Source organism: Lontra canadensis, unplaced genomic scaffold (assembly GCF_010015895.1).
Source record: "Lontra canadensis isolate GAN:19392208 unplaced genomic scaffold, GSC_riverotter_1.0 scaffold70, whole genome shotgun sequence".
NCBI classification, from domain to species: Eukaryota; Metazoa; Chordata; class Mammalia; order Carnivora; family Mustelidae; genus Lontra; species Lontra canadensis.
In genome coordinates this window covers 1,069,976-1,142,064 of record NW_022631064.1, presented here as the reverse complement: position 1 = coordinate 1,142,064, position 72,089 = coordinate 1,069,976, and the positions used below count along the sequence as shown (strand labels likewise).

The window sequence follows — 72,089 nt, the reverse complement described above, 5'->3', positions numbered from 1 at the left end:
TCAGTGTATACATATATATTTCTAAAAGTGTAACTTTACATACCAGTGTATTTTGTTCCTAATATCTCAGTTCTTGCTGCTGAAAAGCTCTCTATATTACTCCATCTGTAAACACTAGTACCAAGATTTGAATATTTTGTTATTTGGAAATGTGGGAAATCCTGCAGAGGAAAAAAGATAAATAAGTGGCCAGAATCTTTGTTATGCATTTTTCAAAAGAAAGCGAATTATTAGTTGAGGGTAAAACTTGGGGTTCCCCCACGAGGGAGTGCATCCCGGCCAATGAGTCCGTGTAACCTCATCCCTGCTTTCTCCTCTTCAAAACTTGAAGAATGTTTGGCTTCTGGAGAGTGTCAGAAGCAGAAGTAACACATAGTCTTGACCAGCTTTTCCTGAGGGAGATTTTAATCACGTACTACACATGCGAATCCTTTTAAGGAAATCGCGAGGTGCTGGGGAATTTCCAATCCCCACCTCCGTGAACCTGCAGATCGAGCGAGACGCACATCTGTTTTTCAGTTGCACAGTATTTCGAATCAAAACAAACACGCCCTTCCACGGAGAAGGGTCTGGCGTCCTGGTCAAGGTTTCGGCTCGAGTCATCCTTTGTGATGCGGGGGACGTCTTCTCTTGGGCCCCATCTCCTGGCACGTCCCCACGCCCTGATCACCCGCGGCACCGAGTGCTGCAGTGACGAGGCACGGCCACTAGATGGCGGGAGGGGACCGAGTTGGAGCCCGGCGGTGGCTCCTCTTACCCTGCAGGGGGAGGAACACTTTTGTTTCTGTGCTTTTTCTTCCTGCCCCTTTGTTTGACTTCACCATTTTCCGTCCTCCTTTCTCTCCGCCGTAGTTCTGTGGCTTGCTTTTCAACACCTCCGTTCAAGGAAAGCCGGCCTGACTCGGTGTCGCGCGGCGCGGGCTTGGGAGCACCCGGGGCTCCCGCAATGACCCTGGCTCTCCCGCGCCTCCCGCCGCGCAGCCCGTGGCAAGCACCCGTTCCCGGGTCCTCCGCGCCGTTCTTTTCAAATGTCACCCAGCCCCTGGCCAGGTGTTCATGTCTCAGAATAGGCCTACGGCTCTGCATAACTTAGAGGTAGTGCTATTCATGCAGGTATTACTTTAAAAAAAAAAATGCTTCAGACCATATAAATCAGAATATTATAATCTTATGATGGGGGTTAAAAAAAAAAAAAGATTCTGTTGAGGGGATGCAGCCCTGTCCTGTCTCCATATTGTATTGGAATTGACCTTCACTATAGGGGCGTAGGAAGGGAATTGAGAAAGCAGACTGCTGTGCTAAGATTTTTTAAAAGACATTTTAAAGAGCACATGAGTTTTTGTTTGTTTTGAGCTTTATTTTAATAAATGACCTAATAATCTGAGAAGCCAAACCAAATGCTGACTCACCCGTCTGCCGACCTGGAGAGAGGCTGCCAGGACTTGGGCCCCCACAGTGGAGAGCAGTGGGGTGGCAGTGGGGATGGAGTCTCCCAGGTCTCTTTCGCCCCCATTAAAAATCTGTGTCTTCCTTGAAGCATTGGGGTAATTCCCATTAATGTCAATGGGATTTATGAGAATAAGAGCTGGGGAGACTTTGTGGCCAAAGGCCTGGTGGGGTCCTCCCTCCCCCAGTGGGACCTGCAAGGGCCTCAGAGTGGCATCAAGTTAGAAAGAACCGTAGTAGGTGGGCTTCAAAAGCACTTCCACTCTCCTGGCCTGGGGAAGGATCCCGCCCCGTGGCCACCCAGTCCTTAAAACCAGTGTAGTGATGAGAAGCTCCCTGGGTCTCCTCGGGCCGAAGTCATGGAAGTCGCTTTCCTGTTCTGCTAAGTTTTTAGCCACGTCTAGTTTCTTCCTGTATACAAGCGAGATGATAACGGTACCCTCCTCGTGGGGTTACTTTGAGGGTCGAGTGCAGGCATGAAAGTCAAGGGCTTAGTGCGGTGTCTGGCCCACATGTATCTTCAGCGAGGATGATTCGTATTCATTTGGGAATGTATTGGCCGTGAGGGAGACATTTCATCATAAAAACGCAAGAAGGTGTGAAAAGAAAATCCCTACCTTTTCCAACATGATCCCTCCCCCCACCATGCACACACGTACTTGGGGTGAATTAGGCAAGGTAGGCCAAATTCCTCATCTCGCCTCTTCTTTTCCTCTGTGGCAGCGGCGTGATTTATGGCTCTGGGGGGAGAGATGACCAAACTCAGTTGTTTCAGCTGACCTTCCCTGTGAGTTTTGAGGTTGAAGTGAAATCCAATGGGGTGTGAACTGAAACTCAAGAATATTTTCTGAAAGCCCAATGCACTGAACTCAGTGAAGGATTAAGCCAAACTAAAACCAAACCTTCCTCCCCCTTGCTCAGGGCTCCTGGAGCTCACAAAACACATGCCACTTTGGAGCCCCTTCAGGAAGCGTCTGCGGCACCTGGCTGGGAGCAATGGGCCATTGTCTTCCTGGCAGCAGCAAATCCCCTGCTCACCGCTGGAGCTGGCCCTGTGCCAGTGCCCTTAGCAGCTTGGCAGGCTTTTGTCCTGGGGCCTCAAGGAACTCCTTACGTTGGGAAAGTGATGCTTTGCCAGAATACTGACGGAGGCCCACTCCGGCTTTCTTCCCCATAGCTGGGAAGCAGGTTCTAGCTCTTTCCTAACCACTGATATATTCTCGCTGCTGCACACTGAAAGTTGGGGTCGGGGCATGGAGAGGCAGAAGCTTCTCTCTGAAACGGGAGTCATTTGTGTCTCTCTGAAAACGCCAGCGTGGTTTCTAGGAGATTCTGGAATGATGTTCTTAGCACAGAGCTAGAGTCTAAAAAGATGGAGGGGAAAGTTACTGGTCAGGGTTAGGGGTTAGAAGCATGAATTTTGGAGCTAGACAGACCCGAACTCCAGTCCCAGCTCACATTGTTCAGAGCCGAGTGACCTTGAGGAAGTCACTGAATTCCACCGAGGCTCTCTTTGTTCCATTTCTCTGTCCACGCTCCATCTTACCCTGCCTGGCCCAACGCGTTTTGTACTTTTGTACCTGTCAGAAAACCGCAGCAAAGAGAGGGGTTTATTATCAATCTAATCATCACAATTAATTGAGCAGATCGATCAAGACTTTATAGTAATTTTATTTAATCCTCAGAACGCTTCTATAAGGTAGGGCTGATTCGCATTTGACCAGTGAGGAAATGGAGATTTAGGGAGGTTGCCTTAGATTCAGAATGACCTTTCTAAATTAAAAGTCTGGTTATGTTGGTCCTTGGTTTAGAATCCTACCATGGATTTATCTTCAGGGTAAAATAAAATTCTTTTTTTTTTTTTTTTGAAGATTTTATTTATTTATTTGTCAGAGAGAGAGAGAGCATACAAGCAGGCAGAGTGGCAGGGAGAGGCAGAGAGAGAAGCAGGCTCCCTGCTGAGCAAGGAGGCCGATGTGGGACTTGATCCTAGGACCCTGGGATCATGACCTGAGCCGAAGGCAGTGGCTTAACCCGCTGAGCCACCCAGGTGCCCCGTAAAATAAAATTCTTAATGCGGACAACTCTTCACATTGTAATCTTTGTGATATGCTAGTTGGCCAGCGTCATCTTTCTAATTTCTGGACTTACAGGCCACCCTGTGAGTTCTCACACCTCCCAGGCTCTGCACACTCTTTTCCCTACCCCTCCTTAGCCTGACAAATCCTGACTATCCTTTACAATGCTACTCAGGTTCCTACCTACTCACAACTAACAACTTGGTGACAGGTATTCCTTGGCTCATAGCCAGTGATCAATAAATGTTGAGTGATTAATTAAAAATGTAAAAAGGTATAGAAAGGATAGGAAGGCAGATCTGTGCCCTAAAGAACTTTTTAAGAGCTATCTGTGAGTGGCAACTCCAAGTCTTAAAGAGAGGAAGTATTCTAATCTATCAAATATGTGATCTACATAATCATCATTAGCAGTGGCAACATGCATAACCCTTGAGTGTTTGTTATGGGCCAGTCTGTGTAAGCACTTTACTTGTATTATCTTGTTAATTTCCATAACAATCCAGTGATCAAGTGTCAGGAGTGCCCCCTCTTTCCAGAAGAGGAAGCAGAGTCACCGAGAGGTTAAGAAACTTGCACAAAGACATTGAGCTCCTAGTGGGAAAGGTACCCTTACAGTCTAACTTCATAGCTCATACTCCTCACCACCACTAGTGGACTCTGGGGAGTTCATAGGCATTGGTAGGGAGGGTCATGGGCAACTAATCCCGGAAGAGGGCTGTCTGTGTTCAGGAGCACCTGATCATTAACAGTTCTGAAAATCATTGGATGACAACTTGCTCATTTTATAACCAGCATTTCCCCAGATGATTGATCCCAGCCACTTTTAGGGGGAGAACCCCTGTTTACATGGGTCAGGTCACTAGAGTAACAAGGAATGCAGTTGAGAAAACCCTGTTCTCTAAGATGATGCCTTTGGTATCCCCAGCCTCTTTCCAGATCTTCCTACCACATTGACTCCATTTTGGTTTTCCCAAAACAATGCTTTCATCTCATCACTTCCCTTCTCAAAAACTGTTAGTAGGTTCCCCCACCCCCAAGATCAATTCCAAATTCTTGAGTCCTATGCCAAAGAGAACTGCTTTTGCTGCCCTCATCCTGGATTTGCTTCAATGCGGGATTTCTGCAGCAGAGACCAGGATGACCACCATCTCTGAATTAGCCGTTCACATTCCTTATTTTGGAAATTTTGATAGATTCCACAAAGTCGGTTTTTAAAGAGGCTAGAAACAATGATATTTGAAAACGTGTATCATATACTTTGTACCAGAGTCTTCCCAGAGACTATCTGGCTCAGTAGTTCTCAATCTCTCAGGTCAGGAACTCCTTTGTGAATGTAGGGGAAGGATTTGGTCCTCATGGTGGGAGTACACATAGAGACATGTTAAGTAAATGTAATTTTAGGAGGGTTCGCGGGTAACCTGTGGTTCATGAGGGGTCATCAGGTTGAAAAACTCTGAAAAAGTCCAGCCTTGGGAAACAGCCCCAAGACGTCACATAATTGTATGCACTCAGATACCCAGTAAGTGGTCAAGCTAGACTTTGTTCCCAGGTTTTCTGACTCTTTAAGACTATGTCTATTTTTAAGGTTTCTAATGAGGGAAACTTGATTAAATTTTACTGCACATCACAATAGGTCTGCATGGAAGGCTTATCTCGTGTTTCAATACAGGACTGGCTTTGGCAAAATCCATTAATTTCATACAACATGAGCCCGCACCAACAGTGACTGATACTTTAAAAAAAAAAAAAAGACATTAAATAATGATGACCACAGAATATGAAATAAAAGAGCAGGAAGCCAAAGCTCATTAAACAAAAAATGAAAACATAATAGTTGAGATAGAATGACAACATTCATAGCTAAAAGCTATTAAAATGACAAGGGAAACAAGAACATACCCCTAGATAAGTAAGAGGACAAAATGGACAAGATCAAGATGATCTCCAGGTTTTAGTCTTGAACCATTGGTCATTCGGACTGAGGCCAATAAAGTACCCAAGTGAAAGTTCAGCAGCAGAGAAATTATAATGGAGAATTGAGAAGGGTGAAAAACACATGGAACTTCCGTGTTCAAGAGTCAAATTTAAAAATGGATTTTTTTCAGTAATAAGTATGGGCAATAGCTGAATCCTAAATAATATAAAGATATTATATAATAATATATTTAACACATAAAACACACAAGGAAAAAGTAACAATTCTTTTTCATCATGCAAATATCTATTTAGCATGTTAAGGATGTTAATTTCATCCCCGTGTCCCTCTTGTTCTAATTAAAACTTATGAACATCATACTGACGTAGATAATCCATTCACATACACATATTCCTTTTCAGACCAAAAAGGAGTGGATGTAGACAATAAGAAAAATCTCAATTGATTGACAAGCCTACCAGAACTTTTAGATTTAAGTCAGAGACAAAGTAGTACATGTTACCTTTCAATTAGAGTGGTTCACAAATTTGGTTTGCCCAGCCCTCCCTGTCCTGGATTCAGCATGGTTCAGCATGGGAAGGACAGTTGGTCATTCTACTTCAAATAACCACCCCACTCCTAGAATAATGATGTCTCTATGATCTGTCTGTATAATTTCTCTATGATAACGACGAATTCATTGGATAAAGAAATAGAAACTGAAGCTGGCTATTTCACATTACAGACCAAGCTGGTTAGTTTTTACTTTAGAGATTGAGCTTTTTTCCTTATGTAGAAGAAGTTTTGTTAATTTAGTAAAAAAATCATCCATTATGTAGCAGCCATAATGGCTAACAGCTGAAATTTCTCATATATTTACATACCATAATATTCATGGCCCCATTAAACATAAGAATAGAAGAACAAACAAATATGAGGAATAAATTCATGTGGAGAAACTCTGAAAAACATTATTGAGCCATAGGACAAAAGGAAACCATTTAAATAGTCACAGCTCTCAGGAAAACACTTTTGTTCTGTAATGATCAGTGTTCTTTTGTCTTGGGTGAGAGGGTGTGGTGTTGAGATGAAAGTTTGGGAAAGAATGTTGGAATTCCTAGTTATATATATTTTAAGTGCCACTAATTTTCTGCTGAATAACTTTGGACAAATTATGTGATCCAAGTTTATCTCCCATAAATCTTTTGCAACACTGTAGTGAACTTTAGCTTATAGCAATATTATGACCCTAAATTAATAATAATAATCTTGCCTCCCTTGATGCTTTCTGGAAAATTTAATACATGTCAGGATGATTTCCGTGTCATTGTCTGGGTGACTAAGATCAGTAGAAGCTATCTGAGTTCATCCAGCTTGTATGCGGAGAGAGAAGGGCTAAAACTCAGAACTTCTGACTTCCAGTCTGGTGTACCCTTTCGTTTTCAACTCTCTCCATCATGGTCCAGATTTTTTGTGGCCTTTGAGAATCTGATAACAGCTGTATACGCACTCCTTAAAAACAACCACCACCACCACCACCCACGTTCATGGGTCCCCCCCCTCCGACACTCACAGGCCTGAGACAAGCACACAGATGGAAATGGAGGCTCACATGCCACATGACACAAGACATTTCCCCCAGCCCTGCTCTGCCCATCACAACATTGATGCCGTTATCCTCTTGAGCACTTCCAAGGAACCTAATGGAAAGCTGGGTTTGAATTTAGAGTTCTTGGGTTTCTTGTTGGAGTTTCTCACCAGGAAGTGGCAGCTGGGGAGGAAGCTAGTCCTTACCCCTCAGCTGCTAGTCCTTAGCTCTGCTCTTTCCATCCCTGGAGGAGTTGTCGGGGGCTTCCTTGGGCACCTGTGACATAAAATCCCACCCTGCAGATTCTACCTGGGTCTGCACTTTTGTCTACAACCCTCCTTTGACCAGAGTGGCATGAATTGCCCTCAGAAGGATGAATTTGGGGAAGAGACTTGGGCTCCTTAGGCTAGGAATTCCAGGGTTTTAGGAGCAGAACCTCGTGCCATGAAAGGAGGGGGTCAGCTTATGGTGGGCACGTTCCTTTGGCCTCTGGGATACCGAATCCTGTTGAGGAGGACACAGCCTGGGCAGGGCATTCTACGGTATTCTTTTTGCCTGATCCAAAGACAACACTACACGCACACTTACTCAAAACAACACTAAGTCATGTGATTCACCACCCCCTGGAGCTCTTCCATAGATCCCAGATTAGGAACATCTGATAACATTACTTAATAACAGTAAATCTCATTTGTCTTGCTCTTAATGGAGTATAAAATGCTTTCACACTCAAAAACTCAGAACCTCACTCATTTGATTCCTAATTTCTTTCATTGATTTAATTCACTCATCCATTTGTCAAACAACGTGCTAGGGGCTGGACTGTCAATGGGGAATTGCAGCAGTGGGTAAAAACAGATTCGTTCAAGGGGTTCAACACAGAGTTGCCGTAAGACCCAAGCAAGTCCCCTCCTGGGTATCCTCAGAAGAAATGAAACCCTATGTCCCCTTAAACACTTGTACATGAAACTTCATGTACAATTATTCATAATACCAAGAAGTAGAAACAGCCCAAATGGGCATCATCTGACGAAGGGATGTACAAAATGTGGTCTATCCACACAGCGGAATATTGTTCCCCAATAGAGAGGAATTCACATTCCAATGTGAATGGACTTGAAATAGATTCTCAGTGAAAGCAGCCAGATCCTGAAAGCCACAGGTAGTAGGATTCCATGTGTATGAAATGCCCAGAGTGGGTAAATCCACAGGGAGTGAAAGTGGATCAGTGGTTGGGGGGAGGAGGGTATAGGGGTGACTGCTCATGGGTAGAGCAGCTTCTTTCTGGGGTGATGAAAATGTTCTGAAATTAAAGTGGTGCTGGTCACTCGACTTCCTGAATACAATAAAACCCACTGCATGGCATAGGTTAAAAGGTCAAATTTTATGGTATGTGAGTATATCTTTTTAGGTTTTTTTGTTTGTTTGTTTGTTTTTTTTAAGATTTTGAGAAGCAAGCTCCCCACTAAGCCAGGAACCTGACATGGAGCTTGATCCCAGGACACTGGGATCAAGACCTGAGCTGAAGGCAGACGCACTTAACCAACTGAATCACCCAGGCTCCCCTGATTGTATGTTTTTTTAAAAGGGAGAAAGAAAAACCACAAGGATGAAAAGTACAGCATAGGAATGTAGCCATTGATATTAGAATAACTTTGTATGGTGACTTGGTGACTACACTTAGTGAGCACTGTGTAATGTACAACATTGTCGAATCACTGTTGTACACCTGAAACTAGCAACACATTGTATGTCAACTACAACTTAAAAAAAAAAAAAGTGGGAGAACAAAAACAAAACACATCTTGTTCTTGCTTTCATGGAGCCTAGAGTCGGGCTCCATGGAGGCCTCTGCCCCTGTGAGGGCCGGTTCCAAGATGGATGGCCAGGTGCTAAAGCTGACCTATCATTTCCTCTGTCCCACCGTACTGCCCCTCCCCAAACCTGGCCGGTCAGTGAAAGACTTGGCTGAAAAAGGATCAGATGCCTTCATTTCCCAGTGTTGGCTTCCCCAGTGATGCCCTCAGGCCTGTTTCCCTCACAGGCTCCCCCCCGCCAACATGCAGGCCCCTCTCCTGTCCCCGTCCCCCCCCCCACCCCACCATCTCATCCCTCGCTGCGTGTGTGCTTGGCAGAGGCCAGAAAAACAGCCAGCACATCCTGCCTAATTTAAGTGGTAATTTCCTTTGGGGGTTTCACTCAAGTACAGCCCTGGGAAAATCGTGGCAAAGAGCTTTCCAAGAGGAAATGTTACTCTGGACTTCCCGGAGAGTTTTAAAGACAGGGAACTTTCTCTTTTGCTTGATGAGAGCCTCTTAAGGCTAATTACAGAGACCAAAAGGGAGGTTGCCAGAGGGGCGTGGGGTGGGGACAGGCCAAATAGGTGAAGGGGATTAAGAGGCACAAACTTCCAGTTCTGAAATAAATAAGTCACGGGGATGAAAAGTACAGCACGGGGAATAGAGTCAATAATATTGTAATAACTTGGTGTTGTGCCAGATGGAGACGACACTTAAGAGCATTTTGGAAACGTACAGAATTGTTGAATCGCCACATTGTACACCTGAAACTAATGGAATATTGTATGTCAGCTGTACTTCCATCAAAAACCAAAGTGGGGGTGGAGGGGCTCTACTGGGGGTGTGGTGTGTGGAGGACACCAAGGGGCATTTCTGTTTTCTGCCCCTCTAAGGAGGTATGGAGGAGGAGGTGGTGGAAGAGATTTTTAAATGTCGAGCTTTGGGCAGAGGAGGGAGGCCTGGCAGGGACCTCAGAGATTTGAGACTTGGTCATTCTTGGAATTTTGTTTTCCTAACAGTAAAGGTTGTTGGTTCCTCGGTTAGCCATTCGTGTGGGATACAGTAGGAACAGAGTAGGATGAAAAACCCTTCTCACTATGGGGCTGAAGATCACCTTCCTGTCCCTGGAATTGCTGGTAAATTAAATCCCCCAGCCTCCACCCTCACCTACTGTATTAAAATCAAGGAGGCCGAGCTGGGGGTTCTCACACAAGAATGCGTATTTTTAATGACCTTCCTGGATGACTATTATGCAAACTGAAGTTTAAGAGCCTCTGGTGGGCACCGGGTCCTTGCTGCTGAAGATTTCAATTCTGGGTGGGCTGAGGGTTTCTCGAGAGGGTCCAAAGGAACTAAAAGCAAAAAATGAAAAAGCAGCACTTAAGAGCAGCAGGCTGAGAGGGACTGGGTAGAAAATGCAAAGTAATGGCCCATTCCATTAAGGGAAATTAGGAAACAAAGCAAAGCTGCCACGGAACCCTCCTGCCCAATCACACTGCACTCATTCCCTTGCCCCCGGGCATGAGTTTTTAGCAATGTGGTGGCCTATAAAATGATGTATTCTAAATTTTCCTATTCTACTGGAGAATTAAGAGCAAGCAAATGTAATCAGTTATGGCAGATTTGAGTCAGAGGCTTTATTTAGGTATTTTTAATTAACTTAGTACACAGCTTTGTTAAAGCAGCACTTTTCAACCTTTTGTAACTTCTGATCTTTCCCTCAAATTTCCAAGCAAGGTATTCTGGTCTTTCTTTCTTTCTTTCTTTCTTTCTTTCCTTTCTTTAAATGTTTCTCCTACATAACGTTATAACATTAATCATAATTTTTCAAACCCACACCTGTCCGCATCTAAGAATTCTTGCCATCTTGTCACTGTCTTTGATCCCCTGCCCCTCTACGAGATCCCTGATAGAACACCTGGGCAGCTTTTCTGACGAGGTCCCTGCTCCTGGACTCCCCTCCCACCTCACCTTGCTGCTTCCATGCTTCCTCTCAGCGCTGCTCACCACACCTGCTCTTCATTCTTGTCTGATTAGCAGCCCTCGTCCTTGCAGTTAAGACCTGGCTTATTGTCTGTACAGGGCAGGGCTGATGCTGAATGACACGCACGAGGCTAAGTCTAGTGTGTTGTCCTTGTCGCCTTTGCCAGAGCTGTCCCAGCTGCTCTCCTGCAAGTCCCCTTGGTGCCTCATGTGTGTCCCAGCGTGAGGAGCCCAAGGGAGGCATGTTACCAAGGTGAATCATGGTGAGGTCATGGAGATAGATCTGTACACCCCACGGACCAGCTGAAGTCAACACCACCCATTATTCTGAGCCCTGGAAGATGTGAAAATTAAGTAATAATTAATAAAAGCAATCCACACTTCAGATGGAGTCGGGAGACCAGAGAGGGCAGCTCTCTTGCCCTAGCAGTCATGGGTCAGTTGCAGACTCTAAGGGGGAAGAGAACCTTGCAAGTCTCCTGCTGCTTTAGCTGGGTGAGGAACCCAGCTGGAGGAAGAAAGATCTCTCTCCCCCCAGCAACAGCCCAGCCAATGAGAGATAGTCACAACTCAGCCAATGAAAAGCCACTACTCTTCGAACTCCCATCATCTACCGCTGGACTTTTTGTACATAAGAGCCCCCAACTAACCCCCCTTTGCCTTTATAGGAGAGTGTTTTTTTTTTTTTTTCTTCTTCTTTGATCTGGGGGGTTTGGCTTTGTTTTTGTCTTAGCTTGCTTGCTCTGAGTTGAAATCTTCTGCTGTCCCTAAACAAACCTATTTTTGCTGGTAAAATAGTTGCCAGTTTGTTTTTAAGGTTAACAAAGCAAATTCGAGGTGGGCAGTGTTAAAAAGCATAAATCGAACTGAGTGAGTTTGAAGATATTATTGGTTCTAGTAAGCCATTCGTGAGTTGGGCAGCGTCCCATCTAGCAAGTAAAAGGGCTGCTCTGAAGGGCTATAGGAAGGGTACGGTTCTTAAAGACATAACGAGGAAGTCATAAACAGAAGAAAGGATTACTTTAGGCGAAGACACCTTCTTTTGGGGAGGAAGGATTTTATGGGGGGGAGGGTTTAACTTCACCTTTCTTTGGGGGATGGAGAGGCCCTTGGAGAGGTGATATTGGGGCTGATCAGAAAAGTCCTGACTGACTGGGAAAGACTACATTTCTGGGGGAGACTGCAAGTGTAATCAGATTAGGTATTAAGCTCGGGTTTGGTGACTTGGCCTAGCCTGAGTGACTCCATGTGGGGCCTTTTCTTTGTAAGAGTCAGCAGGAGATTAGGAGGAGAAAAAACTTTTTTTACTGGAAAGAAATATTAAGTACTTTAAACATTTTTGGAAAGACAAACTTTGAAATTCAAGCTTTCTTTTTTTTTTAAATTTTATTTATTTGACAGAGAGAGTGAGAGAGGGAACACAAGCAGGGGGAGTGGGAGAGGGGAAAAATAGGCTTCCCACCAAGCAGGGAGCCTGATATAGGGCTCGATCCCAGCACCCCGGGGATCATGACCTGAGTCACCCAGGTGCTTTCAAGTAACCACAAAAGGTTTTGAAGGGGTTTCACCTGGCTCTCAGGTAGACACCTGCAGATCATGTTCAAACTTCAGTTTAAGCTGTAATGTTCTGTGTAACTGAGGCTGTCCCCGAGATACAACTGAGACCTTACCATGATGTCTGGGACCCATCTCCCCTGTGTTACCATCCCTCGTATTTTCTAGGGCTCCTTAACTATTTAGCTTTGGATTCATCATGAAGGCTTTGTGGCCTTATTGATCTGGGATATGTGTTATTAGTTGTCTTCACTTGTGAAAATCTGGCAGCTCGCAGTAATTCGCACAATTCAAAATCTGGGGGTGGGGGCCTCTGAGGAGAAGATTTCTATCTTTAAAGTTGCAAAGGTAAGAACTGTAGAACCGAAAATAATATAAACATAAAACACTTGGAAGTAGAGGAGGTTTCTAGTAAATGAGCTAAGTCTTCCCTTTTCATATTAAGGTGTCCAGAGATATTATCTCAAGTTGATAAATGGAGAAAAAGAGGTTAAGCCTCTTATCTAGATTTATGGAGGTAACTGCTAAAGGAACTAAAAACAAACAGTTAAAAGAGGTTGAATCCAGGGAGTGGGATGGGGGTGGAGGTAGAGAGCAGAGGGGCACGAGGCTGTTGCTTTTCACCTTAAGTTCCTCTGTCCTTGTTGATTTGTTCCCATGCACATGTAGCTGGATTATTTTTTTTTTTTTAAAGCAAGAAACAAAAAGGGGAGAGAAAGGAAGACATGGTGGGAACATAAAACTGAGTCAAGAATTAGGTTTAAAAACACACACCACATTGATTCGCACATTTGCTGCAGCTGGGCCACACATTTGGCTCCTGGCTCTGCTTGAGCAGCTGGGGAAGGAACCCCTGGTTGGCTGATTTGTATCCTCCGCACATGAAAACAGACGGGTTCTTTGGGAGACTTTTGCCTGCTTTTTGTTATTAAAACATCAAAATGAAATTTCTTCCTGGAGTCTTCCTCAAGAAGACCCGGAGATGCAGATAACATCTTCAACACATGTGTCCCCCCCTCCCCCCCTCCATGAGTCTCAACCCAGTTGATGTCACACCCAAGTGCAGGTCAAATAAATAATTCCATGGGAATCCAGCTCCCTGCTTGGTCTAGGGATAGACTTGGGACTATTTGGAATATTCGATGTAGTTTTATAACAATAGAATATTGTTAGATTTTAAAAATTAAAAATTGAATTTCTCTGAAATTAGCTCCTGAAAATTAGCAGATGACTGTGAGCTTGAAAGTATACTTTCTAATGAGAACCTGGATTACAGCTAATCAGTGTTGGCTGTTGAAATTGATCCGCATACCCTAATAGTCAATCAAGTTAGAGAATTTTGGAGAGGATATTTATATCTATGTGAACATAAAACACTATTACAAACACAACCACATATATGTGTCTATATATATATATATACACACAATCTATACACACACATACATTTCTCTACATGGAAGCTATGTTCTAATGGTGTCTTCACAATGCATGTGGTGGGACAGCCTTACAGATGAAGTGGTTATATTTCTAGTACTTTAGTGGTTGAAGAACATCGTACAGAAACTCTAATATTTACACCAACAATTGTGATTTGGTTATTACAGAAACAATAGGTTTATGAAAAGGGCAAATATATGAAGAGGAGAACATAAAGCATCTGTTAATAGCATTACCCCCATTAGCCATTTGGTGAGTTTTCTCTGTATGTATAGATTATAAATGAAATAAGGTTGTAAGATACATTCTTAGAGACTATTTTCTTTAATACACAGTTTGTTTTTCCATGCCATTAGCATTCTTACAAAAAATATTTTTTAAAAGTCTGCATAACTCATCATTTTGGTGCATATCTGGATTACTCAGCCGATTCTTTACTGTTGGACAACTATTTTTGAAAACATGCTATAGAAATTCAATTTTTAGGGTAGAATTGTTAGGCTTTTAACATGCTTTTTTTTTTTGAAAAGAAAAATCTGGAGAGATTCTAAACAGGATAAATATTTTAAGGTTGATTTGACTTATATGCATATTGGTTTTAAGGCTACCGTTAATGTTCCCAGTACTTTGACACTTTTGAGTTTTAGGAGAAATTTCATGATCCTGAATAGAAGTATGGCTTATTAAAATGTCTTATAGAATTAACTACAGATCCTGAAATAGTTTTATTTTGCTTCATAGTATTAAATATTGGTTAGGTAGGACACTAAAAACTTCCCTTCACCAAGTTTCTGGATCTCTTTCCCTTATTTTGAGACTTAGATGAGCAGAAAATAGGACTTCTCCTGGTTTATTAACCCTCTAGTGCTGTGGTTCTCAAATTGCCCCATGGATCCTTGGTGTCCTGTAAGCTGGGCTGAGTTTTTTTACCACTAAAATTCAATAATCATGCCTTCTCCAAATATCCAGGGGGAAAAAATTACCAGGTACAGTTTTCGAAATTCAACGTTTTTCCTCACAAATTTTACTTCAAACTTAGCATTTGCTGCAGCTTGTCTCTCTGAGACGACTTATAAAACTTAGGAACAAGCAGTGATCAAATGTTGATGGGAAATGGGAAGACCCATTAGGTGTCTGCCGTGTCAAGTCCTATTTTTTTCATGGATGTGACTGTTTATGGTCGATCATATAAATAGATAGTATATGCCTTCTGCTAGTAATCCTGTGTCTGGGTTCTAGTTTATGTAATAGAATGGAGTATAGTAACCTATCCTGGTAATCTACAAGGAGTATGACACCACATTGGGGTTCTGTCATTTAAACCTATCTGAGAACTGGGGGGCCTGGGCGGCTCAATCCGTTAAGCATCTGACTCTTGACTTCCGCTCAGGTCATGGTCTCAGGGTCCGTGGGACTGAGCCCCATAGGGCTCCACACTCAGCAGCAAGTCTGCATGGGATTATCTGTCTCTCCTTCTCCTTCTGCCCACCCCCATGCCGCTTGCACTCACTCTCTCTCTCTCTCTCCCTCCCTCCCTCCCTCAAATAAATCAATCTTTAAAAAATATAAACTTATTGGAGAACTAATTCTGTAGGTAGAACCCAAATAGCCAGCTCTTAGTGATAGCCATGCTAAAAATCACTTCTGCCCATGTCCTCCTCCAGAAAGTCCTGGCATACTCAGATAAAATGCTCTAACTTGTCTGGAGGGTTCTGTGTTAGCACAAAGCCCTAACAGGTTTTTCAAACCCCACACTATGCAGAAAGCGCTTGACTTGACGGTGCACTCCTCTCTGCAGGTTCTCACCCGCAGGACACCCCTGGGTAGAGTCGCGCTCCCTCCCCACTGTACCCATGGGAGCAATTCAAGGTTAAGAGACTCCTCCAAGGCTAGGAAGCTGTCAATGCGGCTTTTGCATGGTTTTTGGGTATTTCTCAACGCTGCTCCCAGCTCCTGTCTGAAGGGAGAGTGAGACATCTGGTACGGTGTTTTTAGGGCAGCTGAGGGTTCTTGAGTATGGGGTTTGGGAAGTAATACCCGAAGAGGGGAAGGAAAGTGTTTTTTGCTGACTACTTTGTATACCTCTTGCCCCTATATGGAATTTTTTGTCTTTATTTTGTGGAAATTGTTTTACTAGTTCCGGGGGGAGTACTTTAAAGGACAAGGTCCTACACTGCTTCATACCTTAGTGGTGGACTCCATGTCTAATACCCGTTCACTCTGTGACCTTAGAGAAGTAGCATCTTCTCACTGGGCCTCAGTTTCCTTATTTGCAGATTTAGCAGCTTGAACAAGACAATGCTTCTGGCTCTCCCAGCTCCAGTCTTCAATGCCACTGTGACCCAAAGGGCAGGCAGGATCTGTGAACCCTGCTGCATCATTTACTAGCGTCCCTGTGGGCTTACTGCGTCAGGGCGTCGATAGACTCCGTTCTGAGGAGTCTGACCTAGGGCTATTCATTCACTCACCCTCAAGGTGAGAATGTAGAAAATGGTGATTTTATTTGGGACAGGCCTTCTGTCCTACAATGCATGCTCCCAAGGGTACCCTCTCAATGCACCGTTCAAAGCCCTGCCTAGCACACACCCGAATCCCAGTGTGGCTTTTTGTAAAGCCAAATGCCACGGACAAAAAAACCTGAGAAAGCCTCTCATTTTTATTGTGTTCCTGGCCATTCCAAGAGTCATTTCCTTTCCTTTCAGGGAGATAAAGAGACATATATTATGTGGGCAGAAGATGCTGTGTTCTGGTCAATAACGTGGGCCACAGAGGTCAATGGCTTTAAGCCAAGCCTGGCTGAAAGCTGCCATAAATTTTCAAAGGTGGGGGAGGAAGATTTAGAGACTGAGGTACACCGGCTGAGAAGAGGAAAGACACTGGGCATAAACGGCCCTCTAAAAAAGAAGAGTATCAGTCCCATAAAATCCTACAGCAGTCTATACAGGGTCCCTGGAATGGGGAGAATTTTGCCCACCCAGGTTTTACTATGCAGCAGAGACAAATAAAAAAGATCTGAGAATAAATCTCTGCGGCCAACCTGTCTTGGGAGACTGAAACTTGAAGCCTTCTTCCCTGCTCTTCTGACTCATCAGGGTCTTTAGTGTTGATGAGCTGACTCCAGGCTTGATGGCACAGCCCCGTAGAGCCTCCATTTTGTCTGGTTTTAACTTGTTTCGCTGTCTTTCTCAAGGTCTACTTTATGGATCACTGTAGTACAGAAGGATCCTATGTTCAGGCTATCCAGACTCCTCCCCCACCCCCAACAAAACCATAACACCTGCTTTCGAATGCCACCGGATTTAGTCACCAGATTTTGTAGAGGAGTGTGTGTGTGTGTGTGTGTGTGTGTGTTTGAAAGGTGGAGTTGTGTTGTGAAAAGGAAGGACAGCTCTCCCTATTCTAAACCCATCAGGGCTAAAATGCACATCGTATGGCATTTGTAATTCCATACTTACTACAAGTACATGATAACTACTTCTGTTTTAATAAAAATGAAGGATATTGTATATAACAAGAGAATGGATGAAGATACCTGCCATGAAGGTCTGTTTCTGTCCCATAAAATACATGATAAACATGACAAGGCACTAATGAGGAGTCATTACGGGGAAGTTCAATCCCACGAGGGATACTTTGTGGCCGTGTGTATTTGTATGCCCACACCTGCATATGTTTACAAGAAGAATCTCTCACAAAAGATAAAATCTGAAAATGTAGGGATTTAAAGCAAAAAATAATGTAGCAGCTTAAAAAAGAAGACTTTACCTTGTCTTATTTATCTATAATTCTTTACCTCCATTGGCATTTTGCAAGCCTTCATAGAACACTGACTAAGTCTTACACCTCTTCTAGCTCATTCTGTCAACCCTCTGAGAAACTAAAATTCAGTCAGAGTAAATATCTTCTTAATTTTCAGCAGCAGAACTAGGGAAGAAATAACCGTGAACGCTGATATTGTCTTATATGGGACTGAGTCGATGCCTAGCACATCACGAACAGCAGCTCCCACCCTCCCAACGAATCTCCACCATACAGAGGCTGTCAACATTTGCCATTTTATGGAGGGAGGCCACAAAGGTGCAGAGAGGTGAAATAATTTGCCCAAGGTCGCGTGGAAAGTCAATGGCTGATTTGGGCTTCGGAGTGGGGTCCTATCCAAGCCACATTTCCTGTAGGACGAATTTGAAAGGAAACTGCATCTCCAGTCGCTATTCAGGCCGTGGCACATTTCTATCCATTGTGAAAGAATATGAGAATTTCTTAGGGGAAAGAAAAGGACAGCTTAACATGGTTAAACAGCATATTGGGTTTTTAATTTACCCCGGCTAACACAATCACCTTGTCAGCTGAGTATTTAGAAGTAAGAAGATATTTATAACCAGATTGCCTAAGTGTCCTGAGGCCACCATTTAGGTCCATATGGCACTGTGCCCAGGAAGATGTCATCTGTGTCACAAAATCCCTACTTAATCCTGAGAAGAATTTAGACCTAAGAGAAGGTGAAGCTTATTGTGCTGTCATAACTGGGACAGTGATTGTCCTAGATGTCAACGGCGTAGTCGCCAGGTACTGGCAAAACCAACAGAAATGTGAACCTGGGAAGCATTCTCGGTCTCTTCCCACTGGTCACATCTAAAGAAGGGCCTCAAATGAGCTTTCTAGAGACCTCTAGAAATCAACCCAAGACACTGAATTAGGAGTAGAAGTAGGTGTTTGTTTTGTTTTTTGTTTTTTGTTTCCCAAAAGCTTAATAAATGATCTGTCATCTTCATGAGGGTCTTGGAATATTAAAATATTTTTTAAAAGCCTAAATGGGGTTGCAACAATTTATTTTATTTTTTTTAAGGATTTTATTTATTTATTTGACAGAGATCACAAGTAGACAGAGAGGCAGGCAGAGGGAGAGGGGGAAGCAGGCTCTTTGCTCAGCAGAGAGCCCGATGTGGGGTTGGATCCCAGGACCTTGAGACCATGACCTGAGCCGAAGGCAGAGGCTTAACCCACCGAGCCACCCAGGTGCCCCGACAACTGTGTATTTTAAATGATGACCTTAACCTTCTCAATGCCCTTAACACATACCTCTAGCTATAATGCACAAGTGTGCTACTCACCAAATGATTACAGGCTATATAAAAATATTACTTTATGGGGTTCTATTGGAGGTGTACTCCATTAATGGGCTGCTCATTTGAAGTTGTATAATGAATGTCTTCTGTTACTGTATTGAAAGGAACAATTAAACCTGGGCTTTCATCTGCTCACCCTAATTACTTTCTATCCTGGAAGAATTTTATTCTGGAGTCTACTATTCCAGCTATCTTTCATAACTTGTTCCCAGGAGGGAAGTTGGAATCGGAAGAACTATTTATTTTCATTATATCTCTTATGTCCCTTTTCATTAATTCTTTTTTTCTCTTACAACTCAAGCCATTTCTTTATTGTTTTAGAGTCTCAATGGTGCTTTTGAACCAATGAACTGCCCCAAACCCACTACTAGTTGCTAGCAAGAATCTTTCCGAAAGAAACTTTGAGAGTGCATTCGTGCCTCTTCTCTGAAATCGTTAAATAGAACATTTTGCAGACAGTTCTCTGCTGAGATATCTATATAGCCATATATAGATAAAAATATATCTATCTATATCTGTATCTACATCTGCATCTGTATATTTTTTGGGCTGACCCAAGACCCAGAATGGTATTTCCAACACTACACAATTTTGTCATTAACTCGAGTAAGAAAAGTACTGCTCCCTTTTATTTAAACTTTAAAGAGTTACTTGGCCTTTTTTATTCACTGATATCTGAAAGCTACTACAACTTTGACCCTCCATTCATCAAAATATGTTGATATTCTCCTTGGTGTAAGACACTGAGCTAGAAATTGGGAATACAAAAATGACTTCAGAACCCCAACAACCCTGCTGTCAAGGAGCTTAGTTCTCACACCACATTTTCCTATGTGTTTAAACATCAGACGATTCAAAGGAATGGTGAAGAAAACGAGAAGGAAGGAATGTGAGCTCTCAGAAAAAGTCCAACTTAGAAATAATGCTTAGTACACAACCGAGAGGACGTTTAGCCCGTTATATGATCCTCTTATTTAACAGGAACATATTTCAGGATAGAAATGCAGTTTTCCACCAGTCTTCTGCCTTTGTGACATGCTGTGTGAGACTGTGCCTTCCTGAAGTTTCAGTGTCCCTTTGTTTTCTCCATGTTTGGACCATGAGGCGTGACGTTCACTCTGGTACGATGCACAGGTACCTGGGTGACAAGAGAGAAGAAGCTAGAAGCCCTATCTCATTTATATTTGTCCTCTATGTGTGTGTGTGTGTGACTGTAATATAGATTACAGATATATATGCACACGTGTGTGTGTGTGTGTGGTGATGGTGGTGGTGGTTCTAGGGGAAAATGACCATTCCGAGCATTCTGAGGTGCTGGACTCAGTCATTTAGTCAGATTTCCATTTGGAGAAAAAGATTGTTCAATTTCTGTTTGATCCACCCCAGCCTGTCCCCTCAGTATTCTCTCTGTGGATGGGGCTTTCCTACACGCATGTCCTTTTTGTACCCACGGAGTGGTCTTGATAAGTCAAATTGTATACATCTAACTCAGCTGTTTCTCTTTGAATTAAAGAATAAGGACACCAAATCAGAAGATTAGCATGTTCAGCACAGCATTGAGCCGTCACGGACAAGCATAAAAGATACTAAATTGCAGACTCGGCTGCGGCAATTTTATTTGCGATTTCTCTGAATCGGGAACGAGATGCCTCCGCTTTATAGGAAAACAGTAGCAGCACCAGGCTCTTCCAGTACAAAAACAGGGGGAAAGATGGGGGTGGGAGGGGGGTTGGGAAGGGGGGGAGGGGAGAGGAAGGGAGACCATCAGAAAGAGAGCAGGAGAAAGCAAAGCCAGTCTGTGGAAATGGACTCCCTTCGCATGAGACCGGTTACTGGGTCCCTATAGCTGTTCACCAGATGAAACTCCTCCAACATTTTAGATCAAGGTCTCCTCTTTTCTTTTCCATGTTCATTGCTTTATACGGTTAAAACCAGAACTTGTGGGCAGGTCAGCAGAAGGCGGAGGGAAACAAGAGGAATGGATTAGCTCACTCTTAAGAAGAAAGAGAACAAGAAGTGATGAAGTTCAAACTGGAAAAGGAGCCATTTTCACCTTGTCATAGAGGGTGGACCACAGCAAACACCTTGGTTTGTGGAGCCCTTAGTAGATACCGGGCGTTCACTAAGCTCCTTACCCTGATCATTACATGGAACCCCCACAACACTTCTTTGTGTGAGGTGTTATTATTATTCTTATTTTGGACCTGAAGAGACAGAGGTTCACAAAGATCTCACCGTGTGAGGCAGCCAATAGTTCTGCAAAGCCCACGGCCCGACTTCCTAATGCTCAGCCAGCAGTGGATCATTGAAACGGGGATTTCTTCCCATTGCTGTGTGAATAGACTGGTTTGGTTCTTACGTCCCTCAGGGACTTGGGCACTAAGGGAAGTCTGTCTCTGCCAGCGGAGACTGCCAAGTTCCCATTCAAAACCAGCTGCAACTTTGGAACTGGCCGGGCATTTTTTTTTTTAATTTATTTATTTAACAGACATAGATCACAAGTAGGCAGAGAGGCAGGCAGAGAGAGAGGGGGAAGCAGGCTCCCTGCCCAGCAGAGACCCTGACGCGGGGCTTGATCCCAGGACCCTGGGATCATGACCCAAGCCAAAGGCAGAGGCTCAACCCACTGAGCCCAGGCGCTCCCTGGCCGGGCATTTTAGGGACTGTCCATGGTCTGGGCACTCTCCTCAGATGCAGTGGAGAAGATTACCCCTCTGGGGTCTTAATCACGTTCAACTGCGAAATATGAGGACTTTGGAATTTCACGTTTATTGTGGTCAGAGGTGAAAGTTGGCTAAAATGGTCTTCTCAATACCCACAGTCCCACTCTTAACCGTCACTTGGTAGTTCATAATTGACCCCAACCAAACTGTCACCAAGTCCCTCCTGCCTCCCCACAACTTGAGTACTGCTAGTAAGTAAAACTACTTGACGGTTTAAGTGGAGTCCTAATTAATGAGGCTGAGTCGTGCCTGACACAGGCTCATTTTTAACCTGGTAAACTCATTAAACCTCTGCTCTTCATTTAGCCATGGGTGACGAGAGTATCATAATTTCAACTAAGTGTGGCTCAGTGATTTAATGGCCCTCGAACTTCCCACATTCCCATTGTGTCCCATTTGAGGAGCTCAATCGGTATCGTTAGAAGTTTATTTAGTGCAATGAGAAATCTCTCTGATCTATCCTGAATTCAACTGATGACTTTAAAGACAAATGAAAGCAAACCGCTGGCTCCACAAATTCAAACAACCCATTTTGCTCTACCCGTAAATCAGCTAAGGGGTCTGAAACGCAGACAGTTTCCAGACAGACCCGGTCATCCCCTGAGTTAATGAGACAACTTGTGCTGAGGACCAGTCCCCACCTCCACCAGCAGATGCCAGCACTTCCTCTTCTGGGATCAGAAAGGGCCCAGGGGTTTGGTCTCCGCTCCACACATCCTGTGATTTTAAAAATAAAGGCAGATCGAAATCCACCAAGAACAAACAAAACACGCACACCCTCACACGCGAAATCAAAGGTTGTTTTCTATCTGTTTTCATTCGCCCCGTTTCTGCCCAGTTAATCACATCAAAGAGGATTCTAGAAAGCACTGTGTTGTCATTGTTGTGACGGTTAGGTTTGTGTGAGTGTGGAGTTATCTACAACACTGCTTCCCTCCTCCCCCCACATGAGCGAATTCGCAAAGCTCAGACAGGCCAAGGTGAGTTTGGTTTCTAATTTTAATGAATTCTCCGAAAGCCCCTGTCGGTAGCTCGTGCCCAGTAAGTGTTTTATAACAGTGACAGCTTTGCAAATACTGTAACATATGTAACTTGGACTGGGTCAATACATGGTGGGGAAATCAGATTGTGAGATGGTCAAGCTGTTCATTTTGGCTGTCTTTACAATCAATCAGCCAGACCAACTGAGCCTGCAGTGATTCTTGCTGATTATTGAGAAAGCAAAAACAAATGGATTGGCCATGCTGTCCGCCAGGGCCCATTCGAAAGCTACAGCCTCTGTCGATAAACAGCCAGGTGCCGTCTTTTGAAAATCGGTTAGTGGAAATGACTCCTAGGTCCATCTAACAGTGAGGCCGCATTTTGACTGCCCCGAAAAAGTGGATGCGTTCAGTTGATTTCAATAAATTGCGTTCTGTAGTACTGTAGATGGACCTGTTTCAGGAGCCCCAAGTTGATTGGATGTTGGCGCTACCACAGCCTCATCACAGCCACGATGATTCCTGCTGAACCCCAACTTGCTTCTTGTTCTTCTTTGGGGTATCTCTCGCTTTTGCGCTTAATTCAAAAGCTTGTAAACAAAGCGATCGTCTCAAATAGATTTCCCAGCTGTGAAGAGAATGTTCTTTCGAGCAGATCCAGGTTTCCGAGTGCTATCCAGGTTCCTTATAACCTGCACAAGTGACTGGACAGATTTAAGCTAGCATGGGTCCTCACTGCCTCCTCTACTGCCAGACAACTCCTCGGTGACTGCTGGCAGGACACGTGCATCATGTGAGTTGCCTAATTCAAGTGTCTCCGAGTTGCCGGGTTGAGGCTGAGAGGTTCCAGTAAAAAATGAAGGCAGCCTCCCAGTCTTTGCCTGAACTTGATTCAGCTCACATCTACTTGGAATAAATTACCTTCACGATGTTTTCTTCATGACTTCTCCAGTTATAATCGAGAGAAGAAACCCAGAAGCTGCTTATTAACATTTCCAGGTAGAGAAGAAGAGGGCAAAATCATCCAAATCAACGCAAGGACAGTATTTCCTCCTTCTGAGTTTTCTTCAGGTTCAGGTAGAGACTGGGAATAGATGGGTCTCTAAAGAAATAGGGATCTTTAGATAGGGGGAATGCATATGTTTAAAACCTTTTATGCATTCATCCTAATGTAGGGTCTGCAAACATTATGACTTGCCCCTTTCCACTTAAGTAGAAGTTTAGAGGAATCAAGGGAGATGACTTCGTGGTGAAATGGGTTTTTCTGGATACAAAGGAACTTGCGGGCAGGTCAGTAGAAGGCGGAGAGAAATGAAGAGGGTGGATTAGATCACCCTAAGAAGAAACCAAACAGGAGGTGATGATTCGAAGTCTTTTAAATACACTGTGGTCGCGACGGTTAGTTGTCTCAATAACCCACATCCATTCTAAAAGTTGTGTTTTAGTGAGAGGACCTCCTGAGTTTTAGCTGAGTGGCTGTCCAGCTGGAGACGACATCGACCAGCCTGCCTCGAAGCTTTGGTGTTGACGCTGTGACTAACTCTAGCTTCTGGTCATGCCTTTAAGGAAGCTGATTGCTTTCCACTTGCTCTCTCTTTCCAAACACCGCAGTGTGGTTGAGGTGGTTAATTTTGACCTGTGTAGATGCGGGCAATCCCTAAGGGTCCAGAAGGCACCTGGATCCTTAGACCACCTCGTGGAAAGGAACCACCCCGCACCTCTGGACTGCCCCCCAGTGTAAACTAGCTGTTTACAGGTGAGGTGGTTTCACACTGTGCCTGTGATTCTGAGGGTGTTCAGATCAGCCGCAGCAGCAGGGAGTGTATTAGAAATGAAGACTCTGATTCCACCTCAGGCCTATTGAGTTATAATCTGCATTAAAAAGAAAAAAAATCTCTCAACAATCTGTAGACACATTAGAAGTTGAGAAGCATGGGTGTAGGAGTTAAAAGCATAGATTTTGGAGCCAGAGCCCAAGTTTAAATCCAATTCGTGACTTATTTGGCTGTGTCGCCTTGGGCAAATCTTTAAAACTCTCTGTGACTCAGTTTTTTCATCTGTACATGGGGGATATTAATAAAACCTCCCTGACAGGGTTGTTGTGAGGACTGTATCAGTTTATATAGGCGAACAGGTTGATGCAGTGCTACGTAAGGCTTACGATCATCATCATCATCACCATCATTATTATTATAAAAAAACTTTTGCTAAAGTCCTTTGGTCTCTGGTAATATTCAGCCCTCACGAAGCTCCTATTTTAGTGGAAGAGAGAGGAATGACATGGAGATGGGGATTATCAAGTTTGGGTTTCATTATCAGGTTGTGGTTCAGACTTTGTTGGAAAATTTAAGCACCATGAAAAGAGGTAGTGAAAAATAGATCAAAACCTCTGAGGGCCTATGAGGTTGTGGTTATTACAAAATCTGTTTAGGACCAACAAGATTTTGCGTAAGGGACTTTGTGACCACAGGAAACCTATATTCCAAAGCAAAGTCAGAAGACTACTAAGTGGGATGGTTGGCTCCAGTTGAGTTTCCCGATTAGGAGCACTCGTTGCTGAAGAGCAGGTAAAGGGCTCCTCCCTGAGGCCTTTGATGAGTATCACCAGGAGTATCACTTCCTCATCGAGAGCCTTGACTGTCCTAGGAATTCATTCATGTAACTCTTTAGGAAGTGTCCAAATCTTCCACTCACTTCTTTAAAATTGTGTTGTTTTTAAGTTGTCACTGTTACTTTTTAATTTTTTTTTCTTTTTAAATCTGTATAACTTACCTTTTAATTTTTTTAAGTGTCTTTTGACAGAGAAGAATTTCTAACTTACCAATTTACCATTTTTTTTCCCTCTTATGGTTTGAGGTTTTTATGTCCTATTTAGGAATCTTCATGTCACAAAGATTTTTTTATCTCATTTTTTTCTAGAATTTTAATAGTTTTAGTTCTTTAGTTCTATGACACAGTTTGAGTTAATTTTTACATAGACAGTTTAAGTTAATTTTTGTGTATTGTGTGGGGTGTAAAGGTCAAGGTTCATTTTTTTTTTCATGCCGATATTTAGTACCCAGAATAGTTTAAAAAAAATTATTCTTGGGGTGCCTGGGTGACTCAGTTGATTAAGCAGCTGACTTGATTTTGGCTCAGGTCATGATCTCCAGGTCATGAACTTGAACCCCACCTTAGGCTCTGTAGTGGATGTGGAGCCTGCTTGAAATTCTCTGGCTTTCTCCCTCTGTCCCTCCCCTGGCTCATGTGTGCTCATGTGCTCTTGCTTTCTCTTTTACAAGCAAATAAATCTTCTTATTTTTAAAGACCATCCTTTTTCCACTGGATTGCCTTGACACATTTGTCAACAATTAATTGATTCTAAATAAAGGGTTTATTTCCAGATTGTTGATTTAAATGTTTATCCTTACACCAATATCACAGTATCTTGATTACTATAGTTTTGTGATAAATCTGGGAATTAGGTAGTATAACTCCTCCAATTTTCTTTAACAAAATTGACTTAGCTTCACTAAGTCCTTTCTATTTGATATAAATTTTAGTAATGTTGGGAGAATAGGTCTAAACATGGGCAGTCCTGGGAAAATTGGCATGTCTTTTCCCCCAAGTAAGATTGGAAATCATTGCTTTTTGCAACTTCAGCAGGACTACGCATGTGTTAGGCAACAAAGCAGCATTTTCTACCAGACTTCTTCACTCTCTTATCTTGGGATTCTGTAGATTCCACTTTTTTTAAAAAAAGATTGATTGATTTGAGAGAGTGTATATGTGAGCAGAAGAGGGGGAACAGGGGCAGAGAGAGAGGGAGAGAGAGAATCTCAAGCAGATTCAGTGGTGTGTTCGGAGCCCAATGTGGGGCTCATTCTTATGACACTGAGATCGTGACCTGGCCAAAATCAAGTCAGATACTTAACCTGAGCCACCCAGGTGCCTGTAGAGAGTCCATATTATGTCACCCTGTGGTTGTAAGAATTTTGAAATGATTCCTTGGGCTTCAATGGAACCAACTCTTACTGTGAACAGAAGCACATGGTCAAGAAGGCCAAAACTGTTGAAACTGATGAGTGAACATCTCTATGACTCGCCAGTGCTTTTTAGGGGCATTGGCAGCAGTAAAAGAATCAAAAAGACTGGGTTTTGGAACAACACAAATATTATTTACTTAATAAGCAATGATCAAAGTTCTTGTTCAGTTTAAAATCTTTGAAAGTAGGTCATGAAGTCCCACCCCCGTATCACTGCTAAGATTATTTAGTCTGACTTTAAAGCAGTACAGGGGCATCTGGCTGGCTCAGTTGGGAGAGCCTAGCTTTTTGCTCAAAACCCTGAATGCTCCTCTGGGTCAGCTCTGTAATTAGAGACCTGATGACCTGGGTAGCTCAGGCCATTATCACTGGGACCTTGTTCACACTTTGGTACCACAGAGTCATAGCAGGGAAGGACATACTGGCCTCTTCTTAGTCCATCTTGTTCAAGGTCCTGTTCCTTGGGCTCTGGATTCCCTGGCTTTCAAGGATGCTGCCTGTGACAATGGAAGAGAAGTCATGGTATAGGGTTCTTGAGGACATCAATCATGCCTGACTGGGGGAAGAACATCTTGCCTAGAAGCCCACTGGGCTCAAGAGCCAGTCCTATAAGTTCTCTCAAAGCCATTGGGAGACTTGAATCCCAGTGCTTTAACTAGACAGACTTCTGGAGCTGAGTCCATGTCCCCACAGTGAAATGATGTGGCCACCATGCTGACAGATATTAACAAGGGACATTGTCCAGCTGCTGCAAATCAGCAAAGCTTCCCTGAAAAGTCTGGCCAGAGGTGGCTGTTTCTCCACCATTTTGGAGACGCCTAAGGCCTGAATTCTCCCACTAAGGACTTCTGAGACCCACATCTGTTGCAAGTGGTGCAGTTGTACCCCATGATGGTGAGCTGGGTGCTGAATGTGTCTGAGCCTCAGGCACTGATCAGTAAGGGCTGGTGCTCCAGGTGTCAGACTCCAGTATTAACCCTGCCCTTCAGGAGTTAAAGTGACACTGGGCAAGACACGATCTCTCTAAGCTTCAATTTCCTTGTCTGAAAAATGAGGATAAAATACTTGTTTTGTCTACTTCATGGAGAGGTCTCTTGGAACATCAAATAATCCTTATTCTCATTGGCTTTATAAGGCCCTGGAGGCATCAGGTAAGTGTGTGAAATAAAAGAAAATGTAGGTGAAAATACTTTGTCAAGGTTAAAGGGGCACACGAGTGTAGACATTACTGCTTGTGACTTTCTAATAGAAATATAGGCTAAAATATCATTATTTTCATGTTCAGTGAAAATCAACCAACAGTTTCTAGGCTCTGCTTTTATATGTGAGCCTTTGGGAAGGAGTGGTAAGCCCTACACATTCACCTTAAGCCTGGAAAGGCAATTTTTGTGTGGTGAACTCCCTACCTTCAAAGCAAAGGTGTGTGGCAAAGAATTAGAAGCCAGAAGCCAGAATCCTTTCCCTGTGGCTCTTTTCCCCTAAGACTCACACTTCGATTCTTGCTAATCTGCCTCTCATTGGAAATGTGTATGGGAAAAAATGTGGGTCCCATAGCTCAGGGCTGGAGATAATTGGCAGAACATAAGAGGAGAGTCAGTGATCAGGGTAGGGTATAGAAGAGAAAAAGAGGGACCTGGGAATTGGAGAGAAGAAAAGACAATGTACGAGGAAAATCAATCCTCCTGATTATGGCATGTAGAGAGAAGGGACTAAGCTATAAAAATGGAAAGTGGGGATCTCAGATTCAATCAATCAGATGCCATGTGGACATAGCTTTAAAAAATGAGGCTATTATCGCTCAAGTTCATTTGACAGAGCTTACATGTAAGAGTTCAGTGATGATCATTCTTGTCCACAATCATAAAATAAGGTGCCAAAGTGATTTATCACTCTGCTCTTCTAATACACCCCAACTTTAAGAAGAATCTATAAATTTGGATTTCACCTTTAAAAACTCTCATGTTATGGTCAATGAGTCCAGTCTCTGGCACACAGTAGGCATTCCATAAGTATTTGCTAAATAAATGAACTGAAAGATGCAGACCTACTTATGTTAATTTGTTGTCATGGGGTTGGAGGCATCAAGCGTGGAAAAGAATACATTTCCCTCCTTACCCTTTTATTTCCTTAAACGTGAGACTCAGATTTAACGATTCCTCCAGTTCATGTAGGTAACTTAATAGCTTGTGCTCATTTAATGATTGTTGTGTCAGGCGCTATGCTGAGAAGTACCTGTTATCTCAGTCAATCAACATACGTGAGCATGTAATTACCCAGCTTTAAAGATGGGGAAAGTAAAATTCAGAGAGTCTACCTTCAGAAAGGTCAAGTCACTCGGCAAAGGTCACACAGCTGGTATGTTGAGATCAAGTTAACTGATTGCATATAGTTGTCTTTAATAATTTTATTTGAGTAGAAAGGGCACCAGGAAGTGGATCAAGAATTGTAATTACCCTTTTCTAGGTGCTTAAGGCCAGAGGAAACTGTGTACAAAGGGTAAGCTGTCATTAAAACCTGAACACTTACCTATTGGCAATGACCTTGAGGATAGATGGAGGAGGGGCTCCTGGGTGGCTCAGTGGGTTAAGCGTCTGACTTCTCCTAGGCTCGTGATCTCAGGGTCCTGGGATTGAGCCCTGTGTCAGGACCTCTGCTCAACAGGGAGCCTGCTTCTCCCTCTGCCTCTCTCCCTGCTTGTGCTCTTGCTCTCTCTCTCGAAAAAAAAAAGTAAAATCTTAAAAAAAAAGGGGGGGGTGGTGTGTGTGACTAGGGCAGAGGCTTTCCAATACCTTTGATGCAACCAAAGTCAGACATGCACACCCACTCATAATCATACACACAGTCATACAAAGGACACACACACATACACATACGTAAATACATAACTGAAATAAAACTTTCATTCAGCAATGCTTATTGTTACTATGTGTGAGGCATACTAATATTTTCATTCCTTTTTCTTCTCCTTTCTCCTTCCAGTATTGTTTTGCGTATAGCTGGCAAACAATGTTGCATGAGTTTCATGTGTACAATAGTGGTTCAACCACTCTGTTCACTATGCTGGGCTCACCCTCGGTCACCATGCAACACCATCACAGCACCATTGACTCTGTTCCCCAGGCTGTAACTTTTATCCCTGTGACAAAGTCCTCCCATAATTGGAAGCCTGTGTCTCCCACTCCCCTTCATCTATTTTTTCCCATCTCCCCCTCCCCCAGTTGCCTCCCCTCTGGCAACGTCAGTTTGTTCTCTGTGTCTATGTGTCTGATCTTCTTCTTCCTTGTGTATTCATTTGTTTTGTTTTAGATTCCCCATAATGAGTGAAATCCTGTGGTATTTATCTCTGTCTGACTTATTTCACTTAGCATTACACCATCTAGGCCTATGTATGTTGTTGCAAGTGACAAGATTTCATTCTTTTTATGGCTGCATAATATTCCTTTGTGTGTGTGTGTGTGTGTGTGTGTGTGTGTGTGTGTGTATGTGTGTACCACATCTTCTTTATCTATTCATCTGCCAGTGGACACTTAAGTTGCTTCCATATCTTAGCTATTGTAGATAATGCTGCAATAAACAGGGGTGCATAGATCTTTTCAGATTAGTGTTTTTGTTTTCTTTGGGTAAATACCCCATAGTGGAATTACCAGATCATAAGGGTACTTCTATTTTTTTTAAGATTTTATGTATTTTTTGAGAGAGAGAGAAAAAACACAAGTAGGGGGAGTGGAAGACGGAGAGGGAGAAGCAGGGAGCCTGGGATCATGACCTGAGCCCCAGGCAGACGCTTAACCAACTGAGCCACCTAGGCACCCTGATACATCTATTTTTAAATTTTTAAGGAAACTCCATTCTGTTTTACTTTCTTACACTATATACAAAAATGAACTCAAAATGGATGAAAGACCTAAATGTGAGACCTGAAGTCATGAAACTCCTAGAAGAGAACACAGGAAGCAATTTTTTTGACATCAGCTATAGCAACATTTTTCCAGTTATGTCTCCTAAGGCAAGGGAAACAAAAGCAAGAATAAACTGTTGGGACTACATCACAATAAAAAACTTCTGTATAGCAAAGGAAACTATAGACGAAACAAAAAGCCTACTGAATGGGAGAAGATATTTGCAAAGATATATTCAATAAGGGGTTAATATCCAAAATACATAATTTATACAACTTAATGTAAAAAAAACCCACACATAATCTGTCCATAAAAATGGACAGAGGACCTGAATAGACATTTTTCCAAAAAAGACATACAGATGGCCAACAGACACATGAAAAGACACTCAACATCATGAACCATCAGAGAAAATGATGAGATCTCATCGTACACATGTCACAATGGCTAGAATCAAAGACGAAATATCACAAGTGTTGGTGAGGCTGTGAAGAAAGAGGAGCCCTTGTACATTCTTGGTGGGAATGTAAATTAGTGCAAGCCTGGTAAAGAGTATGGAGGTTCCTCAAAACATTAAAAATATCTACATCCATATTTTCAGTGCTGGCTGGGACACAATGACTTCACTACACACTCATAGGTTCTGATCTGCAGTTTGAAAACCACTGAGCTAGAAGGTGGTAAAGGTGATAGAAGGCGCACAGACTTGATTCACACAGCAGTGGGGCTTGAGTCCCAGGCTGCTGTTACATTAACTGTGTGGGCTAAAGCAAGTGACCTCTTCTTTGAACTTGAGTTTCTCATCCACAAAATGGGGACAATAATACCTACCTCAAAGGGTTATTGAGAATGGCAAGTGGTGAACATAGGCACCTACCCTCATACCTAGTATTTCACAGAAGTATGATGATAGCAGTGTGATGAGGCATTCAAGAGTGAAGAGTGCCAGGACGTTTGAGTGGCTCAGTCGGTCAAGTGTCTGATTCTTGATCTCAGCTCAGGTCTGGATCTCAGGGTCATGAGTTCACCCCCTGCTTTGGGCTCCAGGATGGATGTAGAGCGTACCTTAAAAAAATAAAAAATAAAAATGGAGTTCTGGCCCTGGCACTAACCAGCTGTTTGAGCTTAGTTAGGCAATGTCTCTAAACTTCTAAATCATGTCATCCCTCTAAGCAGCACCTATTCACCTGTAAAAAATTGGAGAAATAGTAACACTTGCCTCATACGATTTGTTCAAGAATTAGGTATAATAATACATGTAAAGCCCTTACCATAATCCCTGGTGCTTAGGGAATGCTCAATAAATTATTGGCTGTATTAGCTGGTCAACAAATAGATCTATTATTGTCCTCAATTCCTCTAGACTAGGTTACAAGATTATTTTGATGAGACAAACTCAGGAGTGTGTGTGTGTGTGTGTGTGTGTGTGTGTGTGTGTGTGACAAAACTGCTGTTTACTTGCTCATCAGTATTCTCTAGAGGCCAAATCAAACTTGGCTGCAGCAAAGGAAGTCATTTTTGTAAAGAAAGGTTAGATCCAAATTGGATTCCTTCTCCTTGTTCTCCTTTGAAAGTATTTCCACAAAATCCAATCTTTGGCTTGACATTAAAGGCCTATTTTCAGTTTGAGTAGACTTTTACCAAAAAAATAAATAAAGGGGGGAAAAACATGACTCTACACACCAAGTAGTGGGGAGTGAGTTTAACTTTTTTGAATGCAGCTAAAGAATGTTATTGCATGGTCTCCTGCCTAAAGCCTTCCTTTTTCCTCACTTGTGTGAGGCGGCCTTTAAGATGGCCTCTAATGATGAAAATCTCATGATATTCATGCTCTGTGTAAACACTCCTCTTGCTGAGTGTAGGCTGTACTGACTCACTGCTAACTAAGAGGATAAGGTAGAAATCACAATGTATGACTCAGAATAGGTCATAAAGGCAGTACAGCATTGCCTTTCTCTTCTGGATCCCTTGCTCTAGGAGAAGCCAATTGCCATGTTGTGGTAGCCCCATGGAGAGGCCCATGTGATGAGGAAGAAAAGCCCTCCTGTCAATAGTCACAGAGGTGAGACTGGAAGCCCCTTCAAATGACCACAGCATGGCCAGTAGTTTGACTATGACTTTACCAGAGGCCCTGAGCCCCAAAGACCCAGCAAAGCTGTTCCTGGCTTCAAGACTCTCAGAAACTGTGAGACGGTTAACTATTGTTTCAGGCTGCTAAGTTTTGGGGAATTGGGTAGGTAGGAATAGATCATGAATACACCGCCCTTGAATCTTGCTTCCCACAGCGTCTCAGTGTCTGGTCAGTTAGTTCATTATTCATTCATTCATTCTCTCATTCATTCCGTGAAGGTTTATGAACTACTTGCTATGTGTCAGACAGTGTCACTACCTTCAGATCCTTACTTTCAGGAGGCTACAGTCTCGTGGAAATACTATGGGCAGACTAACAGTGAAAATGCTGGATGCATGTGAAATGCCACCATGTGGTTTTGCTAGAGGGCTTTCGGGACTCAGAGGAGGGAATGAGAACTTCCAGCTTGGCCAGAAGAAAGGGGGTTATAGGTAGGAGATGGCACTTGACCTAAGCCTTGATACCAAGGTGTGAGGGTTTTTTCATGTGTTAACTTGGCTAGGCTGACCTATATTCCCCAGAATTCCCATTCTTCTGTGTTTCTGTTTAGGGTGAGGCACAAGGGAGATTTTCCCTGATGGCAGAAGGGAAGCAGCAGCCGTTTTGTAGTGCACACACGTCATTGCTGATCCGCTAACTTAGCTTGTTGGTGTGAAGCAGCAGCCAAGCCTGTGATCGCTCTACTTTGCCCTGCATTCTCCTTTAGCTTTTCTGACTTCTGGGGCAGACATGTACTAAGCTTAGCTCTGTGATAAAGGGCTTTGGCTTCTGAGGAATACTCTCCTCACCAAGGTGAGAGGCAAGAACAGACAAGGTTTTGATCGTTCCTTGTGCCTGGGCCGCCAGCCTTCCCGATGGCCAGCCACATGGATTTAAGCTCCAGTCTCAGATGACAGCCTTCTAGGGAATGCCTCACCAATCCCCACAGTTGTGGAAGCTAGTTCCCTGTACTAACCTGAGGTACAAGGTGAATCGGTGAAAAGAGATCATTCAAGGCAGAAAGAACTACGTGAACAAAAGCAAGGAGGGGAAAATGTAGGTCTACTAGAGTTCTTAACCACTGGCACACCCTTGGTACTGACTCATCAGAATAAATGCTGGTCCCAGCACAGACCAGCCAGAAGAAACAGTGGCACAAGCACCAGCCAATCAGAACAGATGCTGGCTGTGGTGCCCAGCAGGGTCTTTAAGGGTTCTGACTCTTCCCCTTTAGTTACTGAATTATGGAGACTAAGGAGATGTCTGAGTGGATTTTGAGGTGGTTAAAAGCATTTGGGCCATCAAAGATGTGACTATTTCCCAATTGGAAGAAAAATGTTCTCTATTTTAATAACTTGTGCTCTTTCCCCACGGGGGCCCAGTGTACAATGGCTGCAAACAGTAGCTTCCTTGACAGTATATGCAGCCTGCTGATTGAATGGGTTGTCCCAAGGAACCTTGGAGATAGCCTTTCCAGACATTGATGTTGGACCCCATACTCCAGGCTAGTCTCCAAACAGGTATGTGGGGTGCCTTTGGAAAGCCCTAGGGTGCAGTGGCCAGGGTCCATGTTGGCCAAGTCATCATGTCCTTCTGTACCCACTTGCAGAACAAGGGGCATGTGATTGAGGCTCTCAGCAGGGCCAAGTTCAAGTTCCCTGATTGCCAAAAGATCCACATTTCCAAGAAGTGGGGCTTTCCTAAATTTAATGTGGATGAATTTGGAGACAAGGTGGCTGGAAGATGGCTTATCCCCAATGGCTGGGGGTCAAATGTATCCTGAGTCATGACCTTCTGGACAAATGGCAGGCTCTGCACTCATGGGAACATTAACACTACTCCCTTCTTATTCATACCCACCGATAAATCCTACTTCCTGTCAAAATTTTTTTTAACAACTTGTACTGTCATATTGATGCATTCCAGCTGACTTCCAGCTCTCAAGGAAATAATGCCAGGGGAAGGTGATGAAGAGCAAATTGTTGAGTGTGACTGGAACATTGGCTGACTTTGTGGTCATAGTTTTAAACCCAGTTACTCAAGTCAGTGAAATTGATTTAACCTGTTGTGTCTGGTGTGACTATAGTCAAAATAGCTATTAAAATGGTTCCATGGAGGAATGCAACTTAATCCAATCATAGGAGACCAGGACCCCATCCCTTTACTGAATGAAGGATCAGAAAACAGGAATTTTAGCCTCTGCTCTGCTGCTGACACACTGTGATCTGGCAAGTGACTTAGCACAACTCCTCCTGAACCAGAAAGTGGTGACTTGACTTGGGCTTTTCTCTCTGCAGTTTTCTGGAGACCTGGAATGCTTGCTTGTCCATTCCTTAAAACTATACCCACTAGTCCCTTCAATTCTGGAGTCAAGACAAAAAGCTTGCTTTGTATTTCCCTGCCTAACCACATCATTTTTTTTCTGGCAATTCCTTGGTATGAGTTGACCCATTATTGCCTTTTTCTCTCTAGATAGGCTCACCAGTGTTAAGTTTATATCCCTCCTTTTGAGAGACTTGATCGCTCAGCAAATTATTTACCAGGTACTCCTTTCATACTTCATAAGGTCCCCTGGCACTCAGAAATCTGTATACAGCAGGTGCCCATTAAATACTTAAATGTTCCTGTGTCATTTTGGTAAATTCTCTGGTTCCAAAGGAAAGTCAAGCAGGACATTCTAAACTAAAATATTTCGGGGTTTTGAGTTGCATATAGCTTTGTATTGTCCCTGCCTCCCTTCCACTAGCATGAGTAATTAAGAATAGAGTTGGACCCCTGTGTGTGCATGCCGATAATAGTATTTGTGCGCATATAGTAACGGTGTATAAATTAACTTCTTTTGCTTCAAATGAAAAGGCAGCCTTGTTCAATGATTAAGAATGAATGCAAAGATCATTTCAGCATCTTCAGAGCCATTAATTGGGTTGGGCATAATTTGTCACATTGGAAGACCATCTTCACTAAGAAACACGTCACTATCAACTCACTGTCCTTCTGGAAAATGAGATACAGGTTAAACATTTTATAGGGATAAGTAAACACAGGAAAATATGGGACTGTGGTTAAAAAGAAATTCCTAAAACAAAGTAGGTCTGCCAACTAATAAAATGGTGGTGTCTCCGTGTGATTCCTGAGAATTTGGAATGTTGAATACAAATTCTCTGCTCTCAAGCAATTGAATTAGTAGAAGAAAATACCAAGAAAAGCTGAACAGAAAGGACCATAAACAAAAATCTTGAGGCTTTTGAACTATCATGAGGCAACTTTTTCTTCTTAAGCCTGGAAAATTTCCCCCCAAAATGTTGAGGTAGGTTTCTGATCATTTTTACTTACCTGGTGTTCGTATTTAGCAAATATATATTTAATTGAATTTGATTATGCTTGCTGAAGCCATGGGTGAAAAAAATTAACATCTACACTTAGCATGACCTTGTGAAGCACAGAAAGCAGAACAGAATAAGAATTCTTCCTCTTGATTCTCTTTCCCTGGAATAAATCCTATGTTTTTCCACTGTTATTAAACCATTTTTCAATAATAGTTCATCTGCCAGCGTTAGCATGAATAAATTTCTCCTCTCAGTATAGGAAGCAATTCACCACTTTCTTTATCTTTCTTAAGCACATCCAATCCTTCAAGTTCACTTGTCCACTTACACATGCAACTAGGTGTATATAGCTCCTAATTCTTAGCAAACTTTGCTTTCCCCAGTACAAAAAATGTCTCCACCTACCCCAGTAGATTTTGTTAGGTTTGGTCTTCTAAGTCCGTATTTTGCCTCTTGTAGATTTCCTTTCATAATAAGCAATACAGAAGCTTTAATCATTAGCATTCTGAATCGGGCCTCAAACATGGGGATCGCTCTAGTGCTATTTCTGTTTAGCTCATGCCATGCTTGTAGTTCTTTACGTCAAGCTTCCCTATTTGTGCTGAGGATAAGGGAGTCCGTTGGAAAAGGTTTTGAACCCTTGGCAGATTTTATCATAAAATACACCAAAATGCTATAATCTGTATGCAATCTTCATTAAGAATTCTACCACCTGCTTGCTGAAGCCACAGCACAGCTCCACTCATAATCACCATGCAGGGGGCAGCATTAGTTAACGTCATTAGACAAATGTTGAGATCTTCTTTTTCATGTTCATTAGCACCAGGTGGGAAGAAACTGCTAGATCCAGGCATGGGACTTTGGGGGCTAAGTTAGGCTTATGCATTATTTAATCAGCCAACTTTCTGAGCATCTGCAAAAAAACAAAAAGGCTAGAATAGCAGTGATTTTCTGTTTTTTTTTTTGTTTTTTTTTTTCCAGATATGTTAGGGGCAGTGTCAATTTTCAACTTCAGTAAGGAGAGGGTGATCTATAGAAGCTGTGTGGCATTGAGCAAATCACTTAACTTCTCTGTGGCTCTTCCTAAGTGCCAGTCGCTGTGCTAAGCTCTTCACATTTTCTCACGTAAACCTCAAAACAAGTCTAAAAGGAGAGATGCTACCGTAATTTCCATTTTATAGATGAGGACATTGCATTTTGGAGAAGTTAATTTGTTTATGCAATTAAGCTCCACAGCCTCTAAGAAGTGGATGGTTTTCTCATACGTCATATTAACTTTGCGTTATGGGTTAGAGTCACCTTAAGACTGTTTATGATAAGAACTTTGAGAGCTGAAAGGACCTTTACACTTGATGTAATCCACATGAAGGAGTTAAAGCTCAGAGAAGTCAAAGACTTCACCCAAGGTCACACAGCCCATTGTGACCAGCTGGGACCCGGGACTTTTGCAGTGATCCCTGCTCCTACAATGCACTGCTTTTTATCTTCATGTTATTTTACATAATTAATAGATCTCTTCAAGCATGCAAATACTTAAAAGTATGCATTCCTCTCAGGGCATGAGTTTCTTCAGCCCAGAGATCATATACTTAAATGGAAAATTAATTAAAGGGAGAAAAGAAATACTTGGGAGGTGTTTTTTATTTAATTTAAAATTAAACACAATTGCTTTAAGTGAGCAACATCTTAAAAGATGGTATTAAAGTCATACCCCAGAAACCACAAATATGATAATAAGAGGTTTACAGAGCTTGTTTTACTAGACATTCTTCAGTCCCATGTTTCTTTCCTGTGTTTTTAACCAGCAGGGGACTGAAGGAATTAAGTACAGTATTCTTTCAGCTTCTTTAAGACTTTTCCTGCTTTAAACCTGAATTCCTTATGGCAGAAAAGAAAAGGGAATTCCCCGTTCCTGGATCCACCCGCCCCACCCTCTCACACTGCATGGTTAGACACACACACACACACACACACGCACACACACACACACTCCTCTCCGAACTAAATCTCCTTTTTTTATCTCTTCTTTCTCACAGCCTCCACACTTTCCCCAAAATCCCTTCCCCCAAAACCTAAATCTCAACATTTGGCTCAGTGACATTGTCTCAAGATCAAAGTCAAAAGATAATTTCCATGAAAATCAAAGTAACGTCAGTCTCCTCAGTCCCGCTCTCTCGCTCCTTGGAAAGCCTGGGTCTCCAGCCTGTGAAAAATGAAAAATTCCACACTTGCCCTCTCCTCAGGATGAAACTCTCTGCTCCCTCTTCCTTTTTTCAGGTGTCTCTTCACTTCAAGCATATTTCTGCTTTTCTGTAGAAATGGAGATAGAAACTTGCAGCGTCAAATTCAAGACCGACTGGCGCCTGAGTGGCTTGGTAGTTAAGTGGCTGCCTTCAGCTCAGGTCATGATCCCAGTATCCTGGGATCGAGCCCCACATCAGGCTCCTTGCTCAGCGGGAGGCCTGCGTCTCCCTCTCCCACTCCCCCTGTTTGTGTTCCCTCTCTCTCTCTCTCTCTGTCAAATAAATAAAATCTTAAAAAAAAAAAAAAAAGACAAATTCAAGACCGACCTACTGTTAGTGTCTCTCTCTTCCTGGGATCAGCAATGTCTGTGAGGCTTGAGGTGAAGCTGGGACAAGAAGGAGGTTGGAACAGAAAGAGAGGGACAGGAGATGTAGTGGGGGGTGGTAGGAAAGTCCTATTTAGTGACTTCCTGTATGTCAGGTATCGCCGTACAGTAAGAAACCTGTTCTTACGTTACAAGTGAATGGCCTCAAGTTCGCAAAAACTTGAAAATTTTCAAGGTCACAGTTTGTAAATGGTCTGGTTAAAATACTAACCCAAGGCTGTCTGACCTCAGAGTCCAAATTTTGTGTGAGGATGTGAGTCAGTCATTTTGTGTGAGGACATCTTCCCCAGACAAGTATGGGGAAGAGCGGTAGGGGCTCTATGCAATGCCAGGATCCCGCCCTTATACACCTTCATACATCTTTATGATGAATTATCCACCTGACCTTGTTTAGCACAAATGATGGGCCAAAAGCAACTGGGAGCTAGACTGTGGACAAGTACTCTGCTCCCTGTCATTGCCCCACCCTCTCTCCGTGCACAATCATATGTATGCCCAGGTAGCTCCTTTATGGCCAGGCACTCGTGATTTTGCTCTTAAATTGGAAGGGCTCATTCTGAAATCATTGCTGCTGTCCAGGAATCCTCCCATAAAGTCACTAATTGGAGAGTTAACTGATAATAAGAGGACTTCATTATTTCCCTTTGACCAAGACCTCATCTAAGAAATTTCACGCAAGTGAAAAGAATCTTCCTCCTCAAGAAATAGCAATAGTAATCCTGGGCTTTGTTAGGAAATGCCTTCAGAAAGGAAATACAGTAGGTTTCTTTTTTTTGTTTTTTTGTTTTTTTTTTTTTCTTTTGAGAGGAAAATATCAAATAACTAACACAGGAAATCTCCCTAGAGTCTACCTCCAGTAGGAGAGCTCATTTTATATTTTGCAAGTTTTATGAGAAAAGCATTCAACTCTAATAAGTAGCTATTTGAGTATTATTTCTTGTGTGTGAAATTCATTTGTTGAGACTAGCATAATTCCATGGGATGAAGCCTGTCCCAATAGAAGCTATAAATCATCCTAGGGATTATGATCTGAAATGTTCAGATATCCATTATTAAAAATGAATGTTTTCTTTTGCTACTTTCCTACCTAGTGGGGAAAAGAAAGAAAAGTACCCTACAGATTATGTTAAAACAAACAAACAAACCAAATCCTAGAGTGTATATTCAATAAAATCGTGGCTTGGCACAGGGACCTGAGTTGGTAATACGAATCAGCAAGTGTTTTTCCTGATCCGATTGGACAGGAGTGTAAGGAAACGGAAGGCAAAACAAGCATCTAATGAGCACGCTACCCTTGCCTAGCGCCCTGTTACATCGTAGCGCTGTTTTACCACTACTCTGGATTTAGCTCTGTGACCTGCTTTGGCCCATCTGATTAACAAATGTGTTGCAAGTAGAGACCTAAGAAGTGTTTCAGTTCCCCCTTATTCTCACATTCTGCCCTAACGCTGAGAACATGTCTGCATTAGCCTGCTGGTGGATGAAACCCACGCAAAACACCCGTTACCCCAACAGAGACGATCCTAGATCAGTCAACCACCAGATGATCCTCCCCACACATTAGCAAGTCCAACCAAGAGCAGCAGAATTACTTAGCAGGTCCACGAGCAGCAAAGCTTCTGAGCACACCTCTCAGAGGCATGAGTGTTATTGTGGCACTAGATAATGGATACAAAACCCGCAGTTAGGAAATAGTTTCTGGGTATCAAAATCTATTGTAAGATGTATTGCATATTATGTGAAAGCCACAGGAAAGGTTTGCATTAAGATAGGCTGTAGCCCTATATAGGTAAACCACAGCTAGGAGAGAAGGGGAAGGAATCTCCCTGAAAAGGTTAGCTCATTTCCTTACCAATCACTCAAAGAAAAGGAGTATCTCCCCAAGTGGAAATGAAATCTAAGAGTAAGGGTCACAGGTAGGTGCTATGACGGGATCTCTCCTAGGAGAGTGTTTCTCTAGGGTCCATTCAGAATGACTTCTGCTTTGTGGGGACTGTCCAGGAGCTGAGACGTGAAGGGTTCAGGGGTTTCCATGTGACAGCGATGATGATGATGGCATGTGACACTTTATCGAGCAGATTGCTTCTTTGGTCCCAGGTGCTATACTCAGTTCTTGATATGAATTAGCTCATTCAGTCTTCATGCCAGCCCAACAGGTAGGTATTATCTTTTCCACATTCTATACATGAGGCAATTGAAGCCCACAGTTATCATTACATAACTTGCCAAAGACAAAACAACAGAGCTGGGTGGTCACCAATCTGACTCAAGGACCTCTATCCCATAGAGCTATGGAACCACACATCAGACAAGTGGGATTGGGACCAGACTTGATACTTTGTAAATTCAGTTGTTGTTAGCCCATGTACTCTGTTTCTGACTTGGAATGGGAAGGAATTTCATTCCACAGTAAGGCCAGTATCATGGCGGCATCAGGAAGGGAATAGGTAGTTAGAGAAAAACCAATGGGAAAGTCAAGTTGGGGACAAGGTCAGGTGCCCTTAGTCAGGGGCTTTATCTCACTCTCTTAGGCCAGGATATTCTCAACCTGGTGTTGTTTCCTTAGAAGTCTGGTGTTTAATTTTATGGCAGAGATGAGAATTTCCTTATGTTTGTACTTGCTAGGCACTTTTCTATCTGCATTGAATTCTAGCAACAACCTTCAGTGATTAAAGATATTTTTATCCCTAATTTTAAAGATCAGTGTGATTTGAAATGGACTCTCTGGACTGATGGCAGGCTGTTAACTCTTTCCAGGCCTCAGTGGGATGAGAAATTGAAAGTAGGTGTTTAGAAACTTTTAACAACTAAAGCAATGTTTTACCCGTTGAATCTAATAATCTAAAACAAATGAGTATATATTTCATATGTTTATGTTTTCTATTTCATTTTCCTGGTAATTCATTTTAAGGTATTTTACAGAAGTATTTTTTCTCAAATGGATTTGATGTTTAAAAAATAGAGTTTGAGAAACACTTCTGGATAAAAAAGTTGAGGATCAGAGAAATAACTTTGTGCCAAGGTTTTAGTCATTAAGAGGCAGAATAAGATTCAAACTCAAGTCTTAATCCAATGCCTATCAAATAATTTTATTTTTATTAAAATTAACATGCAAGTTGATTGACTGTGTCTGCCTGCATCTGCCGATTTAAATAATGATGCAAAGTTTGATTTGGGAGGGGGGAGTGGACAGGGAGGAGAGTAGTAGGCACATAAGTCTTTCTATTGACAGTCAAGCACTTACAGAACATAGAAACAGGACTTAAGAGCTGAACTTTAAAAATCAAAAGGAGGCTACCAGTGTGGACATGTGATACACACAGAGATAGCATGATTCTTTCAGCATCACTTGGAAAGACCAGGACTTTTTCCTTTGCTCCTTCTCCAACTTCCTCAAAGAGAAAGGTAGGAAATACAGAAAATTCTCCTTTGAGGAAAATTGTCTAACAGATCCTACACCCAGTGAAGCAATTGATTTTTGTGGTCATAAATTCAAAAGCATTTCTTCCCATCATCTATTACAGTAAAACTGTGTCTCAATTGTAGTAGTAGATCTAGAAGGGCTTTGGAGCCAGACTGAGGTCCTGCTTTGCCATTTTTTTTTTTTTTCCTCCATAACCTTGGCATCAAGCTAACCTTTCTGGACTTTTTTTCTCATTTGTAAAATGTGAATAATTCATACCTCCTAGGATTTTGAGATAATTTAATAAGGTAACTCGTATAAACTGCTCTCATCAAGTATGAAGTAAGAGGATAATTACATCGGATGCCCCCAAACCAAATACATTTAACCAGCTTGTTTGAGATCCTTTCAAACGCAGTGACTGTACAATCTCAAAATAATTAACTAAAAGATTTTTTTTTTAATTTAGTTATTCGGCAAGTAGGTTTCTTTTCAGCAAGGAGTAAAACAGGGTCATTTGACTCAATTTTAAAAATTGAGTTAACTGAATTGTTGGCATGTTTTGTTTCCATATACAGAGAGTCTAATAATTCAGGATGATAATTCTGACCTAAAGTACACTGAAAACTGGTTTTATTAAATTTGTAAAGTATTCACTTTTATAGATTACTGATAATCTTATCTCAAAGGGATTTTGGGAGAGTCAAATTAGATTATGTTGTATATAGTTTCTGGTACACGATAACCCCTGAATAAGGATCTTTTCCCTGTATCCCACCTTTTTTTTCCCTTTTTTTTTTTTTTTTTTGTTTTTTACAGTTGCTGCTGTTTTTAGGTCAGTGTCACTTTATAGCATTTGATTATGTACAATGGTTAACACCTTGGTCAACGTTTTTACTTCAAGACTTAACAGAATGAAATTATTTGTACCAGAAAGGTGGAAATGTGGGCACACGTGATTTAAAGCCGTGGTGAATTTACCTTGAAACGCTATGGTGAAATTTCTCCAAACGATTGATGATAAAACCTCTCTGAGAAACGATCGTCAAGGTCTGTACTCCAACTAGTTTCTGAACTGGCTTGGAGCCTTTGGCACTTCCTCAGTAATTGGCCCCTAAATTGTGTCAAAAAGTGCTTGTGTATGTACCCTTTATAGTTTTGCCTAACCTTTAATCATTCCAGTATTCTTTTCCAGACAAAACTCAAACCTGTGCTTTAGATCATTAATTGATTTTCCTTGTGACATCCTGGGGACCCGAAGTCTGAAGTCTCTTTCAGGAGCTCCCATCAGGCAACCCTGGAAAGGATTTCAAATTGTTACAGAGGACCCGTTAGAAAACCAGCTGCAGAACATTGCGTGATTTTATTTCCATCTTCTGGCTGTCGTTTTAGGGAAATCTACAGATTTTAGATCCTTCCAGAGCATGCATAATAACAAGCTCACAGGATCATTTAAGCATTAAATGAGATTAGGTATATAAAAGTACTTTTCAAACTATCAACCATGGACAGAGGATGTACAAAGTTCAAAATATTATTATTTCCCAGGGTGCTTTTACTTCTCTGTGGTTCCTTTATGGGCACAAGATGGCTGCTAGGGCCAGATGTCACATTTATTTCTATGACTGTGTCTCAAGCAGGAAGTGGGGTGGAGTGGAAGGATTTTTCAGAATTTTCTTTCTTTGTATCAGGCAGGAAAATCTTCGCAGAAGCCCCTGAATCCAGCAGATTTCCCTTAAGTTTTCATTGGCCCAAACTAGGTCACATATTCATCCCTAAGGGAGGATCATAGAATTACCCATCCCAGGCAAGGAGAAACAGGATTATCATGATTGGTTTAGGCCAAAGGGACACAAATGGTCTGATTTAAAGATCTTTGATATTTAGCGTCTAGTCTTAAGAGCGTAGTATAGTTCTTTTGGGCTCCCTTACTTCTTGGCTCCCACCCTGCTTCCAATGAATACCTCTCTTATCTTGACATTCTCTGGACATATTGACGATCCATTCTGATTTTTCCTCTTAAAATATACTTTTCTACGAAGGGAGTATGCAATCTCAAAAAAAAAAGAAAAAAAAAATCCTTCAAGTGTGCCTGAACTCTGCTACATGAATTCTTGCATGTTTATCTCCTCCTCTGTCCCTCTTGGCCATGAAGACTAATACAGAATTGATGAGAAATGCTGAGCTTTGGAATCAGTTGGACCAAAGTTTGAATCCCAGCCCTCTTAAAGCTAAGTTAAGTCATGGAACCCCTTTGGACCTCCGTTTTCTCATGCACACAAGGAATATAAAGATGTCCACTTTATAGGATTTAGTACCAGAATAGAAAGTACATGGCAACCAAAGGACATAATCCATTGTTTTGTTATTTCCATCATCAAGTCCCACATTGGTTGCTCTGATTGCTGTATCTCAAAGCCTGGTCAAATTCTTCACTCAAATTCTTCAGCTCACTAGGGTTGGAGACCAGGTTTTTGATGACTTATCCTGGCTTTAACACCATACTCTTTTAAGGGCATGCTCATTGCTTCCAATATTCTATTCTTTGCTGATTACAGTACAGTTCTGGATAAAAGGGTCACATGACAATAATAAATGCTTGTGAAAATAAAAAAGATGTAATGAACATATAAGAATGTGCAGTAAGATCCATCAATTGCAGTCATAACAAAGACTGGATAGGTGGCTAATTGCAGTAGGTAACCTAGGCTTTGGCAACTTGAATAACAACAAGGACAGTAAAACTTCAAAAGATGACATTATGCAGTATGGTAAAGAGAGCCACTGAATCAGATCAGGAGAAGACAATGGATTAAAAGAGAAAGGAACTTGGGCTTGACCGAAGCTATTCCAGTAAATGAACTATTGAGAAAGACCTGGAAGCATGAAAGATATTCCTTTTTTTTCTTTCTTTTTTTTTTTTTTTAAGTTTTCATTTATTTACTTAGAGAGAGAGAGAGTTGAGGAGAGGCAGAGGGAAAGAGAGAGCATCTCAAACAGACTCACCGCTGAGTGTGGAGCCCATCCTCGTTTAATCTCACGACCCCAAGATCATGACCTGAGCCAAAATCAAGAGCCAGAGGCTTAATTGACTGAGCTACCGAGGCACCCCCCCTTTATTCCTTTTAAATGATAACGAAACACTTATAGTTAGCTGTATTTGTTTAATTTAGATACATAGTCGATTTATGTTATAATCTTTTTCGTGGTGTTTTGTCACACCAAGTATTTCTTTTTATTTCATTTTGGGATATATATAGAGCCTCAAAAGAAGCCAGGTAACATCTAATACAGTTCAGTCTGGCTCTTGCCACTAATTACCCCTAGTGGTGTTCATCGGCACTCTTACCCTCACAGGGCTAAGGTGAGGTAAAATGTCTCACGGATAATTACCTGCTGTTCTCTCTTCTTAAGACCTCACATTTAGTACTTGACCGAGGAACAGAGGCACAAGAAAGGTTGGTCATTGTCGTCAGGTCCTTTCTGCTGACCTTCCAGACGGTCTACTTGGGTTCTACACAGTGTTCCACGTGAGTTGTTGAGTTTTCTGCACACCTGTCCCTGGCTAATCTAGCTTTCTGGTTTCTTGACTCTCTGCTTTGCTCTGACCTTACAATTTTGAGGAGTAACTTATTTTATTTGGGTCGCCAGCCAGGGTCTTCTATCTCCCCCCTTACATCCCTGGGGAAGATCTGCATGGTGTTAAGAGGCTACAGTTTTTCTGCCTTGAATTACCAGTATGCATCCCTGTTTCCACTCCTCCTCAGACTTTTCAGTCCTGCCCTCCTTGGCTTTTCTGGCCTCTTCCCAACCAATCCAGGGAACCAGTCGTCTGTGGATCATGGCACTGGGTCCCTGAAGTCTGCCTTCAGGTCTCATTCCCAATTTCAAACTCTGAGTTTGACCTGCTTCTCCCTGAGTTCTCCTGCCTCCCCAGATTCTGAGCTGTGTTTTAGTTCAGCTTCATTTTTCCATAGTGAGAAAATTGAAAGGGAAAGAGAAACCAGGATCTCACAAGCACTTTTCTACTTTCTTAGGTCCCGTAGTCCTAAAGGCAAGGCCCAACACTGAGCTGGTGAAGACGAAGCTTTGCACCAAGTGGTGGTTTAGAAAATGCTCCTTTTTCTGTCATTAGTATACTCATCTCTTCCTAACATTAAAAAAAAAAAAAGATTTTATTTATTAGAGAGAGAGAGAGAACATGAACAGAGGGAGGGGCAGAGGGACAAGCAGACTCCCTGCTGAGCATGGAGCCTGACGTGGGGCTTGATCCCAAGACTCTGAAATCAACATGAGCTGAAGTCAGATGCTTAAACAGACCGAGCTGCCCAGGCGCCCTTCCCTGATTTTAAAACAAGTGTAACCCCTAGATCAGAACATCAGTTTTATTTCTATGGAATGTCAAGAGAAGTAGCTTTAATTTCATCAAATCTAAATGATGATAATAACAGCAAACTTTCATCAAGTGCTTAACCATGATAACCAATATATTCATCACTCAAACCCTCTGAGGTATCATTGTCATCCCCATTTTACATATGAGGAAACTCAGAGGCAATGTAACTTCCCCAAGATCACACAGCAAAGGATTGCCTGACAGGATTCACACTAGGACATTGTACAGTCTGAGATCTTAATCATTATGTCACATGCTTCTAGATCTTTGATATAGTCCTTGATATAAATCAATCAATCAATCAATCATAGAGGATATACAAATTATGAATTTTGGCAGGGATTTTTTAAGTTTGGAGATTTTTTTTTAAATCTGACATGTGAAAATAGGTAATTCATCCTTTAATCGAAAGGATGATGCACTGAGATGCGTGATGATGCTCGGAGAGGTACGTCGTCCTGTCTGTAGTCCGAAGTGCAAAGTCATTTCTATAGCCTAGTTGATTACAAACGCAAGTGGGCTCTGTTCGCCTTCAGCCTTCAGACCGCTGGAGAAGCTAGAGGGCATGTGGGGAAAGGTAAATGTGTGGTACTGTTTTCAACGCCCGCCCTCCCAGCAATGCGTTTTAATAATTATGATGGTTAATAGCAGTCATAACTCCTCATATGGATATAGTATTTTACAGTTTATAAAGCACAGCTCCATGATTTATTTCCATTTTTGTCCTCCTGATATTCATTTGCAAGATGACAGGTCGAACAGCTCATTTAATTAAATGAGCAAACTGAGGAGTCGCAAGATTAAGTGACTTGTCCACAGTACGTCGATAGTGGATGATCCCAGCGAGATAAATTCCTTTGCCACAAATCCTCAATCCAGGTGTTTGTGACTAGACCGGGCAAGTACCGAATATATGAATTTCAAGGAGCTTTTAATATCTGGAGAATAATCATTGGACTGAAATATTTAATAGCTCACTGATGCATGATGATAAAAGTTTTTCTCTCCACCCCAAAAGTGGCTCACATCACTGTGTTTTAGACTTAGCTTTATGTTGCAAGTGTGGGTTTCTTTCCTGTCACTAGAGGACATAACGTTCTGACTTAACAAATGGGGACCGATAGGAGATGTTATTGTCAACGCAAAACAAAAGAGGGATCTGGGCTGGGTAAGGAATGTCTACAAACAATAATAAGATACAAGACACTCAATAGGAAAATAGCAAAGCAATTAAAAATGGAAAACTTCAATGACATAATAAAAGCAATGTTCCAGCCCAATAGTAATCTGAGAAGTGCATTTTCCCCATCAACTTGGGAAAAAATTAGAGAACTACATAACACCATGTGTTGGTAAGGATATGGGTAAAGGAATCTTCACACACAATTGTCAGGGAGATGAGTATTTTGGTTCTGCCCCTAATTTTGATTCCTTGGGGGGAGGGGCCCCCCACACCTCCAAACAAATAATGTTCTCACACCAGCTGGGTGTCCTACCATTTAACTCACTGTCTATCACAAAACAGTATCAGATCCCTTGGGGTAAACCATGAGTCCTATGAGACAACCATCCCCCCACCATCACCCAGCCCCAATTCTGGCCAATGGAAGCTCGCCTGTGCTTCTCACCAACTGACTATAAGTCAGAGAGTCCCACAACCCCTTCCTCAGCTTCAGCTAATTTGCTAAGTGGCTCACAAAACTCAGGGAAACATTGTTCTCACTAGACCCCTGGTTTATTAAAAAAAGGATAAAACTCAGAAACAGCCAAATGAAGGCAATACAAAAGGCAGGGTATGGATAAAGAGGGCAGAGCCTCCATGTCCATGTACACTGCTCACCCGGCGCCCCAAGTGTTCACCAACCCAGAAGCTCTCCAAACCCAGTTCTTCTGGGTTTTCACAAAGTCTTCAATTCATAGTCATGATTTTTTTTTTTTAAACAAAGGCTTCAATTCATGGTCATGATTTCTTAAATCATTGGCCATTGGTGATAGATTCAGCCTCCCTCTCTTCTCCTCTTCCTAGGGTTGAGGGTTGGGACGGAAAATTCCAACCCTCTAATCACTAGACTGATTCTCCTGGCAGGCAGCTCCCACCATTAGGTGAGTACCTTTGGTTGCCTCATTAACATAACAAAGGGCACCTCTATCTCCTCATCATGCGGGAAATTCCGAGTTTTAGGAGTTAGGTGCCAAGAACAGTGGAAGAAGACCAAATATACGTTTGTTATAAATCACGGTGTCACAGCAAACCAGCATAGCCATTAGGGAAAGTAGTTCTTTGTGAAATTAATATGTATGTACTTTATACCCAGTAATCTGCTGTTGGCTATAAATCTTAGAAAAGTCCTCAACCAATCTGTAAAGGAAAATGTATAGGGATATTCCTTGCAGCATGTTACTGAGGTTGGAGGACACTCCCACTTCCATGAGACCTTCACTAAAGGATTAGATGAGGTTTGAAATGTGTATCAAATGCATTTGTTAGAGTCTTAAGACCTTGCTAAAAGCAATAAATACATATAATTACAGTAATAAATAAGTTTCTTGAATGAAAGTTTCTGAATAAAAATAACTTGAATAAAAAAAGATAGAAATCACAAACACATTCACAGTGTCATCTAAACACATTCAAAGGCTGTCCTCTGCTATGTCTCCTCATTGCATTTGGGCTTTACAAAGATGCCTTCAAATACCTGCTTCCTTCTGCCCTGCACAAGTCCCCAAAGCAAGGTGACATCAGGGCTCCAGCTACTTGCCTGAAACAGAAAGGGAAAGATTCAGTAAATCAAGCCCAAATTTGTATCTCAACTTAGCATTCCAACTCTTCTCTAGTGAAGAAAATCGCACCCATCTTCCTATCTTCTTTTTCTGACCTTGCTGCAGAGAAAAGATGTGCACACAGCTAAAGACATACTAAATACATTCAAATGGGCACCTTGGAAGAGGTGGGAGAATGTAAGCTGAGATAGGGATAAAGGAGAAAAATAAGTAAATCCAGAGTGGGACCTTGATTTAGCCAATGATGGTCATGGACCATGAACTAAAGAGAAAGACAACTTCCTTCCTCGTACAGCCTTCCCACAACCCCCAGGAGAGTCTTATTAATAACTTAAATTTCCTGCCAGGTTAGATAGATAGGTGCTTAGAGGAAGATTTAATTTAATTGCAGAGAATAAGAGAATGGGCATTTCTGCACTTTTCAATTTGTTAAAGAAGACTCCAACTTGCTTCAAATACGTTTCTATTCATAGAAGAGTCATTGACTAAGCTGGTTTTCCAACTTTATAACTGCATGTAATGCCCTGTATAATATTATGTCGCCATCTGTATCGTGATCAGTTGATGCCTTCTTTAGCAAAAGGATAGAGGAGCCACTTTTATCAGTTCCTTAAGAAGAGAGCCTTAGAGAGAAATGATAAGTCTCAGTGCACTGTTGTTCAGAAATAACCCTTCTTGGTTATCTTTAGCTTGCTTCAATTGCCAATTTTTCTTTGAGTTGAAGAATGTATTATTCAGAGAGAGAAAAAATGTGACCCTCGGATAATTTCTATACTCTTAAAAAAGTCTTAGGGTATGGGACAGGTGGTGGTAGAGGAGGAAAGGAGAAAGTGTCAGCGTAACCAACCAATATTATGATTGCCAAGACCAATTCAAGGAAAGGAAAGGGCATATTTTCTTCAGAGTATTTAGCAACTTTAGAAATAGCCATTGTTCCCATCTACCTTAGGACAAAATGGAGCAGGCAGATACCCACATCTAAGTCATAGGGGTGGGGCAGTGGAGAAAATGAATAATTCTCTGGGTTGCCAGAAGGAAGGCCAGTAAGAGAAAAGTTATCTTCTTGCTAAGGAGTGGCTGTGGAGGTGGGGAGGAAAGCTAGCAGAAAGAGGAAGAAAGGGACAGGTGAGGAGCTCTATTGAATGAAAGAAGCAAGTTTTTCCTGTACCTTGAGGAAGGCTTTAAGGCCAAACCAGATCATAAAGTATCAATAAGGTTTGGGTACGTTCTGTGTGCTTGTGTGTGCTCCCCTTTCTAAGTGTTAAACTGGATCTTTGCCCACCGGTGTGCCAAGAGCAGAGGCGTGAGATAACGATCCCAGGGTATGGCAAGTAACTGAAACATTTCTCTGGCAGCCCTTCAGCATCTTAGCTTAGACCTGCCGTGACAGCCTGTCCTGGTATACTTGGGATGATTTAGAATAGTGCTCGCAAACTTTTATGTGCACATGAATCATCCAGGGATCCGATTAAAAATTCAGATTCTGGTTCTGTATGTCTGAGATGATGTCTGAGATTTTGCATTTCCACCAATTTCCAAGTGATGCCCATGTTGCTGGTCTTCCAGACCCCACTTGGAAGAATAGCAAGGGCCTAGAACACACAGTTGCAGGTATACCTAGCTATTTAAGATGTGTGGTATACACATGGGACCTTGGACATGCATATAGGTGCAAAGAAAGACATTCACTCATTCATTTAGACAATAAATTTTGAGGACTTTTTTTTTAAGGGCAGGCACTGTACACATACAGACATACATATGAAGGACATTCAGATAGTACATTTTAGGACTGACCTTTGCGGATGGACCTTAAAATTATAAAATATTTCTTTGGTCTCCTAAGACATGTGTAATTCTTTAGCACCAATCTCTTTGGCCTTACTTTCCTTACTCTTAGTTACCAACTTTAGATTTAGGCAGCTACCCACATGCAGAAAATCCCAGTATGCTAAGGTATCTCTCTTCACTGTCTAAAATTCTTAAAATGGCTATACTGGCATAAAGGTGAACACATACGTATTAAAATGAAGAGGTCTGGGCTCAAATTTCAACTCTGTCATTACAACACAATTTTAACCTTCTTGGGCTCCAATCTCTGCATTTACAATATAATGATAAAAAGTCTCCCTCCTGTGGATGGCTATTTGCCTAATTCAGAAAATATCTATTGTCAGTTGATTGTTTGCAAAGTATGTAGAAATGGAGTTGATTCAATTTCTTGACGCAGGGAATTCATAGTCTAGTAAAGAAAACCGATATAGTAGAATGTAAAAGTAGAGGTCAAAGAAATGGCACGGGGAGGAACTGATTGATTTACGTGGGACATGGGTGAAGGCTTCCTAGAGGAGGTAATAGCTAAGCTGGACTTTGAAGGATGGGAGGAGTTACCTGACAGAAAAGGAGAAAATAGACCCATGTTTCTCAAATTAAATCTACATTTATATCATTGGAGTTACGGATCCTGACTTAGTTGCTGGGATAGAGCATGTAATTCTGCATTTTCTAACAAGCTTTAAGTATTGCTATTGTTGGTCACACAGAGAAGTGAAGGAGTTAGGCATTCTGGTTAAGGAAAAACCAGCACAAAGGTGAACTGAGAAACAGTATAGTGGGTTTGAAGAATTTTAAGCAGCTAGGAATGCTTGGACCATCAACTCCGAAGGAAAGAAGACATGGGCGCTGATGCTGAAAAGTGGGCAGAGTTGGATCAAGGGAGAATTAAATGAAGAGACGGGAGTGACTCTTCCTGGCACTTAGCAGGGACTTCAGCAAAGTTGCAGGACAAAAGATCAACACACAAATTTAGGTTGCATCTTTGTATTCCAGTGGTGAATAATCTGAAAAGGAAATTAAGTAAACAATTCCATTTACAGTTGCATACAAAAAAATATAATGCCTAGAAAAAAATCTAACCCAGAAAATGAGAGACCTGTACACTGAAAACACAAAACATTGCTGAAAGAAATGAAAGAATTATAAATGGAAAGACATCCCGTAATCGTGAATTGGAAGACAATAATATTGAGATGGAAATACTACCCAAAGTAATCTACAGATTCAGCTCAATCCTTATCAAAATTCTAATGGCCCTTTCTGCAGAAATGGAAAAACTGATCATCCCATCCGTATGGAATTACAAGGGGTCCTGAAGAGCCAAACAGTACTGAAAATGAGCAAAGTTAGAGACTCACACTTCTGATTTCAAACCTTACTACAAAACTGCAGCAATCACAATAGCACGATCCTGGCATAAGGACAGATGTATAGACCAGTGGAATAGAATTCAAAGTCCAGAATAAACCCATACATTTATGGCCAATTTGTTTTTTACAAGGTTGCAAAGACCATTCAATGGGAAAAGAGTATTCTTTTCCCATTCAATGGTCCTAGAATAACTGGATATCCACATTAAAAAAAAAAAAATGAAGTTGGGCACATACCTCACCCCATCTGTAAAATTTAAGGGACTTGGGGGAGAGGAACATATGGGGACTCTCTTTACTTGCTGTGTAATTTTACAGTAAACCTAAAAATACTGTAAAAAATAGGTGTAATTAAAAAACAAAACTCCTGGTGAAATAGCAATCCACATTGCTCGAATAGCTACAATGAAAAAAGACTGACAATATCAAGTGTTGTTGAGGACCTACAACATCTGAAACATACATTGCCAGTAAGAGTTGAAAATCATATGTCTATTTTGGAACATAGTTTGGTAGTTTTCTTGTAAACTTAAACATACACTTACCATATGACTCAGCATTCCCACTCCTGGGAATTTCTCCAAGAGAACTAAAAACATATGTCTATAAAAAGACTTGTATGAAATGTGCATAGCAGCTTCATTTATAATAGCCAAAACATTGGAAACAAAAGTTAATCAACTGGTGACTGGACAAATTGTGGTACAAATATACAATAGGCATACTACTCAGAAATAAAAAAGAATGAATTACTGATACACACAGCTTAGGTGAATCTCAGAAAGTATTATAAGTGAAGAAGACATACTATATGAATCCATTTCTATGAAATTCTAGAAAAGATGAAACTGTATTGACATAAAGCCAATTAATTTTTGCCAGGGACCAGGGTCAGAGAGGGTATTAACAATGAAAGGAGGCAAGCAGACTTTTGAGGGGTAATGGAAGTGCTCTAAATCATGATTGTGATGTAACTGCATACATTTGTCAAACCTCACCAAGTTGTACATTAAAAATGGAATGTTTTCATATGTAAATTATACTTTAATAAGGGTGATTTTTAAAAGCATTGAAAAAAATGAACTCAAAATGGATCAGTAACTTAAACACGAGAGCTAAAACTATAAAACTCTTAGAAGAAAACATAGGGGTAAATGTTCACAATGTTGGATTTGACAATGAATCCTTATTTAAGACAAAATCTAAACAATCAAAAGCATTAATAACAACAAATAGGTAAAATGGAGTCTATCAAAATGTAGAGTTTCTGTGCATCAAAGGACATTATCAAGAGAATGAAAAGATAACATACAGAACAGGAAAAAATATCTGGAAATCACATTTCTGATAAGAGTCTAATATCCAGAATATATAAAGAACTATTATAATTCAATAACAAAAAGACCAACAATCCAATTAAAAATGAACAAAGGGCTTACATAGATATTTCTCCACAAAAGATATAAAAATGGCCAAAAAAGCACATGAAAAGTTCAATCTCATTAGCCATTAAGGAATTGCAAATCAGTACCACTTCACACCCCACCCTCTAGGATGGCTATAACAAACAAATGGAAAAGAAAAAGTGTTGGCGAGGATATGGAGAAATCAGGATCCTTGTAAAATCAGAATCCTTGTAATTGCTGGTGGGAATATAAAATCGTTCAGCTGCTGTAGGAAACAGCTTGGCAGTTCCTCAACAGTGAAACCTAGAATAACCATTTGACTACGCAATCTCACTCCTCTGTAGATACTCCCAAAGAACAGTAAAGCAAATTCAGCTGCACCTGTGTTCACAGCAGCACTACTCACAATAGCCAAAAGGTGGAAACAACCCAAATGTCCATCTACAGATGAAAGGATAAATAAATTATGTTATATACATGCAAAGTGATGCTATTATACCACAAGAAAAGAAATGAAGAACTGATACATGTTACAATGTCAAGGATCCTAGAAAATACCATGCTAAGTGAAAGAAGTCTGGGACAAAATATGGACATGTTGTGTGAATCCTTTTATACAAAGTACCTAGAATAGGTAAATCCATAGAGATAGAAAACAGACTGATTGTTACCAGGGACCGGAGATGGGAGGGAATAGAAGGTAACTGCTAATGGGTACAGATTTCCTTTTGGGGTGATGCAAATATTTTAGGAACTAGGTAGAGGTGTGGTAGTTTCATGCTACTGTGATTGTACCAAACTGTTGACTTTAAAATGGTTAATGATGTACATTAAGTTTATATGTTTTTGTCAGTTATGTCTCAATAAAGCTGGGAAAAAAATTATAAAATACAGACAACCCAGTACAAAATAAATAAAATGGTTAATAGATGAATTTCAACTGAATTTGAAAACAAAAAGTGATGAAAGACCACGAACTCGAACTCAAGCAGAGTCTGACAATGGCGAGAAGGAAGGAGATAAGAAGAGTGGTATGGGACCATGGACAATGAGAGGGAGGAGAGAGTCAAGGGTGCTGCTGAGACTTCTCACCTGACGCTGCATTGGGAATGTGGGAGGAAGATCAGGTTTAAGTGAGCTTAGTGGGGTCATGAGGATCAGAGGTGCCTGCGGAAATGTGCAGGTGGGATGCTCTCACAGTCAGTGGGGCCTTTGGCCTCTGGAATATAATGGAGGGGAAGAGCTATAGACACCCTAGAGGATATACTTTATGCATGAAATTCTCTTCTGAAGCAAGATATTGATCATGTACATGAAATCATTAACTTCCTACCTTCCTTCTGTTATGACACGGGTCTTTCAGTAGATTTGGTTTTGCCATTTTAATTCATTGGTGAAGACTGAGGATTGTAATATTAAGGATTCATCCAGAGACATGGAGCAAACCCATCCTGGAGCCAGAGTTTGTCCAATGCTGATGCTGTCAATACTCCTGCTTCCATACCACACTTACTAGGCACAATTTCAGCACTGACAGCAGCATTGAGCTTAATTCCAGACTCAAGGACCAAGAACTGCATCACTGCTAAAGCTTGCTGGCCTTCTGGGGAAATGTATCTATTTTCTTAAAAGTCTTTCTAATTCCCAAAAATTAGCTGGAGCAGGTTTCCTTAGTATCCTAAGGCTAGAGCAAAGTCACGGGTCTTAGGAAACTCGGTCTTACCCTGAGAATCCTATCTGTACTCTAAATGTCCTCTGGTCACTTTCAGTGCTGTTCATCTTCACTCATTGACCACCTTCACCCAAAGAAAAGGGAAACCATGAATATCCAGGTAAAGGAAATATTCTTTGCTCTGGGGGCACTGAAGCAACACCACTGTCTCTCTGTATCTCACCACTCCCCACTCTGAGTTCATGCCCATAAGCTCCAAGTTTGGAATCCATTGGAAATGTCAATTTCATTGAAAACAAAAACACCTTTGTAAAATTATGCTAAAGAGGCATTCAAGAATCACGGAGAACTTGTGAGTGCTATAGAAATAGTTCTTTATTCACATCTGGAAAACATTTGGTAGGGACACAAGGAGGGGCAGTTGACGTACAGGTATGTATAGGAATCTGAGTTTTTTAGTGTTTTTTTTTCTCCCCCTACTTTTCTTGACTCCTTTCTCCCTACAGCCTCTTTGGCTCCTCTTTGGTCTTCCCAAATGAGCCCCCTTGGAAACCTGCCCTTGCAAAGTTCTCCCAGTCTCCATTTAATTCCCTTTTCCTCCTTTGTAACTGGTTTTGAGCCACACGGCCCCAGATGGTCAGTCTGGGAACAGACACAAGCTTTTTCAAAGAGACAGTATTGATTCTCTCTAGACCCACAATGACCTCTTTCTTCTGCTTCTTCTTACTCCAGTTCACAAGGCTTTTAATCCTCACTGAAGACAGTGCTTCAATATGGGTCAGAGAATGGGCCACAACTCAAAATCAACTGTTCCAATCCAGGAAGCTTCGACTGGCACGAGCAGCGTTCCATTAAGCAGGGTCTGGTGCCATTGTTTCTGATAAGGCTCTCACCAGCTGGTCTTGCTATGCTTGGCTAAGATTTAGACAAGAGAGGGAGGGTCTGGCTTGAATGCCAAGAGAGACAAGAGCTGGCTTTAAAAGGTGATACCCTCAGGACAAGCTTGAAGGGACAGGCAACAGGCTGTGTCCCCCACAGGGGTGGTTCTGCTTTTGTAGAAGAACCAAGAAGGCAGACAAGAAACAAGTTTATACACACTTAGCTGTCTCTGAAACAAAATCGAGACCAGAAGAACACTGAATTTGCTCATTCCCATTCACATGCCCACCTTTGACTCCAGATCTAAGGAAAATCTCCTATGATGAAATAAAACATAAAATTCTGGCTGAAACTTTATTTTCACAGTAGGTTTGTGAAACATAAATATGCTCGCAGCCATTAGATTTTTCTTTTGGGGAGCTAAGTTTCCTAGTCATCTGTTAGAAACACACTTTATCTAGCAGCAGAGAAATATGAAATGTCCCACTTACGAATTCTGCAGCTTGCTAACACACCAGCATTGAAAAAATGTAGACAATGCTGGGTAAAACAATCTAACAGGATACTTTAATCATACATATTAATGATAAATACTGTGTATTACTCCATGCCTGTTTAATCAGAATTTGTCAGACATGTTAAACTTATAAAGTAGCAATATTATAAATGATTGGGATCACTAGCCTTAGAAGTAATGGAACTCTGCTGCTCACCAACTGAACACGTAGAATGAGTCTCTTAATTTCCCCAAGGCTTCTTTTCCCTCCTTTGTAGAATGGAGGGGGATAACACTATGCACAATGAGAGTGAGTCAAAACTCTTAACATAAACACTCAGCATAATGCCAGTCTGTTGTAAGCACTTGACAATAAAATGCACTTATACCTTTTATTGCTAATTTTTGATGATTTGGGAGTCATCATAAGGAATGTCAATTACTGCCCCTAGCCCAGTCAGTCCTTTTATGTAAGTGTCTGTTAAAGTGGATACTAATACTGTGAGGTCCCTACAGGCCATGGTTTATGCTAAGTGATCTGTCACGATTCCTTTTTCTCAGCTTTTGCTTGCCCTTGCTGCTTCTAGTCTGATCTCCTTATAAACTAAGACCACCATTCCTTTTCCCACTCACCAAAGAAACTAGATAATCTTCTGTGCTAAATCAGTGGGTTTAAACTTCTATCCGATCCTAAATAAACAGACTAAGGCTCCAAGACTTCCCTGTAGAGACAAGTACACGGGCTTTGTGATGGTTATTTCTTATTTCTTATATTCTCCCATCCCTCAGAGGAGGGGAGAGCAGCACCGCGCAGAGAGGGAAAGGTGCAAAATCATGGAGACAGGCCAGGCCGTGTTGGAGAAGGGGTAGATGAGACAGTGCCCTGACCGAATCGTAGGCAAGTGTGAGGAAAGGAAAGGGTGTCCAATGATGAGTTTGGAGAGCTAGGGCTCAGCTATCCAAGGTAGTGTGTGATATTAAGAAAGAGGACTAAAACTAAAAGCGTTTTCAATATGCTGGGTGCTACGTTAAGCATTATATGTGTATTATCTCACTGAATCCTTACCACAGTCCTGTTAAATCTATACTATAATTACAGATGACTACAGATGACAAAACTGAGGCTCGAAAGGACTAAATAAATCGCCCAAGTTCTACCCAGGACTATTTGATTTCAAATTCTATACTTGTAACTACCATGTTTGTCTCTGCCCTAGAATTAGTGTCTGGGAATAATTTTGACTACTCCGTGGGAGCGAAGGGGAGTTAAGGGAGGTTCTAAGTAGAAAAGTAATATGATGAGATTTATTTTTAGGAAAATAACTCTGAACGATGGGTTACAGAAGAAAGAAAGGCTGAAGGTCGGGAGAACAGTCTGGATGTTCAAAATAGATCCGAGCAGGACCTAAGCTAAGGCTTTGGCAGCAGAGATAAGGAGGGGGAGGGGCTCTTGAACCATCCCCAGGTAGAGGCGATAGGACTTGGGGGACTGGCGGGTTGAGGGCAAAGAAGCAGGGTATGTTACCCAGGGTTTTCGACTGATGATTGAATGGCTGATAGGACCAGGCTGGGACAGCACTCTATACTCTGTCCTCTAGGGAACAGAACTATGAAGACTATCATTCAAAAGGAACCCATTATCAACGTGGTTGGGTTAAATAGGATTGTCTTGCAGGACTTCTCAGTATGTTTAGACACTATTGCTCATTGGAGTTTCTCCGGGGAACAACTCCATACGCATTAGGGGGTGTTTGGGAGCCTTTGGCGATCTGGGTCCGTTGCTCAGGAGGGCTGGGCAGGAGCTGGAACTCTGAGGATTGATTTCTTCAGATCTTTGACAGCATCTCTGTCCCAGTGACTGCTCACTTGATAAGTGTTGCCAAATACAGATATTTTTAAAAATTCCAAAACCAGTGGCTATATAGCAGAGTGGGAAATGCAGTCTGGGTGAGTACTAAAATATAGCTACCTCTGGGTGGAACCAAATAGCTTTATAGACAAGCCGTGTATAATCCAATTCAAATCGGCAAGCTTCTGGGTGGGGGATAAGATGTTATTCGACTGAATAAAGAACCCAGAGACAAGATGTGGTTCATTGTTTCATCTGCCTCTCAAAGAATCCGGAGGGCCCAGGGCCTCACTGGAGCGGGCTCAGGGATTCAGAGTAAATTCGGCTCCGTGGACTGGGGACTTTCTTGCTTCACAAGAAAAGCCACCCATGCCGCTGTTTGTAGAATCACATCAGCTCTTTGTACCTTGGCAGAATTATGCTCCCAGCTGCCCAAGTGTGTGGTTTCTCTGGTCCTACAGTAAAAGCACTTGTGACCTTAAGTAACCCACAAGGGTTTGAATGACAGAGCCCAGATTTCTTCCTGGCAACCGCAGTGCAGTCTGTTGACCCATCACTGTGTGTCAGTGTGGGGCAGGGTAACACTCATTCTCAAAGACCTGGTATGACACCTCCTTAGTGGCAGTCCCCAAACCCTCATATAACCCTCACGGTTTTTTTTCCTCTTACTCTTAATGAACTCTTAACTTGTGCCAAGCAGTGTTATGAACTCTTTGCAGATATTAACCATCCCCCACAAGGTAGCACCATCACTACCCCTATTTAATAAATGAGGAAAATGAGCTACAGAACCGTAAAAGCCTCTCACAGCAGAGAGACAACGATTCTGCTTCTTATCTTTCCATCCAAAAGGTATCCAGAGACTAATCCTATTACTTCCAGCAGAGTTTCCCAGACTTTGGTCGTTCACATACCGCATACCAATGATTGTTGGCATACCTGCATTCTGCCTTTAATATTATTGAATGTATTTTAAAACTCAACACACTCTTAAAACCTCAGTTTTCCCCCAAGATCGAGAAAATAGGAACCGACAGGACGCGTGTGTTCATTTGTTTCTAATCCCCTTGAAGATAAATTCCTAGCTTTTACAATTTTGCTCCTGTCCTTCCTAAAACTTGTTCCCTAACCATTCACAGACATTGGCTTTTCCTCTGAACAGCTTATGTTGTAAACTAGAAAGTTATTCATTCCAAACATTGAATATGTACAATCATTCGGCACTGTTACCAGTTATAAAGTATCCGCTACTGCATTCAGGGCAACGTGCCCCATTAATTCCTCATTCCACACCCTCCCTCCATGAAGCCGAACCTGATAACCAGAGGCCACATGGATGTCTTCCCACCCTGTGCCAAGAGTACGCATGAGGTAATTGAGCATTTTATGGTAGACCATCCTACTCTCTAATTACGTCTTTCCCCCACAAGATGTTAAGCCCCTCTAGAAATATTACTGTTCTATCCCCATACCCACCAATAAAAGAGCTTTGAACCTCGTGCTCATAGTGATTGATAAAGCCCAGGCGTTAATGCCCATGGTGAAAGTGATCAGATCTAAACACAGGAAGAGCAGAAGAAAGACACAGTAATTGAGCCCCCACTATATGCCAGGCAGCCTTCCCTTATTATCCTGTTCATTGGTGATTAATCTCCACAGCAGCACTGTGTAGGAGGAAACTGAGGTGAAGAGGGGCCAAGTGGGTTACAGAGGTTCATATTGCTGGCAGGGGGCAGAGCTGAGAGCAACCCGGAGATCTGGCTGATTCCAGGTGAGCGGCTTTTTCTCCTGCCACTGGCTTCTGCACTCTGCTTCTAGTAGAAAAAGATGGAGGAGGACAACCTCCTCCATCAAGAAAAGACATCGCAGTTTCTCATTATCTCAGAACATGAGTCCTCTGCTGACAAGTACTAAATTAATAGGCAATAGAAAACTGTGACCATTGGCAAAAGACTATGGAAAGAAAGCCTCAGCGTGGATGGCCAAGATAATTAACCATCAACACAATAAATTCCATGGGCAAGAGTCTTGGGCAGGCTCTCATTCTCCGCTCTGAGTCATACAAATTCCCGACTAGAGCATGGCCAATTGGTTTATGTCTGAAGGAGCTGGGCACCTGTGGGCGCAGCAGCTGCAGGGTTTCTCATCTTGGCTCATTCACAGTGGATTAACAAATCATGCCTGGGAGGAAGAGACGACCAGGCCCTTCGAAGTCTCACTTAACACTCTTGGATTGAGAGCGGGGCAGGAGTTGGCATGCTAGAAGGGAATGCCCAAAAGGGGAGCAGAGGGGCTTCTTGGGGGCCTCTGAAGACCTCCGCGTGTGTGAGGAAGGGGCACTGGGTGCCATCTGCTCACCTGTGGACGGTGTGGCTCCACGCACCGAGGTTTGAGAACTTTCCATAGCACGCTAAGTCCCTTCCTTTCATCTTCCCTGGAGTCAGCCTATGTTGGTTCACTCCTCAGAGAGAGAGAGAGAGACGCTTCCTAAAGAGGTCTCTTCAAATATGCATAAAGGGGTGGGACTGGAGGCGTCTATTTCCCACAGAATGCAGATTGCATTAATTAAAACTAACTAAAATAATAGCTGTTTGTCTTAAAAAGCCAAGGATATTGAATTTCAGTAGGAGCAAATGCCATTATTTTTTAATTTGGGGGATGGTTAGGGGACTTAACTCCTGTGTGAGCTAATATCTCAGAACTCGAGTTTTTTTCCATATAAGGATAACTGTTCCCTTCATGCAGGATTATTATGGGAGTGAGGATTGAAGAGTGGCACATGAATTTTACCACAAATGTCAGCGCTCTTCTTTTTCTTTCGTCTTCCGTGAATATCTTTTGAACTTAAAAACAATAATCTTGGGGGCCCTCTGGATAGCTCAGTTGGTATAGCATGCAATTCTGATCTTGGGGTCGTGAGTTTGAGCCCCATGTTAGGTATAGAGTTTACTTAAAAAAAAAATCTTGGTATGTAAATTACATTTCAGTTAAAATATCATAATCTTAATCAATCCAACATTGAACTTTTCTCTTACGACCTCTACCCTCCGACCTCTACCTTCAAACTATGCTCATCCTTCAGTTTCTCTTTGAAAACTCATGCCCCAAGGAAAAGGGAGGGTTGGAATTGTGTATGGGTATAATAGAATGTCCTGTCCTCTGGAAGGAAAAAAAAAAAAAAAGTAGGAAGAACTGAATTTATTCCCTGGAACATACTTGTCCTGTAAACCAGAGGATCCAGGCCGTGAGGAGGCCATCTGAGAATACCTGGGGACCAAGATCTTTTCCATCTGACACCGGGCAATTTAGGCCAACTGCCTCACGTAAGAAGGAGGGCTTAATGATGACAATAGCTCATGTTTAGTCAGAGGCCACAATCTTTGAAGCATTTAACACATTTGGACTCTTTGCCCTTCTTTACCAAATTATTATCCTGCTACCCTCTCCATTTTCTAGATGAGTAATTTGAAGCACAGAGAGTTTAGTCCAAGATCATCCAATTGATAAGTGAAGGAGCCATATGCAAACAGCAATAGCAACCAGCCGTCCATCACCCACTGCTCCCTAATGTTCAAGACATGGGGAGCCATATGCTTAGCCAAGGCAATGTGGTTTCTGCCTCTCGTCAACTTGGTCATGAACAGCCTCACGCTCAGGGCTGAGCTAACCTCTCCGAGCCCACTCTCAAGAGGAAGCCAGACAAGGCTCTTTGGGTGAGAGGAGGGAAGGTTGAGAGAGAGCATCTACATTCAGCTTTTTAAGAAGTGGTGCCTGAAAGATAAGGGTGCCTATAAGATATTCCAGAAACACAGAACGAGAGGGCTGGTGTCATCAAAGATAACTGCAGGAAGTGTGGGGCATTGGGAAGAGCATGAATGGGGAACGGACATGAGGCTGGGAAGAAAAGGCAGGCTCCAGACCTCAGAGAGCTTTGTTCACACCAAGGAGCTTGATTTCATCCTTCAGGCCCATGCTCCACTAATTTCTCTGAAGTTTTAGTTAGGAGAGTGATTACTTTTCTCCTTAAGTACTGGGTCAGGAGCCAACAAGTCCAACTGTGAAATTCCTCTGGAATCCCATGTTTCTTCTTCAACAGCCACGAAAACTATGTGTTGTATGCCACAGTATATTCATATTTGTGACTGTAAGGCTAAGCTTTTGCATTTATTACCAGTTGCATTACAGAAGATCTGTGCTGTTTATCCTGTGCCTTCCCAGGCTCCAGGAGACCCCTTTCCTCAAAGCAGCCCTTCCCTAGTTCGACAATGGTGGGTCCAGACATGAGGAGTCTGACAGTCCAACTAGGTAGTGATATCATTGGGTTTGAATTGTAGAAAGTGGTCACAGCATGGAGAATGGAGTGGAGAGGAGGAAGGCAAGACAGAGGGAGACAAATGGTCCAGAAACTGTGCCAATGTTACAGGCAAAAGATGGTGTAAAAAGCCAGAAGGCAAAAAATTTCCTGAGCCCTTTAGCTGGATGTGTTTTTTGAGAATAAGAACCAAAAAAGAAGTATTTTCCTCAAGACTGGAAGAAATATCTAAAATTTGGTATAGAAGAGGATCTTTGGCATTTCTTCTTCATAATTTGCATCATCTTAATGTTGGTGCTGGATTCTCTATGGTCAGACTAGGCATGAGTTTAGGGTACCAGCAAAGCTGGGACACAGAAAGTGAAATTACAATGCCATCATCTATTCAAGCTTTATGTCATTTTGAAAGATGAGTTTATTTAACAAGTTGATACTATTTTAATTTTTACTTTCATATGGGCGTGGGAGTACTATAATCTTTTGTGATGTTCCTTAAGCTCTTAATCTAGTCCTTAGGGGGAGGAAGCCGAGTTCCCCCATCTGTGAGCCCAGAAGGAGGGGGTGGGGGTCATTGTGCACATTCATTCCAAGGGTAAGATTCACCCAAAGACAGAATGGTTTCCCCAATTGCTGATGCACCATTACTGATGGGGAAAGGCCCAGGGAAGTTGTATTGAGTAGTTAAACATGGTTTCATTGCTGAAAAAACCGGTCTACAATAGCAGCTGTGAGCCTGGCAGACAAACTTCAGGCTTCACACTTCCAAACAGGTTCAGCTCTGTTTAGATCTGAGTTGAGGACATGCTTGGATTCAAGCAAAAAATTTTACCTGCCAATGGAAACACTATTTGAATAAACAGTTAATTTGCTACCATCCCTCACTGCAAAGGTGAAGCTCTCATTTTCCTTCCCAACATAAGCCAGATTTCAATCCTGATTTTATCAATAGTGGATGCATCATTAATTTTCCCCGACTCCTTCCAACAAGCTCTCCTCATTGTGAGCTCTTAGTTCATATCTGGCATTCTCGTTTTCTGGGCCAAAAAAAAAAAAAAAAAGCCAATAACATTGGCGATAAGCCACAGCAATAATAAAAAAATTATAGTAATAATAATGTAGCTCTCCTTTATTTAGCACTTAACTCTGCGCCAGAATCTGTGCTGGGTGATTTACACTCAGTGTCTCAATGGATCTCCATTAACAAATCAGCAAGACCTGTGATCACCATCACCTTCATTCTATCCACAAAGAGACTGGGGTTTAGAGATGGCCAAGCTGGGATTCAGACCCAGGCACATGAAATCTGTCTGTCTTGGTCCATGAGCTCTGTGGACAGCTTTCTGCCAACAGGCTTGGGTCTTCCCTTTGAGGGGGAACTCAGCCAGACTTGGTCTACACATACCCCTTTTTAAAGCTCAACCCCCTTCTGCCAGTGGTACTTCCTGGGATGTTTCCAGGATGTACATCTGGGTCACCTCTCCCCTCTGTCAGCCTCATGGCCATTAAATGCCAGGGCCACACTCATTCTTTTTAGCTACTGCAGTTCTTTTCCTGAGGACACGCTATTTTCATTAGGATTAAAATGGCCCTCAGCAATAAATATTAAAAACCTGCCCAGTGAAAAGAGCAGTTTCCTCAGAAGCTTATGAGGATTAGAATTTTTAAGCAGGCCCCGCTACATATGATCACCCTCTCCTTTAGCAGCCCTTTGTGCGCTCCCGCATGGGTGTGCTTTCAGCATCAATCAGACCTGGTGTTTTGCTCAAATCTGTTCCTACTAATTGTCTGCCCATATTGCTGAGTGCTCCGGCTAGAATGGTCAGGGGAAAATAGGACCTTACCCCTTCTCCCACCCCCGGGGGAGCTACTGGGGGGGATTCAAATTCCATGTGCTTGATCTTTGTTGGTGGCGAGATGAAAACTCTTGCTCTGCACAGCAGCTTTGCTCCTTGATGTTGAACGGGCAGCCCCGCGCATGGGGAACCTCGGCCCTTCTGTTTGTTAACAGAGCCACCCACGGAAGCCTCCGACCAGCAGAAGCCAGGAAGCCGCTAGTGGGAACCTCTGATCCAGCAGACAGCTTTGGGAAAGCAAATTCATTTCCGTATGGATTGTGGCTCCACTGCTTCGTGGCACGAGATGGTGATCCTCCGTTTACTCATGTATAGGATGAAGATGGTAACATCTACCCACTGGGGTTGCCGGGGGATTAATGGAGCCTCCATAAAGTGTTGCACATAAGGCCCATAACAGGGGGATGCTCTTCTGAAAATTAGTATCCTCCCCTCTCCTCTCTGGCTGCAAGCCTGAAGAGTAGGTGAGGCATTCATTATCCATGTTCCTAAACATCCCCGAAGACTTGTGGTTCCTGCATTAAAAACCACATTGACTGTTTCCAGCTAATTGGGTGTCCTTGGGTCTGAGTTTCTCCATATGAATATATGAGCTTGAGAGTTTTAAAGAGTGTACAGTAATTATGTTCTTGGACAAACGGTACATTTTCTAGAGAAGCACAGAGAATTTATTCAGCACCCGGAGCTGGGTAGGAATTGCTTGATATATGGGTGGCAACTCACAGTAACTAATGATTTACAGTAAATACTTCAGCAAAGAAAAGTCTGGGTAAACTCTATATTTTATCCTTCTGGCAATGAGCTACAAAAGGTTTGCATCTTAAATCAACTGGTGGTTTGTTCCAGAAGGATGTGGTCTAAATAGATTTGTATGACGGGGCAATTACTCATCATGGAAAGGATCCCAGCTGCTGTCGTGGCTTCTCCCTACGCAATCAGTGAGCAAGCAGTTATGGAATTACAGAACTGACCTCCTGTCCACTGCCCCAAAGTCTCCCAAGCCAGAGTCACAGAGGATGTTCATCAGTGAGACCCAGGAGGCACGAAGAGCTGTCAACACCCACAGCTGGGAATATACCATCTGGAAGGGGCCCCTTGTCTCCCTCCTCATTTTGGTCCTTGGTGCTGATTTTGGCAGGTGGCAGAAGGGCTCCACGGGGATGGCCTCAGTTCAGGATCCTCATGAGACTATAGTTTTGCAGGGACTGGTAGCACAGTTTTGTGAATTGCTAACTGTGTGACCTGGGGCGAGAAAACCACATTTCTCTGGCTTGTTGTGTTCCTAGCTCCACCATGAAGATGACAATTTCTGCCTAAAAAGACTTTTGTAAACTAAGGTGCACACAAGGTGTAGGCACTCAGTGAGTGTTCTTATCCCGCCTTACGTTCACAATCGCTAATATTTACGCATCACTGCCATATGCCAAGAGCCCATTGTGAATATAGCTCCCAACAGCTTCCTAGTCTCTGTATCTAGAAACAACAGAGGTCATAACTGACTTGCCTGTATACAGCTAGAACGGAGCTAGTAAATACCAGAGACAGCCTTGGGCCCGGGCAGGTGGGATCCAGACGGCCCTATAGCTCCGGTAGGGAGGAAACCGACCCTAGATGGGAGAGAATACTTTCTGTGCTGGTTCTCGATACTCAACTTGCATGATCTCCATCCTCAAAGAGTTCATCCAATCTCATTGGAGGGTGATAAAGGAATAGCAGAAGACAAAAAAGCCCAGGGACAAACCCACGATAACTGTGACAGGAGCTCGAGGAAGATCCTGAGCTGACTCTAGAAAATCGGATCCCTTCTCCTACAGGTTCCGTTTCTGCCACCTTTTCACACTTGAGGTGTTTTTTTGTTTTTTGTTTTTTCCCAGTGTCCATTTTTACAGTTTTAAGGCTCTGATTTTGAACTAAAAGATGAAGGGTGGCTTTGGCTAAAGCAAAAAGAAAAGAAATACACATGCCAGAAAGAGAGAATTAATAATAAAATGTAAGACACTTTCTCCTTCATACACAGAGATAGGTTTTATGGGAAAACAGAATCACTGTGGACAGGAGAGTTATGTGTAAGGAGGTGTGGGGGAGTGAGGCAGAGAGCATCAGTTGAAATTATTGTTTTGTAAGTTCATAAGGATTCCCCGGACCCCAGCAGGTAGTAAGACAAATATTATCTTGGTATCTGAGAGCAGAGATGACCATCCATTGCTCTGATAGTCAACCTCTCACTTTTATTGATTTTTTAAAATATTTTATTTATTTGCCAGAGAGAGAGAGAGGGAGAAGCAGGCTCCCCGCTGAGCAGGGAGCCTGATGCAGGACTTGATCCCAGGATCTTGGGATCATAACCTGAGCCAAAGACAGATGCTGAACCAACTGAGCCACCCAGGCGTCCCCATACTCTCACTTCTAAAATAAATAACCAAAGGAAAGGCGGTAGTTGCATCCCATAGGTCACAAAGGAACAAGCCAGAGGCCAGGCTCTCAATCCCTGACAAGATGTCCTGTCCTCACAGATCCGTGCAACGAATGGGGGTGAGGGTGAGCAGGGAGTGTGCACCCACCTTTCTGAGAAGCTCCATATTCCTATGTGGACAGCGCCTGCCAACCCTCACAGAATCTTCTTCCCCTCTACTAGCTGCACTTGGCGGTCCTGTGTCAGCCTGAGCCCGGCCCTATGGGGGGAGAGAGAAACCGCCCTGCGGAAGGAAACCCAGGGAAGGCATGGCAGGAGGGGGATGGGGCCAGTGCAGCCAATTAATTTTCCTGTGCTGCTTACTTCGTTATCCCCCAACCTGCTCTGATGAGAATAAGCGTAACTGTCCCCAGGATGTCAAGGTCTGGTGTTTTCAGTAAATCACACAGAAATCAGAAGTAGACTCACTGTGTCACTCTGAATAGAGGTACCTCAATCCATGCTCAGGTGGGAATGGTGAGGTTTGGTGGCTAGTCTGCTCCCCTCTGTGTCACCTGCCATCTTTGGGACCTACTTGTCTCATCGTGAAAGGAAATGCTAGGTATTTTCCTACTGTATGGGCCTTTAAGACTCTTGTTACATGGATCTGGTCATGAAATAGTTATGTGTCCTGTTCATGAGGTCTCCAGCTAGCAGTCACCTGGCCAAAGAAATGACAATTTACAAAGCAACACTTACTTTGATCCAGAACTAAAGTATTTAGTAGAGCAGTTCCTCCTAAAAGGTGTTTTTTGGGAACATCATTGGTCCCATGGTACGTTCCCAGAAAAACGGGCTTCATGGAAAGTATACAATACAGTGTCTTTACATACCAGCGTATTGACGGCGGAACATATCGTTTATACGAGTTCAACCCAGCATTTCCAAAATTTATTTGGTCATTGAATTCTTTTGCTTTCCAACCTCTAGAGGCAGCCCTGAGCCCTGGTTTAGTAGGACATACTTGGGTAAGTGCCGACGCAGTCTGGAAAGATTGCTTCTGCTCCCTGCTCTCTAGTGCAGAGACAGGCTTTCTTCTTTTCACCACATGACTTCAGCATCAGAGGAGTCATCGTAATACCAATAACGCCCTCATTCTCTGGCTCATCCCAACACCATGTCTACGGAGGCTGACAAGCCAGCACTCTCCCACCAGTGACTGGGAGGTATCTCTGTGCATTGCTTCCATGTTAGGGAAACAATTAGCATTTTGTTCTACAAAAAGGCTCACTGCAATTTACTAACATTTTTCCCCTAGTAAAAATGATCAGTTTGATATCCCCTTGAAAAGGTAATAGTATAAGGAATATCCGCAGCTGACCCAGGGGCATGATCAGACCTAAAAGCAGAAGGACCTTTAGAGTATGTACCATTTACCAAGCAAACCCTCCAAGGCAGGTCCTCTTATTACAGCCATTTTGCAGATGAGGAAACTGAAGGTAGCTAGCTTCTCCAGGCTCCTACAGGAGCAGTCTGATTGCTTGAGAACCCATGTGCTTAACCCCAGAAGAACAGGTAGCTGATGGAGATCCCAAGTTGGTGCCTTCAGAGTGACTGTCACCAAGAAGGCCACGGAAGTTCCTGACGCTCCCTCTTCTAGATGCAGAGTGGTTAAGTACTTCTTCCAGATATTTCTGCTGTGCTTGCCACTGCATATGTCTGATGGTTTCCACAGAGCTTGGCCACAGGGGCAGACTGCCTTCTGTTCAGCAGAATCCTTATTAGCTGTGGCCTCTGCATGCAGCCTCTCCCTACCTGGAGGGCTGACTTCCTGGGCCTGCATTCACATGGGGCCCCGGACTGTGCTGTTGGCATCGTGAAACTCTCAAAAGCTTCTGAATAAGGGGCCTGCCGCATTACTTTTGCCATAGCCCCTACCCCCCAATTATGAAGCTGGTCCTCCCTGCCTCTTTGATGTCATTTTATGTAAGAGGATTTGGGGTAGCAAATCTCTGTGAGAGGACCCTCCCCAAAATGTATGAAGGAGGGTCCCTAGAGATGATAGGTAGCAACTAGCTACACAATTGAACACATAACATACACTCACGTTAGGTAAGTATGCCTGTGACAAGAATCATGCTCCCAAGTCTCGATTTCGGCAATTAGCCATGTATCCAGAGGTCAGCCCAAATCCACACCTGTTCTCTGCATCCATATGGTTGACAAGCACCCTACTATCCGAGAAATGCATTGTTCAAGGACAAACTGCTTTGTTTCATGAAATTTTATCTAGAAATCATGAGCTGTCCAAATATTCATACCTTTTGGTGAAGTCATCCTACATTAAGGAAAGTAGGCTAAGGATATCTTTTTTTTTATAATTTAAAAATTTTTTTATAAACATATAATGTATTATTAGCCCCAGGGGTACAAATCTGTGAATCACCAGGTTTACACACTTCACAGCACTCACCATAGCACATACCCTCCCCAATGTCCATATTCCCACCACCCTCTCCCTACATCCCTCCCCCTGGCAACCCTCAGTTTGTTTTGTGAGATTAAGAGTCTCTTATGGTTTGTCTCCCTCCCAATCCCATCTTGTTTCATTTATTCTTTTCCTACCCCCCAAGCCCCCCACATTGCATCTACACTTCCTCATATCAGGGAGATCATATGATAGTTGTCTTTCTCCGATTGACTTATTTCGCTAAGCATAATACCCTCTAGTTCCATCCACGTCGTCGCAAATGGCAAGATTTCATTTCTTTTGATGGCTGCATAATATATATATATATATATATGTATATATATATATATATACATATATATATATACATATATACATATATATACACATACACCACATCTTCTTTATCCATTCATCTGTTGATGGACATCTAGGTTCTTTCCATAGTTTGACTATTGTGGACATTGCTCTATAAACATTCAGGTGCACGTGCACCTTTGGATCACTATGTTTGTATCTTTAGGGTAAATACCCAGTAGTGCAATTGCTGGGTCGTAAGGTAGCTCTATTTTCAACTTTTTGAGGAACCTCCATGCTGTTTTCCAGAGTGGTTGCACCAGCTTGCATTCCCACCAACAGTGTAGGAGGGTTCCCCTTTCTCTGCATAAGGATATCTTTTTTAAAAAGGGGGAAAAAAATCTATGAACCCTGATATTCAGTGAAGTGGTAGCAAGAAGAAAAAGAGAAAGCAAATTAAATGTTCAGAAATAGAGGAACGATTAAATAAATTACGGAGTTCAACTTAAAGGAAAGTGTGCCAGGGGTTGGTAAACTTTTTACACAAAGAGCAGAGTAGATATTTTAGGATTTGCAGGCCACAGTGTTTCTGTAACCACTAATCAATTCTGCCACTGTAACAACCTAAACAACGCAAAAATGAATAACCATGGCCAAGTTTCAATAAAAGTTTATTTGGAAAAACAAGCAATGGGCCAGACTTGGCTAATGAGAAGTTGTTTGCTAATCCATGGCATCACCATTTGAATGATGATTGTGGAGACTGTATTACATGGGATAGTTAATGCAAATGAGCAGGATAAAAAAACTGTATATCCTCAATGAGTACAACTGCGTATTTGTCTGTGTCTGTATATTTTACAATCTGGAAAGAAAACATACGTATATGCAAGTAGTAGTTGGGCTGGAGAACGAGGATTGTAGGGTGATTTTCTTTTCTTTGCTCTGAGAGAGATTTTCTCAGCCTTGATGTTCTTTCATATATCTAATGCTCAGTTATGTATGAAAAAGATACAGGTGCCTGTCCCTTATAACCAAGTCTCTACCAAACGGCCAATGGATACTTAGAAAGCATGGGCTGTTCTTATGCAATCTCCATTTGCATAACAGCTTTTGCTTCCCAAATCTTTAGTCCCCAACATTTGGAGGTTTCCCTTCAATTAACATTGCATCAAAAAGGAGGACACTTCTGCTGACCAGTGCTCAGCTGGGCCCGTGGCCACTGTGTTGCTTGGCCTTTTCCAGGGAAGCTGGGCACATCACTGAGCATTCCACAATCTGCGGTGGGTAGAAAGAGGAAAGAGAAGTGACATTCTTTGAAAACCATGCTAACTCTATCTTACCGTGGATTCTTCCAGTTAATAACTGAACATAAGCGATCATGAATTTGCGTTGCGAGACCACCTGCCTAAAAGACTCTCTTGTTTTGTTTTGCTTTATTGAACTATGGGGTGGTCTCCATTAGTGGATTTCACCGTATACAGATTTAGTCAAAGCCATTATTATATTTAAATTTGTTGAGCTGGAGTTTTATGAGAGATTTATCCCCAAAGGAAATCGACTCGCCTTTGTGTATGTGTTCATTTCAAAATACAGTATCTTGTCTCATTAAATCCCAAAGAATGAGGGATTACAACAAAACAAAGCAGGCACTGCCTTTATTAAGCAGGCTAAACAATGTGCAGTAAAGACGATGAGTTTTCTTTTCTTCCTTTGGGATTACATAATTGAACATAAGTTGATATAAAGAGAAGATTTCTGAATGAGACAGACTTGAAAACAATCTCATTTAAAAGAAAAACACATTTTTTTTTTATTTTCTGGAAGGATCTTATATTAAATAAGAGATTTTCTCTCTAGTGCTCCTGTCTCTTAGTTATCATAACGAAATAATTTCCCAAACTATACCTCTTGTTACTGGTTGTCATGGAAATAGTTGTGCTATATCCACAGTTGAGCATTAAAATATCACAATGAAATTCATAGAGAGGAGAGTGCCTGGAGAAGTCTCTTTAATTTTAATCAGAATGCATCTGATAATACCACAAAGATAAAT

At 42.3% G+C, this 72,089-nt stretch overlaps 1 non-coding gene across 1 annotated transcript; it reads left to right on the top strand.

Annotated features, from left to right (window-relative positions):
* Positions 1–34,001: 34,001 nt before the first annotated feature.
* LOC116881050 lies at positions 34,002–34,136 on the top strand. Its single transcript, XR_004385337.1, has one exon. It is a non-coding gene; the product is annotated as a small nucleolar RNA SNORA70 (small nucleolar RNA).
* Positions 34,137–72,089: the final 37,953 nt, after the last annotated feature.